The following is a 72,089-nucleotide window of genomic DNA, read 5'->3' on the forward strand; positions in this document are numbered from 1 at the left end:
ATCAACACTTAGCTCAGGATAAAGCACCCACTCCGGTGCCTGCACCACGCACTACTAGAGGTGCCAGAAAGACTCAGCCAAAGCGTGGTGGGCTAAGATCGGGTCGGAAAAAGATTGCATCCCCTCCTAGCAAAACCTTGGTGGAGGAAGATGGATCTTTAGATGACGCTTGTAGGTCTATATCTAGTGGACAATTTATGAACTTGTTGGACATGATAGATATCAAGATACAGGGAATTGTCAAGCCGTTGATAGGCAGAATAGAGAAGCTCACTAAAGAGGTCAATCGATTAGGGGATTTATTGAACCACACCTTAGCTGAAGTAGGTAAATTGCCTGATGCAGTTTCCAGCAGGGTTGAGCAAAATAAGGCCTCCTCTATTCCGGTGGGCGGCGGGGCTCCCCCTCCAACTGATCATTTGGTGGCTCCCCAGGTATCCACATTGGTTGGTGTGCAGGAGAAAGATGTCCCTCCCGTTGTATCCTCTGCTCCAGAACCTGTAAATGGCTCGGTGGAATTGATAGTTGAGGCTTCTCCTTTGGTTTTGGTTTTAGCTAACGTTCCTCTATTGGCGCCTGGGCAGGAAGAATCTACCTCATCCCTGTTGTCTAAAGCCCTATATTGGTTGACAAATAATATGATAATAACTCCCTGGGGTAAGCATCAGTTGGCCGAAGAACTAGTAAAGGCCAGGAGGGTGAAGTGGATAGGAAATAGTGTTAAGAAGTTTTGGGGTGACTGTGTTGTTTTACATTTCTCTGACCCAGAGGTTCTGGCAAACATCTTGTCCAACCTTCTACCCCCACAGCGAAGATCCACTGAAATTATTCCACTTACTTTAGATTTCTTCTATCCTCGTAGTGGGAGGGTTTCTAATAAGACCATGCTAAAGACGAAGTGGAATGTTGTTTCAACGAAAGGGCGGAGGGTAGCGCAGCCGACAGAGTGGCGTCTAAATTTGGAAAATAGGTTTTCAGCCCTTTCCAACCTAAATGACTGTGACTGACTTTCCAAGGGTAAAAGTGTTGTATCCCTAGCTAGTGTGGATCAAATCGTATCTAGCTTGCCTGCCCAGAATGTTATTTGCCTTAATAACGATTCGTTGAATAACTTGGTTGTCTCAGTAGAAGATGAGACCCGTATAAAGAATCCTCCACCTGGTGCATTAGAGGGAGGTGCGCCTGGGGCTGCTAACTTAATCTCCTGGAACTTAGCTGGTTTGACCTCTAAACTAGACTGCAGGACTGGCTTGGTTTTGTCACTCAATTTGATATCTGCATATTCCAGGAGACCTGGGCATGTGAACCTGTCTTTATATTAGGATATTTGAATTTTTCTGTGCCAGCTGTAAAGGGTCCAAAAGGTAGACCTATGGGGGGGCTTACCATCTGGATTCGACAGTCGCTAAACCTCTCAGTTAAAAGCATAGCTACTAGCCACAATGATATACAGTTGATTAGGTTAACTACTGACACTCTTGGGTCACTTGATATCTACAATATATACGTTAGGAGTGCTAAAGGTGGCCGATCCGAAGTACTAACAGCCCTGGATAACTTCCTTGATGATCACTCCCACGAGAACAACATTGTTATAGCAGATGACCTTAACCGGATGTTTGAGCCTTTGGTTGCGGGAGAGGCCTACACTGGAGCTGAAGAGGACTCCCTCTGGGGTATCCCTGAGTTACAACTGAAACCAGTTTCTCGCTGGACTGAGGACATAATAGCCATTAATGCAATGTGTCTTGAAAAAGGCCTGAGAGCCATGAATGGAAGAACAACGAGGGATAAAAATGGCTCTGCAACTTTTGATAATGGGAGGCACATAAGTAGAATTGATTATGTAATCTGTAGTTTACCTTTGTGGCCAACTCTCTGTGACATGGAGGTTACCATGAGACCAGAGAGTGACCAAAATCCCTTATGTGTGACTCATAAATGGTGGTCTGCAGAGACAAATTCTACCTGTATTGATGACCCTGTTCCACCGTTGATCATCCCTGAGAATAATATGCGTAGGTTAAATTGGGAAACGGTAGTTAACAATCAACAGGCTATAGATACTATCAATAAAGAAATTGACCAAGCCATTTTAGCTATGGAATTGATTAGTGCCTCTTCTTCTGGCTTGGGGGACGTGGTCAAAATTCACGATACCTTCTTTGCCAAGATCAAGGTGCACTTTTTAAAACCTGATAAGAGAAAGGGGGCTATGGTCCGTAAAGATGCAAGATGGTATAACACTGATTGTAGGAAGGCAAGACTCGCCCTTGGTCTTGCAATTAAGAGGAGAGACTGCGCATCTATTTGTCTTGCCAGAAAGGAATATAAAGCATGTATAGCTAAAGCCAAGAGGGAGTGGGATGAGCAACACTGGTGTAAACTGAAAAAGGCCAGCGACAGGAAGGATTCCAGAGTATTCTGGAACATTGTAAAATGGGGTTCTGAGAGAGCTGAAGAGTCTCCAAACAACAATGTCTCACAGGAGGCATGGGTAAAATTCTTTAGCTCACAATATACTCTTAATACCTTGGCCGCAGATGATGATAGTTTCACCATGACGTTTTCTGAAGACAGCCTCTTCACTCATAAAGAGATTATGTCTGCTATTTGCGCAGTAAAGCGAGGGCGAGCTCCTGGGTCAGATGGAGTACCCGCTGACATCTTTTTAAATGATAGGGAACGCTGGTGCAAATATATTTATTTGCTTATCAATTCTATTGCTCAGGGAGCCGACGTCCCTGATTCATGGAGAGGTGCAGTGATCATCCCCGTGTACAAAAAGGGGGACCGTGCTCAGCCATGTAACTACAGGCCTATTAGCCTTATTGACACTGTTCAAAAAATTGTCAGTCGTGTGGTGGTTAATAGGCTCCTCGATTGGGCAGAGGATAATAACATCCTATCTCCTTTCCAAGCAGGTTTTAGAAGGGCAACTAGTACGGTTGACCAAGTGTTCCGCTTCCAATTGCTACAGTGGAAGACCGTGGTGCTAGGGGGGGGGCAGCCTGTATGCGGCATTCGTCGATTTGCGGGCTGCCTTCGACCTGGTTCCGCGGGCCAAACTGTGGCAAGTCTTGCACAGTTTGGGGGTCCCGAATGAATTACTAACAATGATATTGCGCCTCCACGAGTCTAACGTTGCTAAAATCCAGTGGTGCGGCCACGGGAAGGTCACAGCTGATTTCCGTGTTGAGCGAGGAGTCAGACAAGGGTGTTCAATGGCTCCTACCTTGTTTACATTGTTCATAAATGGTGTTGTCTCCCGTTTGGTACCCTCAGCAGTTGATGCTCCTTTTCTATCTCAGGCCTAAAAATCCCCATACTAATGTTTGCGGATGACACGCTAATTTTATCAAAAACCCCTAGTGGCCTGCAGCGTGCTCTGTTGATTTTTGAGAATTTTTGTGGGGAACACGGACTCGAGGTGAATACCACCAAAACTAAACTTATGATTTTTAAGCCGCATCGCAGTTTCAAGTCCAAAATTATGATGAGCGGTCGGCCTCTAGAGTTAGTCAACTCATTTACATATTTGGGTATCCAAATTGATGATAACAATAGGTGGAGCCAGCACTTAAATATTGCTACATTGCGGCATAAGCAAATAGCGGGCGCCATCCATTCAGAGCACAGGAAATCCCTAACTAAACCTGTTAAACCAGCCCTATTAGTCTATGAAGCAAAGGCTATTGGGTCTGCACTTTATGGCGCAGAAATGTGGGGCTTTGAAAACCTTAATTCTTTGCAAGCCTCAGAAAACAAATTTTTACGGGCACTGACTGGTACACCTAAAAGCACTCCGCTGTTACTTCTCCGATACGATCTCGGCAGGAAACAAATCAAGGATCTAGCCAGATTACGCCCGATCTTGTACTGGCGTAGACTCTGGACTACTCCCGAGCTCTCACATTATGCCGCGGGTTTTTTGGACGTCATCAAGGCTGACGGCTTCCACAAAATAAGCTGGCTTAATTCATTGAAAGCTATATTATTTGAGCTTGGGTTGAGTTCTTTATGGCTGGACCCTGCTGGCGCATTATTTCCCTCCAAGCTTGTCTTAAAAAATATCTTTTGGGAAATTGCTGCTAATAAAATCTTAAGCACTCATAGCATTGGGTCCATGTCTATGTACTTCCTTGAGGCTAAAATGTATCCAGCCTTGGAATCATATTGGGATATCATCTCAAAACCAGGTGACAGAAAGCTCCTATTTCAACTGAGAGCTGGTGCACTCCCTATAAGAACATTGACTGCTAAATGGGGCTCAGGAGGAAGTAACATCTGCCCAGCTTGTGGGACGGGGAAGGAGTCATTGGGCCACTTTCTGTTTTCTTGTAAGGTTTACACCGTGCCAAGACGTGTCTGGTTAGCACCTATGTGCAGGAACCTCGGGACAACATGTAGTTCAGTAGCTATGCGAATCATATGTACGAGCCCAGTTACCTGGATTATGATAGCTACAGCAAAATATCTCGGTTGGGCGTGGGCCATCAGACAGAGACTGCTAGTTAGTTAAATAACTATTCTCTGTCTGAAACAATGGTCCCCTTGAATTTGATATTACTGCTTTTTATCTATAAATGACTTTGCATTAAGACAGAGACTGCTAGTTAGATAACTATTCTCTGTCTGTAATATTTGCTTTCTGTATTTGTATTACTGTTTCTAGATTACCGGCGTTCCACATCTTGAAAAACTTTTTACTAAATGTATTAATCCTTTTTTAACTATTTATCAATTATTGTAACGGAAAAATATTTTTAATTGAATGTATTTTTATATATATCTAATAGTGCTGTGTCAATGTGTTTGACAGAAAAATGTAATCTACTTTTAAAATTTCTGTGTGTACCATGCTTTTATGAGTAATAACTCGAATAAAGCCCTTTTTGACTTTTTGACTTGGAAGTTTACAGCTACAAAGCTTCAAAGTTAGCTTGTAATACTTCGCAGTCAGCTTGACCCATAGACAGGTGTGGAAATTCACCATTCACTCTCTACCGAAAGCATACCGATACTGTTTCTCATAGAAACCAAAGATATTTGCAACAATTGAATTAGTGTGAATTACTGCAGTTTGGCTGCTGAAACAAGGGAAGGAAAGAGAACACACAGCTTCCAAAAATGTGTTTTTAATGTTAGCATAAGCTAAAACTGAGGTCTATATTAATTATAGCTACTTTAACGTGAAATCACTAGCTATGGTCAACCCTAATGTGGAAATCACAATTTTATATGACTATATGATGTGTAGGTTAATTCATTATAATGCACAACGCAAAATGGTGACAAACCATCACCACTATTCTTAACCCCTTCCATGCGTCAGACAGCCCCCGCCGTCCGACGTCACAGTGGGCGTGTGCGGAAGACTGCCAGGGGCCTTCTGAACCCCGCCCACTCAATAAATCACCAGCACCGCAGCGGAATTCGCGCCGCGTCAATGTGTTAAAGCTCTTGCTGTGCATGAAGTTGTAGACAATTGTCGGAGCAAGGCCCTGGAGATAATTTTGTTTCCAGTTTCATGGATTGTTTCAGAGTACCTAAAAAGTTGATTGATACTCTATGGCAAGGATCCAGTACTGAAGATAACCATACAATACAGAGTAGTACAGTAAGAACTGTGCACAGCAGATGGTAGGAAATTAGGAGAAGGAGTAGGGGCAGGAGTAGCCCTGGTAGTAGAGAAGATGAAGCACAACCGGAAAGTAGAACTATTGTATATGACAGAAGGCGTAGCACAGAAGGATGAGCTCCACACAGGGTAAGGGAGGAAGAGTAGGTTTATGAGTTGCAGTAAGTAAGAGTAATGGGACTAAGAAGAGGAGTAAGAGTAAGTAGTGAGATGTTGGAACAAGAGGACTAGCAGAAGGAATAAGTAGGTGTAGGAGTACATTTGAAGGTAAAAGTAGGAGTAAGAGTATGACTAAGGACAGGAGTAAGTAGAAGTAAGAATAGTAGAAAGAATATGCATAACTAGGAGTAGTAGGAAGGAGTAATAAGAGTAGGAGTAAGTATAGGAGTATAGGAATATGAGTAGGAATAAGAATATGAGTAGAAGTGTCGGTCATGATTCTGGTAGGAGTGAGAGTAGGCACATAAATGGGAGTAGGGGGAGTATGGGTAGGCATAGGGTCGAAGCACAGGTAAGGGGATGTGAGTAGAAAGATACATATTTGTGATAGGGTTTGGAATGAAGGTAGGAATAGTAGGAGGATTAAGCATATGTTTGTTGGAATGACTGGGAATAGGTATAGGTGCAGGGAAGCGAGTTGAAGGGGTGTACTTCCATCACAGTACAAAGTCAAATCTCCTTCCATTCATTAAAACAGAAACACTCTGTCTGTATGTATATTAATACATCTGACCATCAATATCATGACGGTCAAGAGACTATCCCCCAGATGCATCAATAACCCATTTTGCTATTCCTTAATTGCGAAAAATAACGATTCGCTATTGAGGAATAGCAAAATGCAATGCATGAAGAAATCACAAAAAAAATAGTGATTTCTTAAAATTCCTTAATTGTGACTCGCAAATTGCGAGTCGCAATTAAGGAATACCTCCCCATTCATTCCTTTGGGCCTAGAGGCCCATAGGAATGAATGGGAAGACATTCTCAATTTGCGAATCGCAATTAGCGAATCGCAAATTGAGAATGCGATTCCAAGGGTGCAGGGGTGTCCAAAGGACACCCTGTTGCACCCCTGAAATTGATCTGTGCACATATGTTGCACACACATATGCCCTTAGGGCATGTGTGTGCGCAACATGAAACTTTGAAAAATGCACTTTAGTGCATTTTTCAAAGTTTTTGCAAATTACCATGAAGTTCAACTTCATGGTAATTTGCGAGCCCTATTAGTGAAATCGCTATTTTTTTAACTTTAATGCATTGCATTTAAGGAATCTCAATTAGAGATTCCTTAAATGCAAGTAATCGCAATTTCCTAATTTGCGATTTTTGCATTTGGGATGATGCATCCAAAATGCAAAAATACCGGTCGCAAAGGGGCAGATTCTGAGAATCTGCCCCTTTGCGAGCGGATTTTACCTTGATAAATCTATGCCTATATGCGTGTAGGCTGACCCAAAATGTGAATGACACTTTTATCAAGCAATAGTTGAAGGGGGGCTGAGACAAGTCAAGCACCGGCTGAAGGCAGCAGTCTCAAAATCCATCTCTGTGTATTGGTTTCGTTCTTCACTTGACCTCTGAAAGACAGCTTAGGCTGTGTAGGTGAGACCGAAAAAGAAAATCCAATTTTAACTCAGCTCCTAATGAGGGAATGCACTACATTTGATGCTAATACTATTTCAACCATTTAGTACTTTTACACAGGCCTAAATGTCCCATAAGTGTTCAAAGGGGCAGATATACCCTCGGTCTGCAGAGTTGGCCATCCTGCAATACACAACCATTTTCTTCATAGTGACGTCCTCTGCATCTTTTCTTTTAAAGATAACACATTCCCAGGTGAGATTTGAACTTACCGTCTTAAACGATTACCCATTAATGACTACATCACCTACGGGTTGCACAGAGTCTACCACTGCTGTGTTTCGGAGCTATACAGTCTATAGCTAAAGCCATGGCTCCCATATTTTACAGCTGATTGGATGCACTGTAGCACACACAATCTTACCAAAACAAGGACCAGTTCTGCATCTGTTGATGGGTGTTGAAGGCATTCATTATACCGTTTAAGGCTTTTTAATTTGCATTTATATAGTTGCTCTGTGTTTTTTAACCAAGTGCAAGCCATTGCAAATTGCTCTATAAAACGTTAAGAAATAATATTTTACTATCATTTCATATTAAGACCGTAGGCTAGCATTATGCATATATTTTTTATTGCCAGCTCCTTGCAGCACTTTAAACCAAAACATCACCAAACACAACATGCCAGAACTAAGCCTATATAACTTTCAACACCGCGCCCATCTTCCTATTTTATCTGCTGCTCCTTGACAGAAAAGTATTTTGTACATGGAATGCTGGATGTAGGACGCAACCATAGGATAGGATAGGAGGAAGCAGGTCGAGGAGTCTGACTCAGATTGCGGAACAGATTTGGAACTTCTGTCTGGAGTAGTAAATAGGGTTACAGGAGAGTATTTCCCAGGGCAGGACAATACAGTGTTGAACTGGAATTCAAGATATCTCAGATATTACAGTGATTGGAAGCTGGATGTTCATATTTTCCAGAGGATACTTCATGGAATGGGAACTGCTAGATGTAGATCTGTTTGCGTCAAGACTGACTTTCCAGATTTTACTAAGCATAGAGCTAAAGAGATCAGAGGCTAGCGAGAACATTGCAAGGAAAGCTGCAGGTAATTATTTAGCCAAAAGGGAAAAACGCTATGAATTCAACGAGTGAGTAGGCCATCTTCTAGCAGTTCGAACTCGACAAATTATGGCAGCCGGAGAAATAAAAGAAATTAACGATGAAAGGGTAAGGGTCGTAAATAAGGTAGAGGAGGTACGAGAAGTTTTCAGGGAATTCTACGCATTGCTGTATGATTGTGACCTTAGGAATAGAGATGTTGAAATAGAGGAATATTTGTCAGGAATTCCACATGCAAAGCTAAAAGATGAAGGAAAGGAGACATTAGAGAGCCCACTGACAATGCAGGAAGTTCAAAATGCAGTACATCAGCTCCCCTCAGGGAAAGCAACAGGTCCTGACCAAATTCCAGCTGAATTCTATAAAACCTTCTGGGATATCTTGGGGATAGATATGCTGGAGACATTAAGACAAGCGCAGATGGCGGAAACTATCCCGCAGACATGGGCAGGGGCAGATATCATTGTAATTCTTAACAAGCATTTACAATGCAATGGTCTCGGCAATATTATAGGTAGAGCTATTGGAATTGCTCATTTTTTTAATCTTTTTTGTATCCCTAAATAAATCGCCTTGTCATTTGTATTGGCATTAGCTTTGTATTTTGCATATGTGATACCTATTGCATTAGCAGAGAGAGAGTGAGGTAGTGAGATAGAGAGAGCGAGTGAGGTATTGAAATAGAGAGAGTGAGGTAGTGAGAGAGAGTGAGGTAGATAGAGAGTGAGGTAGTAAAGAGTGAGGTAGAGGGATGTTGTGAGGTAGTGAGATAAGCATAGAGTGATGTTGTGATGTAGTGAGATAGAGAAAGAGGTAGTGAAAGAGAGTGAAAGTGAGTTAGTGAGATAGAAAGAGTGAGGTAGTGAGAGAGTGATTGAGGTAGTGAGTTAGAGAAAGAAAGTGAGGTTGTGAGCTAGAGAGTGAGGTAGTGAGAGAGTGAGGTAGTGATGTTTTGAGAGAGAGAAGTTGTGAGATAGTGAGATAGAGTGGAATAGTGAGGTAGAGAGTTATGTAGTGAGAGATGGGTAGATAGAGAGTGAGGTAGTGAGAGACCGAGAAAGTGAGGTAGTGAAAGAGTGAGGTAGAGGGATGTTCTGAGGTAGTGAGATAGAAACAGTGAGTTTGTGAGGTAGTGAGATAGAGTGAGGTAGTGAGAGTGAAAGTGACTTAGTGAGATAGAAAGAGAGAGAGTGAGGTAGTGAGAGAGTGAGGTAGATAGAGTGAGGTAGTGAAAGAGTGAGTTAGTGATGGAGAGTGATTTTTGGTGGTAGGGAGATAGAAACAATGAGTGATGTTGTGACGTAGTGAGATAGAGATGGATTGAGGTAGTGTAAGAGAGTGAAAGTGACTTAGTGAGATAGAAAGAGAGTTAGTGAGATAGAGAGTGACATAGTGAGTTGGAGAGAGAGAGTGAACTTGTGAGCTAGTGAGCTAGAGAGTGAGTCAGCGAGAGTGTTGTAGTTATTTTTTGAGTGAGTGACTTGTGTTATAGTTAGGTAGTGAGAGTGATATCGAAATAGAGCGGGAAACAGACAGGGGGAAGAAGGCACAAACACACACAAACAGCGAAAATACACGGAGAGCGGGAGGGGGGCGGGAAACAGACAGGGGGCGGGAAACAGACAGGGGGAAGAAGGCACAAACACACACAAACAGTGAAAATACACGGAGAGTGGGAGGGGGGCGGGAAACAGACAGGGGGCGGGAAACAGGGGGAAGAAGGCACGGAGGGAAACAAACACGGGCTTACCTTCACTGCGAAGGATAGAAAATGGCGGACACAAGCTTCCGGATTTTGAGGATTTGGGGGCGTGGTTTTGCTGTCCTGAGTGACGGGCAACGTCACAGGGCTAAAGAATGCAAAAAATCACGCCCCCAAATCCGAAAAAGACGGGGCTTGTTTGAAGTGATGCATCTCTCCTCCAATGGCTGGCCTCCGTTTAGGAAGCCAGCCAATGAAGGAGAGAGAGGGCAGGGAGGCAGGGAGGCAGGACCTACAGCGCTCTAAGAGTCATTAAATCTCCAGCCTAAGTCTGCGCAAGCGCAGCCTTTTAGGCCTCCAACATAAAAAGAGAAAAACACCACAAGGAACCACTTTGTTTCTAACTCAGAAGGAGATGCAGGTGTTGCAGATTTTACTAATTAAAGCAAATATCATTTGGAGGCCATTCAGCGAGTACCCGTCTATTGACGTTGTCATGGCAATACAAAAAGGATAATCTATTTACTCTGTTCAGCCACTAAAAGTGCAGAATACCTTGAACAATGGGTACGGATTTAAAGAAGATGTCGCTCGAAGGTGTGCGCGAAATGCAGGATGTCAACGCATCTGAAAAGCACCTGGGCTACTGGAGGTGGAACAGAAAATCAAAACATCCCATCGCCGGGCGCACCAGCAGCACAGTCACCTCCCAGGAATGGATGGGGGGGATCGGATTCTGCAGTAACCACAGGGTAACTGGAAGGCCGCTCTGGGAACAGGCCCAGAGATCGCCTGCACTACATTGAGTGGGCCTGTTCCCTTCAATATACTTTCTGATTCACGCTACCTTATCTGCACTCAACTTCTAAATTCACTTGCACTCACAGAGGAGAGCTCTGTTGGAAGGAGGATGGGACACCTTAGCTCCCATGTCAATCCAAAAGGTATTTCCCATCCCTTATACAGGTGTTAGGCAAGAGTGCAGAGTAAGAGCAAACCCAGTTGGGTAGAACCCATAACTGTGGTGCCCCTCACACACCAAGGCCCCGGAGGAACAGTACCTAGTGTATAAATCATAGCTAATTCCCTGCCACCCTCTCCCTCACAATAATCTCTGTACCACTTTTGGTACATTTATCAGTCTCATGCAGGAAAAGTGGCCTTCTCCCAGATGTGGGGCTGGAGCAGTGGGTCTCTTGAGTCCGTATTGTGGCTAATATACAATTATTGTTGCTTTCTGCTTCCTTGACTAATGTAGGACTCACGTGTTCTGAATAGACAGACAGACATGCTTCTGTTTACAAATAAACAATGGGAATTATGGTGTTTAGCAACTTTTCAATTTGGTTAAAGTTGCATCAAAGCTCCAGCAGCAACATGAATGCGCTGGAGCAAATAGCGCAAGAGGTTGGTTGTGCTGTGTTTGGGCACCTCTTAAAATGGAAACTGACAAGCCAAGGACTAAGGAAAGCTTGAAAGAAATACTACACCAGTGGCTAATAAAACACAAGTTCGGCTCATACAAAAGGCACACAATCCAGAGCTAGAAAAAGCAATGGACATTATTCTTCCAAGAGACACCATTTTTGGATAGTACGCTTACGAAACAGTATCTGAAACATATTTATTGTGAGACTACAAAAGCACAGTACAAAAAGTTATGTTTTTCCAAAGTATTCAAATAACATTTGAGGGAGACGTTGGTATCCTGCAGGCACCCACTTTGGCACAGACTTTCTCTACAAGTATGTCCCTTGGTTTTGTCACGTTTATTTGAAATACAGCAGAGACATTATTTTTCGCGGAGGGATTTGTTTTTTATCATGCTTCCAGCCGACTCCTTTTATAGTGAGGCACACATGCAACAAAATATCATCCTTGCCTGAACTGCCCTCGAGTGAACATCTGTGCAGGTCACAGTCGGCCATCACATACACACGTGTTGCCCTGTACACCGTCACCAAACTGTGGGAATCCAAGAGAAAAAGTCACTAATTAACTTAAATTATGTGGCTAAGAGAACTGCGGCCTTCTCAGGCATTCCTCTGCTTGGCAAACACAAGAGCCGCACCTGGGTGGTCACTCTGCGGCTGCTCTTAAGAGCCATCGGGGCCATTGTGAAGAGTGGTCACCAAGTCAATGCTGCATTGTTTTCTCGGCGGACACGGAGAGAAAGAGCCTGTTTCCGTGCAGAGATGGCAGGGAGGTCTGCACAGGCAGGCACGGGGTCGGCCACCTGTAGATCCCAGCACACTCTCAAATGTCTTCCACAGGATTAGAAACAACGGATGTGAAACGCCGACAATAACAGTGTGACGGGGACGGCAGCGTGGGATCGAATACTGCATTTATTTAACTAAGCAGTCCTCATCAGTGCCGCATTTTTCGATGGGGGGAAGCTCTGCACCATGGCGTATGAAGGCCAAAATAGGTCTATTCCCACCTGCAGGGAGACCAGGGTAGCATTGCATCCATGTGTAGGAAGGTCAGGGCAGCTATGCAGACACGTGTGGAGAGGGTCAGTTCTCACCCGCGGGTAATCTTCGGGCCGCTTCTTCTCTGGGATCAGGGGGCCTCGGGCCCGTTTCGTTCTGGCCATTCTGGAGCAGAGCACCTCCGACCCCCCTGTGAGTGGACAGACTGCAGCACTCACCCTCATCACTGCTCCGCTCAGCCCCCGCTCTCCCGCTCCCTCTGGAGTCTCCTGGTGGCACATATTTACCGTCATTATCCCCGTCTCTCCTGAGAGCTTTATTAATGGGCTGCTTGACAGACAGTAATTGAGTGTTGTAAAATACTTGTTTAAGTGAGTCTGGGAGCGAAAGAGTCTGCGAATTCGGTGGATATGTAATTCTGCTGATTCGGAGGCACAGCTCAAAACGATGCCCCTCCCCAACCCCCCTGCAAATTGTGACGCCCGAGCAGGGTCGGATTGGGATCACAATTTGGCCCGGGCACTGACGAAAAAGTGGCCCACATTAAGGGGCGTGGCCTACATTTAAGGGGCGTGGCCTGCATTTAAGGGGCGTGGCCTACATTTAAGGGGCGTGGCCCTCATTCGAGGGGCATGCCCTTTCATGAAACACCATTTGGTTACTCTTTGAGGTCTAATTTGTAGACAACTATTTAGTAAATTAAGCCTTTTAAAGCGTACAGAGCAAGTAACATTGGTAAAGACTAGGAGCACTGCAGTTCAGATAACTGAATACTTACTTGCAGTCTTAACGCCCTGCACAATGTCGTTGGATACTCTTTCCTAACCAGCTATGTCCTAGACTCTAATCATCACATAAACCAGAAATCTAGTACAAAGTCAAGGAGAAAGGGTAAGACTGGAATCTCTGGTAATAGAACATGTAATAACAAAAGTAAGAATTCACAAACGAGGAAAAGGCAGTCTGGGGTGTAAAGAATGCTGAAAAAATGTATCTGTACAATCTAGTCATACATTTATTTCACAGTCAGCAGGTGATGTCTATATACAAAAAACACAGTTTTATTCATATCTGTTGCTGCCTTAAAGTCTGGGCCATGGGGAGTGAAATAAAACAATTGCCTAGGATCACATGATCTGATTAAGATACGAAACCAGTATTAATGCCAAGTTGTTGGTATCACATTGTGCAATTCAGAAACTAGATGTATATGCCTCACTTCCCTTACACTCACCTTACACCCAACTGCAACTCATCTGGTATCAACATAGCTCTTGGTCATAACTCAGACCAGATGTTGTTGCTCCTGGCAAAATGTTTGTGAGCACCTATGTTCAGGCCTATATCATAATGTAATACAATCTGGAATAATGCTGCAAAATCATTCCTTGGGTAAATTGTGTACATTAAATTGCAACAACATTTGACGTGGAATTCTGTGTGCAACCTGCCTATTTCTCACATTTTTAGTGGTAAGGGTGATTTGGTTGTTGTTTTGTGAGCTAGCACACAATATCACAATAAACCATACGGGCATTGTGTTTGCAATTGTAGCTTTAGTTATGTTTACTTATGCCATTCTTTCAGCAACAATGAAAACCAATGCGATGTTCTGAGGATTTTCACCATTCCATTGGAGGAAATCTAATAATTTCCTCCTTATATAGAAGAAGCAATACACACACTCTGTTCTCTGAATCATGGTACAAGAGACCTGCAAACAACTAGTGCTATTGGTTTTAAATATTCCAACCGTGTAACAATCCCTCACAATTTTTCGCATGTCCTCCATGTGTAAGACACATTATGTAGCACCAACTCTGAAGCACGTTCTGGGGCCCACATGCATGATAACAAAACACAACCAACCAGAAAAAGTTGTGCAATACCCTAAAAACTAATCCCACCATGGTCCCTTTAAATACCCCTGCACCCCATAATCATAACCCATCCTAACCCTAAAAATACACCCTGCACCCTAAAACCCAAGCCTATCCCTGAACCCTAAAAATACCCCTTTACCCCAAACCCCAAACCTATCCCTGAACCCTAAAAATACCCCTGTACCTCAAAACCCAAACCTATCCCTGAATCCCAAAAATACCCCTGTACCTCAAAACCCAAACCTATCCCTGAATCCCAAAAATACCCCTGTACCCCCAAACCTATCCCTGAACCCTACAAATACCCTGTACCCCAAAACCCAAACCTATCCCTGAACCCTAAAAATACCCCTGTACCCCCAAACCCAAACCTATCCCTGAACCCTAAAAATACCCCTGTACCCCAAAACCCAAACCTATCCCTTCACCCTAAAAATACCCCTGTACCCCAAAACCAAAACCTAGTCCTGAAACCTAAAAATACCCCAGTACCCCAAAACTATCCCTGAACCCTTAAAATACCCAATCACCCTAAAACATATACCTCAGAACCCCAAAACATATACCCTATATACCCATACTTACCTTATCCTAACATATACAAAAAAACATGCCATTTGACAGTTTTATGTAGTGTAAATTCAGCCCAAGACAAAGGCTATTTGAGTTCTATTCATGAGTACCAATTACAGTACACATGATCTGATTTTTTATTTAAGGGCCTGGGCGAGGAAGTGATCTGCCCAGAATCACAGGCTGTTGAGCAGACCCTGGGATTCAAACTTGAATCCCCATCTCTGCAAATCTGGCGTTAGGCCACCTATGCCTATGCAAAGATAAGGAATGAAAGTGGGAGGATACTGTTCTTTTGCAGGACACAGGCCCAAGGTGACAATGGCCTACATGCTGAGCAACTAAAAAAACAGCAAGGCCCCTTTCTGTCACAAAATTATTCAGGAACTTCAGTGCAGGAGCACCTGAAAAGAAGGGAAGCCCCTGCTATTACTAACCTACTTAGCTCAAGAGCACATGAACATCAGTATGGCCCCTGCAATTAGTAAATTAATCAGGGGAGCACAATGGTAGACAGGGGAAGGCTGAGGTGAAGATGGTGGGAGTTCAAAACATCACCTAGCCCCCACAGCCAGACCCATTCTTCCTCGCCCACTGTGCCCTGAATCTGAGGGGCTGTGGGCAAGGTGTTAAGATTAACACCGTTTCTCGGCTGCGTGGGCCCCAGGGGGGCCGAGGTGGAAATGGCTCAAGGCCAGAGCAACACCTGGCCCCCAGGGAGGCCGATTTTCGCAGACAATCACCGCTCCCCAGCCCACCCTTGGCGTGATTGCTTTTCAGGGGCAGGGGGTGAAGTGAGGCCACAGCTAATAATCACTGCATGGCACACAGTGAAGCGCTTTCATTTCTGTCTCTGTTTCCGTGCGCTCTGTGGGCCGTTTTTTTTTCTCCCCTTCCCAAGTTCACAGAGAGCAGATAGCAGAGAGCACTCTCTGTGAACTGAAAAAGGGGAGAAAAAAACCGGCCCACAGAGGGCACTGAGACAACGGCCCTACGGCCGTTTCCCGAATGCCCGCCTTGCCAATCCGACCCTGCGCCCGAGTCTCCCATACCTAGGGTGACCAGATATTGAGAAGCAAAAACCGGGACAGGTTAGACATAAAGGTAGGACTAAAGTATTTCATGTTACTTTTATGTCGGGCCTGTCACGGAGTTTGCTCTGCATACCCATGTAAATGTAAATGCGAGCGCGCGTGTGTAAATATTAGAAACTCCAACCTGAGACCCCCACCCTCTCCCCTACTGCGTCAGCAGGCAGATGAGATGACCGCCTCCTGTGTCACCTGAAAGAGGCAGTTAATAGATTAAATATCTTTCGAGGCGTCTTGAAAGGAAAACTTCCATTTCTGCTTTATAGGAAGGCTTTATCTTATTCCTAAAACCCGGGACGTTTCTTGAAAAATTGGAAAAGAGTCTGGACACCGGATCACTCCTCCCAAAACTGGGACTGCCTGCCGATATCCAGGAGGTCTGCGTATTATTAAGATGCAATCTTACAAATAAGGAGGAGCAGCCGAGGCGCTCAAATACACGGAGAGCGGGAAACAGACAGGGGGAAGAAGGCACAAACACACACAAACAGCGAAAATACACGGAGAGCGGGAGGGGGGCGGGAAACGGGAGGGGGGCGGGAAACAGACAGGGGGAAGAAGGCACAAACACACACAAACAGCGAAAATACACGGAGAGCGGGAGGGGGCGGGAAACAGACAGGGGGCGGGAAACAGGGGGAAGAAGGCACGTAGGGAAACAAACACGGGCTTACCTTCACTGCGAAGGATAAAAAATGGCGGACACAAGCTTCCGGATTTTGAGGATTTGGGGGCGTGGTTTTGCTGTCCTGAGTGACGGGCAACGTCACAGGGCTAAAGAATGCAAAAAATCACGCCCCCAAATCCGAAAAAGACGGGGCTTGTTTAAAGTGATGCATCTCTCCTCCAATGGCTGGCCTCCATTTAGGAAGCCAGCCAATGAAGGAGAGAGAGGGCAGGGAGGCGGGACCTACAGCGCTCTAAGAGTCATTAAATCTCCAGCCTAAGTCTGCGCAAGCGCAGCCTTTTAGGCCTCCGACCTAAAAAGAACAAGCCTCCCTTGGAGCCAGGATCTTACAGACCGATAACACTTATGAACGCGGATACAAAAATCTACTCTAAAGCGTTGGCACAGAGGTTAAGTAAGATAATGGAGAGCCTAGTGAATACGGCACAGCACGGATTTATTCCAGGGAAAGGGACCACGCAGCACACAAGACAAATGGTTACCATCTTGGACGCCGCAGGAGCTGCAGGAGACCCTGTTGCTGCTGTATTCTTGGATGCAGAGAAGGCCTTTGACAGGGTCTCCTGGGGCTATTTGTGGAAAGTTTTGGAATGGCTTGGTTTTGGTGCAGGATTTATTTAGGCTATTCAAGATTCAAAAGTACTTTATTCGGTTATAAAAGCAAAATAACCATAAAAGTAGCATGAAAGGTACAATTTACAAGGGGTCAAGTAAACATTTTTAAAAATCACAGAAAAAAGAAAACAACAAAATTAAATTCATGTGTACAATATAGAAAATTAATCCATTTGAATTGATTTACGACACTTAAAAACTGATTTTAAAAATTCAGCAATTGAGGCTACCATAAAAACAGTTTCCATTTTCTGGCACTCTAAAAACGCTAGGCGATATCTATATACATTTAAATCTTTGAGGATAGGGATGATAAGTTTCCTTCGGAAGAAAGTATAACATTTACAGAAAAATAATATGTGTATATCGGATTGTTGGGATACATCATCACATGGACAAAGACATAAATCCTTCGACCAACAGTTCATCACGGGGAACGATAATGTCCTAAAAACAATATTAAATCTAAATCGGGTCAAAAGGAAGCGTTCATGATTGGACATGTACAATGATAAATATGGCTGCAATTTCTCTCCGCATAAAATGTCCTGGTGGGCAGAAACAGTCTTTTTTCTCGCCTCCTCTATATGTCTTTTTTCCCTGAGGTACGCCATACACAGATTTTTCAGATCTCTTCTAGATATGTATTCTATTGATTGTGGGTCCTCAAAGTATTGGGGGCAACTTAATTTTTCAAGAAAGTTTCTGACGTAGCATATCCATTTAAAGTCATTGATATTGTCCAATTCTAAAATATCCTTTAAAATAGCCCGGTTAACAACACATTCATCATTTGTCCAAACCCTATGCCAAAGGAGGATTGGCTGAATTTTAATAGTATCAGTAACGTAAGGTATTCCCAATTCAGCATGGCATATCATCGTTGCAGTACTTTCGGGCACGGACAGAATGTGGCATAAAAACTTATTTTCCATGGTTTGAATTGAGCTAATATTTGAGTAACCCCATAATCCTGCACCGTAGGTGACTACAGATATACAAGTCGCATTATAAATAGTTAAAATCTCCTTTATGGGTTTTTTCCCTAGTTTTTTCATAAAGCATTTTAGGGCCATAATAGTTTTAGAAAATAACAAAGATCTAGCATGGATTGCAGTAGTCCATGAGCCACTTTCATGAAACAATATCCCCAGATATGGGAAGGTGGGGGTCCTTTCTAAGGGATTGGAATTTATAAAAATTGGCTTCAGATGCTTGCTTGTTCTTGACCCACAGTACATGGACAAAGTTTTAGAACAATTGATTTTCAGATCTAAACCAAGCATGAAACTGTTAAAGGATGTGACCAAAGTTTGTAAAGCCATTGGGGTGCGTGCCATCAAAACAGCATCACCAGCGTACATCAGGGCAGGGATAGGCCTACCTCCCACCATAGGCATGTCCCTGCCCTCCTGCACGAGGTGCTTCTCCATTCCATTTATATATAACAAAAATAAAAAGGGGGCTAGAACGCACCCTTGGCGCACACCCCGACCAATCCCGAATTGTCTGCTACATTCACCATTTTTCCCATATCTGACACTTGCGGTGGCCCTGGAATATAGATCTCTCAGAAAGCATATAATGGCATTGTCTACCCCCAATTCGGCCATGATTGACCATAATTTAATGTGTGACACACAGTCAAAAGCTGATGATAAATCAACAAATGTGAGGTATAGACGTTGTTTTTTTACCTTTATATACTTCTGTTGCAAGGTGAAAAGATTCAATCCTTGCTCTATGGTCCCTAGACCCTTTTGGAACCCAAATTGAAAATCGCTTAACACCCCATTATCCTCAGCCCAGCTTTGCAATTTAGCTAAAATCACTCTCCCCAAAATTTTTATGGAAGAGTCCAATAGGGAAATTGGCCTATAGCAAGTACAACTTAGCCTATCCCCTTTCTTAAAAATTGGGACTATTACCGATGTGAACCAAGTAGGAATTGGACTATTTGCCAAGGCGGCATTGAAGAGCTGAACTAGCAGTGGCCCCCATAGTTCGATGTTAGCCTTATAGAGGTCAGCTGGTATGCCGTCTGGTCCAGGCGCCTTACCCCCCTTAGTCGCCTTCAAGCTCGCAATAACTTCAGGAAGGGTTACAACCAGGGTTCTAGATGTATCTAAATTTAGCAACACTGCGTCCTGGCCTGTGTCAGGGGTTAGTTCCACAACCTTATAAAGGGAGGAAAAGTGAGCCACCCACTCATCTTCTGAAATGGCGATTTCCATGCGTGCTTTTTGTTCATGTAGGAGGGGGGTGTTAATGACCCTCCAGAAAGCAGCCGGATCCTTTGATTTTGACGCCGCACATAAGTTGTCCCATGCTTCCCTTTTTATCGAGGCCTTCCTGTCCTTCAATGCTACATTATAATCCCTCCTTGCAATTCTAATTAGGATTACATCCCGTGGTCTTTTATGAATTGCATGTCTAAGCTTTGTTAAGGCTTTAGTGCACTTTTTATCAAACCATTTCCTATTGGACTTTAGGGAATTTTTCCTGGCAACCCACAGTGCTTCCTTAATTGTGCTAGAGATGATATTAAAATGGGTTATTATTTCGCTACTCTCTGCATATTCATCTAAACAGATCGAAAAACTACTCATGCACTTACTCAATATTTTAAGCAGAAAATCATCCGGAACCACTCTACTCCATTTAAGGTTATAACCATTTTGGGTACCCAGCTTCACGTCCTGGACCATTTGGTTGGGACATTCTCTAGTATCGGTTACAACAAATAGGTTCTCCATTTTTAATACCTGTGGCAGGTGGTCACTCAGTGGTAAGTCCATGATGTTCGCGCTAATCAATCTGCTCGCAGAGCTTTGCGTACATAAACTAAAATCAATAATAGATGAGGCACCCCGCCCAACAAAGGTTGGAGCAAATGTCGTTGTGTGATGTGCTAACTCATTTGAAAACCCAAAATTGAAATTAAAAATCATCTCGTTTAATAAGTCACCTAGTAGGGTATGTTCAAAATGCGTCAGGTTGATATCTTGTTCCAGCATTAAACCGCAAATACCCTTCTGGCCCTTTTTACAAAGAGTGCAATTAAAATCACCCCCCCCATAATAACATAACTTTGCCCCTTTTACTCATATCAAGTTCGAATTGCATATCTGAGGTTAGTGTAGCAAGTACATCCTTAATCATGCTACCTGAGCAGTTATTGTAAAAGTTAAAAAGAACCATCTTTGGACCCTTCCTTGTGTCTATCACTATTTTTTGATAGTAACTGGATCCAGGGGAAAAGGAAATTTTATCATAAACTAGGAGATTGGATATATATACAGTCAACCCTCCCTTGGGTCTTCCGTGTACTCCCCCCACCGCGGGGGTAAAGTAAGTTTTGTAGCCATTAAGATGTATCGGCGTGGTGGCCCAAGTTTCTTGAAGGGCTAATATTCCCACGTCAGTAATGGCATCGTCCCAGGTTGGATTGGTAATCTTCTGTTTTAACCCTGCCACGTTCCAAAAGACCACCTCACAATAATCTTTTTCTGCGGGTAAAATGTCTACAGTGTCACCAAGTTGTCTGACCTCGCTCCCTTGTATAATCTCATCCCCCACTTGTGTTTCTGGGGTTTCCTCACACCCCGAACGGCTTGTAAGACCCAAGTCCACAGGTTTATTAGACATCAGGGCATCTTCCTTGATCTTGGGGAGTCAATGCACCGCTTCCAAACAATCAAACCGGTTGTAACACGTAAAAATCGGGGGAAATTGCAGATTGCCTGCCCATCCTGGCTCATAACCTTGTGGGCGAAAGTAAGGAGGCCTCCCTCTGTGTTTCACAATGTTTCAGCCATCATCATACCTCCCATTCCACTGTGTGTTGTGGTAGTTATTATCAAAAGCCTGACCATTATTACCACCTTGGTGTCGATTATCCCTGGTCCAACTCCACCTATTATCCGGGTGTTCACTCTCAGGGTAGAAGTAGGATAATGCCCTAGCCACAATGGACAGACCATAATTTCTTGGGGGCCTCGTTGTGATAAATTCAGCAGTGCGTGGGTTCTCAAATGTTATCACCACGCAGTCACCGTGTGTCCTTTTTTTATTGTACCCCACCCAAGGAGCCCTTTCAACCATCAGGATGTTGCTTTTGAAGGCTGGGGGGAGAGGGTAGTTATCATTCAGCCAATGTATTGTTTTATTTACAAGTCCCCCGTTATTTTCATTTGATTTGGCATCCGGTTGAGTGACTCCGGTAAGAACCACAAGATATGGTGCAGCTTCTGGGGGTAGGTGTATGTTTCTGCGCGACTCCCTCTTTTCTAAGTTATCTTTATCCTGTTGTGATTTGGGAGTTTGTGTGAGTGGCGCTACTTTGTCAGTTGTGGTTGGGTTTTTAGGTGTTGGTATAGGTTTTGGAGGTAGATTAGTGGTGGGTTTTGGAGGTAGATTAGTGGTAGCGACGCTTTTAGCAGCTGTGGGTGGTCTATTTGTAATCCTTTTTTTTTGTGGAACTTTATTGTTCAAATTAAAGCTAGGGGCACTAATATCTTTATGGATATTATTCAGTATTGTTTCCAAACATCGTAGCCTAACCTCAATCGGTTCTAAGAGAATTTTTAGCATTTCAAAGATGTTATTATTAACCATGATTAGGCTACTACTGTCCTCGCTCCCTCTGGCTTGGTTATCAACTTCCCCACTTAGTTCCAAAATCCCCTCCAAGCTACTATCTAAGACAGTTTCGTCTGGCAGACTTAGTGTTATGCCCACACTTGCCTGAGGCCCACCCGTGGTGTCCTTGATATGAGTATGAGCATCTAAGTTGGTGCTCACATTCAAAGAAATCGGGTCCAACTGGATTGGATCATGGTTTTTACCGATCTGGGCTTTTTTCCCTTTTCGAGTGGTAGTTTTAATGGGCTTTTGTTTATTACTCTTTTGTTTAGGGATTGCCCCCTCTTTCCTGCCCCTTTCATTTAAGATACTAGCTGTAGTTTCAGTCTCGTTTACAGCCGGGCCATTTTCCACCAGTAAGGAAAGATTAGGGGTTGCCTCCAGGCCTTCCTGGGAGGCTGGTATGTCACAGCCCCCATCCTTGTGTACCATTACAAGTGTGTTTGGAGCGGATAGACTATTAGGAGTGCAAGCTTGTGCAATATGGCCCAAAGAGGAACGCTTTGCCATGGCTAAATCTTGGGACACCCTTCTGTCCATCAGTATAATCCCTTCATCGATGAGGGCATGAGTGCGCACAATAAACTCATCTAAGGTACTAGTCAGTCTCTTTACTCCAGCAGCTGCCATGCTTCTGGTCTCTGGGCAGTTCATGGCAGGCCCAATAAATATCCAACTGTAAAGCAGGTGGAGGTTGCGGCCAGTTACCGATACCAATCTCAGTGTATCAAGATCTTACGGGCTCACACTGGTGAATTACTGCAATATTTAGCCAACTTACAGTTATGAAGTCTCGGTGTCCTTTGGCTACTCGCAATCGCTCGCGTCCCGCGACGCGGGGGCTCTCCTGCCTTTGTACTCCTCTGGCGCTCTCAGGAGCGCGACCCGCGTCACTGTGTACGCGCCGCTGCGAGGCCTGCCGGGATTTGTGGTCTCCCGGAGCGGCGGCGCGGAGTCCGGTGTCCTTGGACTCTTGGCGGTGGCGTCGGCGTCCCCTGGAGCCTTCTCTGCAGCTGACTGACTCGTGGCGGTGGCTGCAATAAGGTGCGTGATTAGGCTATTCAGGCTTTATATGCGGAACCAACGGCAACAGTAAGGATTAATAAAGGATATACCTCCACAGTGAGGATAAGGCGTGGTACACGGCAGGGCTGTCCAACCTCGCCGCTTCTCTTCGCGCTATACCTGGACCCCTTGTTGCGAAGGCTGCAGGAAAATATCAATATCCTTCCCGTCAAACTTCACGGGCAGGAGCATAAGATATTCGCGTACGCAGACGACGTAGCGATCATTACAACGAACCCAGGAAGAGCAATAATAGAAATAGAGCAGGAAGCAGCAAATTTTGGTAGAGTGTCAGGCTACTCAATAAACAAAGGGAAGACACAGATTGTACAGAACAACTTTGTAACATATCAAGACTCGAGAGTGGCCACTGAAGCTGTATATTTAGGAATAAAAGTCACAGCTGACCTAGACAGATTGGTAGAGTTGAATATGGGTCCACTGCTGGAAAAAGTGAAAGATAACACCGAAAGGATTCATAATTTACATCTAACCCTGATGGGCCGTATCAACGTAATAAAGATGGTAACCTTTCCGAAGTTTCTCTATCTTTTCAGAGCTATCCCATTATATTTTGACCATATATGGTTTAATAAATTAGAAGGGATATTAAATAGACTTATATGGGCACAGGGGAAGACTAGGAGAGCCTATCGGCATCTCACATTATCTAGAGAGAGGGGGCCTGGGGGGCACCAGATTTCAGGCTTTATTATTGGGCAGCTGCCTTGCAGTATTTTCAGGGGATGATAGGGGGTGGTGATCTAGGGCATTCTGAGGGTAGATTGGGATTCACTAATGTATATACTGCACAATTGGGTGAGGGGGCAGAGAAAGGATTCTTAAATACAATTGATTTCAGTTATTTTAAACATACACGCTTTAAGACATTAAGGGAGGCTTATATGATCTGGAAAGCGATCTAAAAAAAACTGGGGCTAGGGAGGTATAATAACTACACACGGCTTTACTCAAATAGCTCATTACCGGAAGACATTTTTAGGGATACAATAATGAGGGACTGGAATAACAAGGGGATTGTTAAGGTTGGTAATCTCCTGGATAATCAGGGGGGTATACTACAGTTTGGGGAGTTGCAAGGTAAATTTAGGCTAGACAGCCGCAGCTTCTTTAAGTATTTACAAATAAGAAGCTTTCTTTTCCAAAAGCAGGGTGGCCTATTAGGTTTTGGTCAGAGTAGAATAATGGAGTATATAGAAAGTTCCACCATTTGCACAATTAGGCAGCTCTATGCAGAACTCACCGCATTTAAATGCTATGACAGGGAGAAATACGCCCTAAAATGGATAGGAAAATTGGGGATCGACTCAGAAGGCTTTCAGGCATCTATTGATATGGGCCGTACTGTGCTCTGTTCAGCTACATTACAATCTCAACACTATAAGACTATATACTCACTATATCATACCCCGGCTAGAATTGCACAATGGTGTGGCACATCTGGAATAATATGTCCTCGCTGCGATTCTAATGATGCAGATATTTTACACATGTTTGCACAATGTCCACAGCTCTACTCTATAAAAAACGCGATTGAGGAATTTTTTGAAATTTCATTAAAGATTAAACAAAGCTTACAGATGAAATAATAATTTTGGGGTGGGGGAAGGTGTAGAGGGATTGCCAGTGGAATTCATGTTTGTCTCTGTGGCAGTTTATTGTATTTGCATAGCAAGGACTGGCTAGATAAGGTTCCCCCTTCGTTCCAAACATGGATTGCAAGCCTTCTTGCTATGTATAACCTTGAAAAAGCAATATATGAAAGGAAGGGGCGAAGAGCTAAGATATTAGGGTGGAAGATATGGCAACCTATAACTAGTTGGAAAAATGGTAGGGTTGGTGAAGGGCAGGTGGAGGCCGCTTTGGAAAGTGTGATATAAGGTATAATAGCTCCTCATATCCCAGCTTGGTTTCTTTTTCTTGGATTATTTGTACTCTTTAGGTCATTTCTTGTTTACTCTTTTAGCCCTATTATAGATATATAATGTAATTTTCTGATTTTGTAGAAATAATGATTTGTGCTGTAACATGATCTGTATTTGTGCAGAAAATGAAAAAATGCTTGATAAAATGTTTTTAAAAAAAAGACTGACTTTCCAGTTAACTTGTTATTACAGCTGGAGGCCAGATCCTCAGGCTGAGGAGGTCCATTCTTTTAAGCAGGATTGGAAGGTAGTGTAGGGGCAATGCATTTCCCCCATTTGTGATAGTTCAGAGGGTGTCCTTGAGGGTCAGGAATCAGAGATGTCAGTTAGTTCTGGTGACTCCTTTCTGGGCAGGTCAACCTTGGTTTACAGGGCTGTTATAGTTAGTGGTGGAGCCCTATTTGATTCCAGAGTCAGAGGTAGTACTGTTAGGGCCAGAAAGGGAATTGCATCCTATGGTCATGGAAGGGGCTTTGAGCCTTCTTGTTTGGAAGATTTCAGGGGAGTAAATCAGTTGGCAGGAATTTCACAACATGCTCAAGATTTACTCAGAGAATCATGGGCACTAGGAAACAATGTTGGTGCATGGAGAGAGGTTTGGATCCTGTGGAAGCATCTGCCATTGAGTTTTCTAATTTTGTATCATTGTTGTTTGAAAGATGTTTGAGTAACTGGACTATAAATTGTTACAGGTCTGCAGTTGCAGCAGGGCATGGTCATGTAAGAGAATGTTCTAAAGGTAAAGCATCTATAGTTTGTAGAGTAATGAAAGGTATTAAGCCAGAGAGGCCTTCTACACCTAGATACAATTGTATGCGGATGTAAATTTGCTTTTGCAATTATTTGAGTGTTGGATGGTGAATAGGTGTTTATCTTTGAAACAGTTGTCGGGGAAGATGGCAACTTTGTTGTGCTTAATCTCATTCAGGAGAGTGTCAGATGTAAGAGCTTTGGAGGTAGCTAATAGAATTTATAATCCAGATGGAGTAATATTTCTGATCACAAAAAGGACAAAGACAAATTATGTGTTGTGAGGTGTTTAAAGGAGTATGAGAGTAGAATGTAAGAGTTCAGAAGAGATGGAGTTAGCCAATTGTTGGTTTTGTATGTCTGGCTTAACAATCCTATAAGTTCAGCAAATTTAGCTCATTGGGTGAGGATCTGTATGCTTGAAGCAGGTGTTGATTTGCTTAAATATGGTGCACATTCAGTGAGGGGAGCAATGGCAAGTACAGTATTCACATCAGGTGGACATTTGGAAGAAATTAAAGGTGGCTAGCTGGTCTAATGCGGATGTGTTTGCAAGGTTTTATTTAAAGCCAATGGAACATGTATTATCACAGCTTTAAACATGCAAATGCTAGCCTCCGGTCTAGACATGAAATGTAGATTCTCTAAGTAAGTGAAGAGAGAATCTGGATTTCATTAAAGAAACAGAGGCTAGCATTATCCCTCCCTCCCAGGTGAGTAAGTATGGAGGAGGGAATAGGTATGCAGTTTAATTTTTTGTCAAAACAATGTGAGCTATGTTGTAGGTAGATTTTGAAGATTAATATATATTGTCATATTTAGTTTTTTTCAGATGCGCATGAAGGGAAAAGATGAGGATAAGGTGACTGTTTTTTCTTTAGTTTGAAAGACGTTTCAAATTATGGAATGAAGAACCTTACAAGAGGAAGATGTCTGCAGTGTTGAGAGTTATGTAGTCTTAAGGGACATCCTAATGATAGAATTTTGTGTTTGATGATGTTTTGCTTTAAAGTGCTGTAAGGAGCTGGCAATAAAAGTTATATTCATAATGCTAGCCTCCCTGTCTTTAGTATTAAATCTTTTTTACTAAGCAACAAAGGAAAACATTTCATCGAGTACAGAAACCGGTGCCTGCAGAGGCACAAGCCGGTCGAGGACAATTCAGTAGCGTAAACAAGGCTAAGAGATGCTCCAACTGTGGGCGTTAACACAGCAAGCCGCCCACAACCCATCCGGGCTGGCCGCGTCTTAAAGGCTAAAAAGCGGTTGCATGCTGTATTGATTATGAAACATGAAGAAAGAAAAAACCCCGCCACCCACCCTCCTCCTGCAACCACCCCCCTCCTTGTCCACAGAGCAAAGAAATAAACTATAAAGCTTCACCTCTCTAGTGAGTTCCATGGGTTGCAGATCCGCCCGGAGTCTTGCGCTTGCGTGACTGCGCTTAAGGTTCCGCAAGCGGGGTGTCTGCGAGGCGTAGCAACCGCAGGTATCGGGGGCAACTCATTTCTCGGAATTCTCCTGTCAGCAGGGTCAAGAACGGCCACCAAAGTGCTGCAAATTCTTCTCCCTTCTTTCACCAGTGATAGTTTCTCCATCCCCAAGATCGCCCATAGCCTATGCAGCCAGCCCATTTGTAAGGGGGGGTTGTACGGCTCTCCAATGAGCTACTATATTTGGCATAGCTGCCCCTAGTGCAATCGCTATAAGCCTCCCTCTCATGGATTTCAAGGGGTACATCAAGACGTTAGGAAGGCCAAGCAGAATATAAGCAGGGAACCTGGGGAGTTGAGTATCATGGTGTGCGTCTATCAAGTCTAGGATTGAGTTCCAATAAGGCTGTAAGCGGTCGCAGCTCCAAAGTAAGTGCTCCAGTGTTCCAAGCTCCCCACACCCCCTCCAACAGCGGTCGCTAACTCGGGGGTCCCAGCGATGCAGGCGTTCAGGTGTGTGGTACCAGTAGGTGACCACTTTGGTCAAAGTTTCGGTAAGTCCCGTGTGGTAAGCAGAATGTCTGGCTCTGTGGTAAACACCCTTCCATTCCTTGCATGTGAGTTGTCTCCCCAAGTCCCTCTCCCACCTGGCCCTCCCTGCGTTGTAAGTGTATATGTTGGTGAGGAGTAGGTGTTGCTACAGTTCAGAGATCAGTTTTTTATCGGAGGTGCGCGTCAATAGCCATTTCTGGTACGGGGTGAGGAAGCGTTGTGCACCGGGTCTAACCGACGGTTGTAAAGCCCAATGGCGAACCTGCAGGTAGGGCAAACAATCCGTTTCTGGTATGCCATAGTCCTCCTTCACCTTCTGAAAGAGAAGAATGCCTTTAAGATCAAACATATGTCCCAAGTCCCTGCAGGGTGTAGTCCTCCACGTCACGAACGCCCGGGGGTCAAGGCCGGGGGAGAAGTCGGGGTTGTCGAAGAGCGGCGTCATCGGGGAGGGGAACGAAGTGAGCTCCCGCTTAACAGCCACTTTGTCCCATACATCCAGGACGGTGCTTGTGATCAGCGATGCGTAAAGGTTGGGAGGTCTATGGCAGCGTGGCAAGAATGGGACACCCTGAAGCGTACGGCCCGCCACCGTCTGATCTTGAAAAAGCCAGTATTTGCCAGATTCCAGTTGGTGCCACTCCACCAGAGTGCAAAGTTGGGTCGCCTGAAAGTATAAAGTGAGGTCGGGCACTCCTACTCCGCCATGCTCGGGAGGGAGTATAGCGATCGTATGTTTAAACCGTGGGCGGCGACCGTTCCAGACAAAGCGTGCCAGGTACGATTGTGTCTTCTGGAGCCATGAAGGCGTATAGGGAGGGTCTGGAACACATAGAGGATCTGCAGCAGCAAAGTCATCTTGGCAGCCGCTATACGACCCAGCCAGGATAGTGTAAGGCGCTTCCATCTCCTGAGGTCATCGCAAAGGCGGAGCGTAGTCTGGCATAGTTGGCATCCGCGGTGGCTCGCACCGTCGGGGCCAGCAAGACCCCCAAGTAAGGAATGGTAGACTCAGACCAATGCAGGTCAAACTCAGCCTTGGCGTTCGCTAGCACTTCCGGCGACAGAGATACGTTCAGCGCCTCCGATTTCTCCACGTTAATCTTAAAGCCTGATGCCAGCGCAAAGGTGTGGAGCTCAATAAAGAGCGCTCAGAGGGATTGCATCGGGTCGGTCAGGGAAAGTAAGATGTCGTCTGCGTATAGACTGATTTTATGCATGAACGGGATGCCTTTGATGAGGTTATGCTGCCTAATACGTTGCGCCAACGGCTCCATATAGAGCGCAAATAGGAGGGGAGAGAGCGGGCATCCCTGCCTGGTCCCCCTGCCGATCGGGAACCGCAGGGAGAGATGTGACCATTAACCCGGACTGCAGCGTTTGGCTGGCGGTAACTGTTAAATATACGATTGCGGAGGGCTTCTCCTACCCCGAACCGCTGTAGCACCAGGTCTAGATAGGGCCAATGCACCCTATCGAATGCCTTCTCCGCATCGATAGTGAGGAGCATGCAGTACGGCCTCGTCCGCGACCCAGCCTCGATGAGGTAGAGGACTCGCCTGGTGTTGTCGCTGGTCTGCCGTTGTGGGATGAAGCCCGCTTGATCGGGCTCCACCAGTTGCTGCATGTATAGTGCCAGTCTACCCGCAATGATGCCCGTGTAAAGCTTCAGGTCGATGTTTAACAGGGATATTGGCCTGTAGGAGCTACACCGGATGGGGTCCCGTCCGGGGTTGGGAATCACCGAGATTGCCGCCTCTAACAGATCCGAGGGGATGGCACCTGGCTGACCGAAGGTGTTAAAAATGTCTTTTAGCAATGGGGCCACTTGTGGGCAGAAGGTTTTATAAAAGGCCGCTGTGTAGCCGTCCGGTCCCGGTGACTTCCCCAACTTGAGGTGGGATATCGCTGAGATTACCTCCTCTAAGTCAATGGGCCGGTCGAGGAACGCCACCTGTGCCTCATTCAGGGATGGGAGGGAGGCCCCCTGCAGGTAATCATGGCCATTCTGCAGGTCGAGGTGGTCCGCCATATATAGTTTAGTGTAGTAGTCTCCAAAGGCCGCAGCGATGGCCGCGTCCTCCGTGATGGGGCACCATGGCTAGGCTGGAGAGTTCGGATAGGTTGTCTCTGACGCTGCTCCCGCGGTTGTATGACGTTACAACGCATGCTTTTACAACGCATGCTGTTACAACGCAGGTTTTACTACGCATACCATTACAACGCATAGCGCTTTGGGGTGCTGGATAGTGAATAGTTTAATTTACTATTCCAACTCCAGTCCCGTGGACACTAGAGAAGGTGTTGAATAGTAAATTAAATCTATTCCCTATCCTAGAGCGCCCCCCAACGCAATGCGTTGTAATGGTGTTCGTTGTAAAACCTGCGTTGTAATAGCACTGCGTGGTAAAAGTTGCGTTGTAAAGGATGTTTCTCTGCTCCCGCAACCTGCTCGCTAATAATTTCCCGCAGCGGTCTCCTCCGGTTTAGTATGCGTGTCTTAGGCGCATGGCGGCGTATTGCGCCACATCCTGGTCTAGAGCCGCTAACATCTTCCGCTCCGTACACAGCTGACGCCATGCCCGAGCCGCCCCTGTGCGTTGATGCATCTGTTCCAGCTCCGCCACCCGTTGGGTGAGTTCAGCTCTCTTTTGTGCGCGCTCTCTATTATAAGCCGTGGCTATAGAGATAAATTCACCGCGGACGACTGCTTTGAGAGCCACCCACTGGGTGGCTTTGGTGGTATCATCGTTAGCGTTGTGGGTGAGAAACCGGGCGAGAGCAGTTTTAATCCGTTCTACCGTGGTTGGGTTCTGCAAGAGGCCGTCCCGTAGTCGCCAGTGCCGCTGTGGGCTGGGCGCGGCAGGGATAAGGAAGGACGCCACCACCGGGGAGTAATCGGACAGAGAGGCCGGGAGGATCTCTACATCTTGTGCCTGAAGCACCAGCTGGGATGAGCACAGGAGGTAATCAAGTCTTGCGTAAGATTTGTGGGCTGCGGAGTAATGAGTGTATGCCGTGGCCCGTGGGTGTGAGTGTCTCCACAGGTCGACTAGATCCAGGTCTGAGAGGTGAGTGTGCCCTGCCGCTGATAGTGCCCCCACCTGTCCAAACCGCTGGCCAGAGCGGTCCGCAGTGTTGTGAAATACTAGGTTATGGTCGCTCCCGAGCAGTAAGTGTGGATGCGTGGTGGCCGTGGCAGCCTCTAGGGCATTATGCAGAAATTTCTCCTGATCTTCGTTGGGTGCATATATGGTACCCACTAACAACGTCTGTCCCGCCACTAGGAAACGGTGGACTAGCAACCTACCCTTGATCTCAGCCCCCCTCTGCAGGACCCGCCCCCTAAAAGATTTGGCCACTAGAATCGCCACCCCGGCTACCTTTTTATTTGCGGACGAGAAAAACTGCCAGGGAAAGGATCGGAACTTGAGTCTGTGTTGATCTTTGGGCAACAAGTGTGTTTCCTGCAGGAGGCAGATATCTGCCTTCGAGTGCTCCAGGAAAGAGAGGACCGCTTTGCGCTTGATAGGGTTATTGAGCCCTCTCACATTGAGTGAGAGAACAGTCAAAGGGCGTGTCATTCTAATCGGTCAGCCGGGCTGGCTGCGCGCCGCGCTTGATATGCAGTAGTGGGGTGTTCAGCTGATTCAGTGTCGCGCTGCGTTCTGTGCGTGTTGGCCAAAGAAACTCAAAATTAAACTCAATATTCCAGTGACAAGGAGAACCCCCCTCCTCCCCCTCCCCCCCCCAACTCCAACGCCCCCCCAACTCCCACCGTTCCCTCCCTTCTCCCCTCCCCCCCCCCACCCCAACTGCGAGCAACCAACTAGTGAACATTGTCCCAGGTCTAGTCATCAGTCCGGCTAGGCCTGTGGTAGAGTGTAAAGTTGAAGGGGAAAAAATGGTGATTGCGGCCCAACTGCCCCCGTCCCAACCCCCCCACACTGTGGCGGCATTGCATGCCTGAAACCTCAGGAACAGTGTCTCATGGTGCGCTAGTCATGTCCTTGGCCACCTCTTGTATTGCTGCCGCGTGTTCTTGCGTCACAGTCTCTGGGTCCGGCTTGCTGACTTTCTTCTTTGGTCGTCTGCGCCTCACCTTCTGCCAGTCGTCTCCGGCGGCTAGGGAGAACGCCGATTGAGAAGGAGGAGCACCAGTCTCGTCCCCAGATCCATCCCCTTCATGGGGGATGCCCAGCAGGTCGCAAGTTTCATGCAGTGGGGCTGTTTTTGCCGAGCCATCTTCAAGATACGCTCCTTGAGAGGAAAATCAGGGAGAAAGGCTAGAATGTCCGGTGGGAGGGCGGGTGTGCGTCATGTTAGACCCACCTTGTGCGCTCTGTCTATTCTGATCTCGAAGTCTTCAGGCTCCCCCAGTATGTCCCGAAACAAACCATGGAGATAAGCCGCAACGTCCCCTCCTTCAGCCTTAGATGGTACATTCCGGACTCAGATGTTGCGTCGTGAGCGGTTCTCCAGGTCTTCTGTGTGTGCCTGCAGATCCATCTGTTGCTCCTGAAGCCTGATTATTTCTTGCTGAAGAGTGTGCACCTCCTCGCTCCTAGCAAGCCCTGCGTTCTCAACCTCTGCCACTCGCTCCCCAATCCCGTCCACATCGCGATGCAGTTCTTTGTACCCCCCAGCCATCTCCTGTTTGAGGGTCTGAATATCCTCCTTGAGGGAGGTGAACAGAGCTTCCATAAAGGACTTTGTGGCCGGCGCTTCCCCTCCGGCCCGATCTCGGTCTTTGGGTTGAGGCGGTGGCGTCTGTTTGTCGGGACTCTTATCCCCTTTGGCAGTTCCCTTTGCGAGCATTTCAGGAATAGTGCGACCACCTCTGCGGTTGGAGGAGGACATGTCTGAGGCACGCCTCCAGCTATTGGCGCCTCAATCCCCTTCAGCACCCTGCACGGAGGCGTTGCCGCCGCTGAGCCGTTGCTGGGGCCCGGTATGTAGGCTTGTGGCCCGCTTTGTGGAGAAGCGTGTCTGCCGTGAGGGTGGAGTGCTTGGGTGTTCTCATAGCGGCCGTTGGCTGCATACGCTAGTCTCTATCTCCGGTGGCCGAGGGCCCGACCCGCGCCCCCCGGTTTTGTGCCACCAGGGTCCGCTCTTTCTGCGGGTGGGCCTGTGTGGATGGCTGCAGGTGCTAGGCCAGGGTTGCGCCTGTACTCCACCCGGCGTTGCGATGTGTCTGACGCACTGGGATATTGCACTCGCTGTCCTCGTGCCTCGCCTTCTAAAGCTGCCTCAGGGACTCAGACCCCATCCCGTGCTGCCACCGTTAAACCGCCAGTGGGAGGGCGCCCAGGTCTGTGTCAGTTGCTGGGCTCACTCGTGCCTTGCGTGTGCTCCGGTCGCTGCTTTCTGCACAGGGCCCAGATTTCACCCCTCGATATGGCGCCTGAGGTGATCCGTCTGCTCGCTCCCAGCCCTGCAATGTAGGCCTCTCCGGGGCTGTCCGCGGCCTCCGGCGTGTCCGGGCCTATCTGATGTGGGAGTGTAGTATCGGGTCTGGCCCGCGCTGCCGCCTGCACCACTCGACAGCGGCAGCCGGGACGCCCGCAATTATCCGGATCGCCGGGGCCGGTATGTGCCCCCTGAGTGCCTCCTAAGCCGCTTGGGCATGCAGCTTATTCTCTGGTGGGCCTTCGGCTCCTGTGGCGCCGCAAGGCCCAATCGCGCCTCTTGACTGCCGCCGCCCCTGGGTCGCTTCAGCCCAGTCTCTGTGCGCTGCTCGCCGGGGGCCCGACACACTGCCCCCCGGGTCTGACGTCTGGGACGCCCCACTGGCCCTCTCCTCACCTCGGCGTCTGCTGCGGCTGTAAGACGCGGGCTCAGGATCTCCCCGTGTAGGCCCAAGCCGGGGTCTCTGGTGCGTCCCTCACTGCCCGTCGCAGCGCCCCGCTCAGAGAGACGTGCCTCCGCTGGGCAGCGGTTGGCCCCCTGCACTGTTCTTCCTGCGGGGGGAGGCCACGGTACTCAGTGCTGCTTAGGTTGTCCCCCGACGCCGAGTTCCGGCTCCGTATCACTTTCGGCGGGGTCGGCCGCCCCATCCGGTATCGCGCGGCAGGCTCCGCGGCCGAGGGTCGCGCTCCGGGCCTCAAGTCTGTTCACCCCCGGGGAGGTTGTGCGTGGTTCCGCAGGGATCGGGCTGGTTTCCCCCACAGAAGCCTTCTGTTAGAGCAGCGCTCAGGGTGCAGAGAAGCCAAAAACAAGATTTGTAGGGAGTCGGGACGAGGAGCCGCCGTGAAGCCCGTCTTGGCCACGCCCCCGCCTCCCTGTCTTTAATGAAATCCAGACTCTCCCTTCCTGTACTTGGAGAATCTACATTCTTGTGCATGTTGACATGATGATGTTTCTTTTATATTTCTAGCTTCTCTTTAAGATTTATTTGTTGCTAAGATGAAGCTGTTTTTGACTGTTTGTATTTTTACATTATTTGCATGATAATGGTAAGTTTCATTATTCCTCTAGGAGCTCAAAGCAAGTTGAAGGACACTTATTCAAAACATACATTTTCCCTTAGGGTTTGGCCTAAGCTGCCCCCTGCACCTTGCTGCCCATCTGTAATTAGGGGTCGATGTTTTCAGAGTAGAGACATATGGGCATGACAATGTTGTGGTGTGTATTTTATAACATCAAAGATGGTTTCTGTTTTCTCAAATTGGTTCTTGCAGATGGCACATCCATAGAGGGAACCCACCAGAGAGTGGAGGTGGTGTCATGGTCATCTGGTTTGACATCGGCAAACAGGAATGCAGTGCACTTGGTGTGCAGGAAGGATTAACTATCTACCACATCCAGGACTGCTGACAGGCATTGGTGTGCTCATGTTTTTCCACTCATTGGTGGGAGGATTCTTTGCACCCAGTCCAAAAAGTTAGGTTGAGAGTTCAGAGATAAGAGAATGGTAGTATGGAGCATATCAGATGCCAGATGGTCCAATAAAAGGATGTCTTGCATCCATTCTTTCTTCTTGTGTCTCCATCCATCACCACCTCCTTTTGTACCGCTTTTGGCCGCCACAAGTGTGGCAGGGAATGCTCAGACTGGAGTCCCTTGCTCACTTTGCCACTGGATTCAAGCAAGCCGGGCTGAAGACGGCTGGAATGCCAGAAACCGGTCCTCGGAAGCTTGTTTCCGGTCCAGGGAAGACATGGCTTGGCAGTTCGGGCTGGACTGTTCCCAAGAGGCACAGGGTCAGACTGATTTGCATATAGCCATGTCTGAACTGGGGTGGCAGAGTGGGCTAAAAAACGGTGATGGATTAAACCCAGATCTTTTGACTGGGTGTGAGTGTTTGATTGATTCAGATGCTCCGTCCATCACCACCCCCTTTTGTACCGCTTTTGGCCGCCATAAGTGTGGCAGGGTATGCTCAGACGTGAGTCCCTTGCTCACTTTGCCACTGGATTCAAGCAAGCTGGGCTGAAGACTGCTGGAATGCCAGAAACCGGTCCTCGGAAGCTTGTTTCCGGTCCAGGGAAGACATGGCTTGGCAGTTCGGGCTGGACTGTTCCCATGAAGCACAGGGTCAGACTGATTTGCATATAGCCATGTCTGAACTGGGGTGGCAGAGTGGGCTAAAGAACGGTGATGGATTAAACCCAGATCTTTTGACTGGGTGTGAGTGTTTGATTGATTCAGATGCTCTGCCCATCACCACCCCCTTTTGTACCGCTTTTGGCCGCCATAAGTGTGGCAGGGTATGCTCAGACGTGAGTCCCTTGCTCACTTTGCCACTGGATTCAAGCAAGCTGGGCTGAAGACGGCTGGAATGCCAGAAACCGGTCCTCGGAAGCTTGTTTCCGGTCCAGGGTAGACATGGCTTGGCAGTTCGGGCTGGACTGTTCCCATGAGACACAGGGTCAGACTTATTTGCATATAGCCATGTCTGAGCTGGGGTGGCAGAGTGGGCTAAAGAACGGTGATTGATTAAACCCAGATCTTTTGACTGGGTGTGAGTGTTTGATTGATTTAGATGCTCCGTCCATCACCACCCCCTTTTGTACCACTTTTGGCCGCCATGAGTGTGGCAGGGTATGCTCAGGCGTGAGTCCCTTGCTCACTTTGCCACTGGATTCAAGCAAGCCGGGCTGAAGACGGCTGAAATGCCAGAAACCGGTCCTCGGAAGCTTGTTTCCGGTCCAGGGAAGACATGGCTTGGCAGTTCGGGCTGGACTGTTCCCATGAGGCACAGGGTCAGACTGATTTTCATATAGCCATCTCTGAACTGGGGTGGCAGAGTGGGCTAAAGAACGGTGATGGATTATACCAAGATCTTTTGACTGGGTGTGAGTGTTTGATTGATTCAGATGCTCCGTCCATCACCACCCCCTTTTGTACCGCTTTTGGCCGCCATAAGTGTGGCAGGGTATGCTCAGACGTGAGTCCCTTGCTCACTTTGCCACTGGATTCAAGCAAGCCGGGCTGAAGACGGCTGGAATGCCAGAAACCGGTCCTCGGAATCTTGTTTCCGGTCCAGGGAAGACATGGCTTGGCAGTTCGGGCTGGACTGTTCCCATGAGGCACAGGGTCAGACTGATTTGCATATAGCCATGTCTGAACTGGGTTGGCAGAGTGGGCTAAAGAACGGTGATGGATTAAACCCAGATCATTTGACTGGGTGTGAGTGTTTGATTGATTCAGATGCTTCGTCCATCACCACCCCCTTTTGTAGCGTTCTTGTGTCTACCATACAAGGACAATGCTTTTTCCCTCTGGCTGCATGTGTGGTTTGGGTTATATTAATTTCTGTTTGAAATGGGGTTTCTGGTTGGCTAGGGTATGCACCCCAGCCAGGCAGAACCCACCACCCTAGTCAGGGCAAGTCACATACCCACCAAGATAACTTGCGCTCACCCTGTGGTAGCTTGGCGCAGAACAGTCAGGCTTATCTACAGAGGCAATGTTTAAAGCATTTGTGCATCATACTCACACAATAGCATAATGAATACACCACAAAAGAGACAGCACACAGGCTTATGTAATAATAGATTGCCATATTATACATCCAACAAGATCAAAATGACATGAATCATAAATAATATGGGGGCCATGTTTTTTCCCCGCACTGAAGATCCGCGTTTCTCGGCAGCCACATTCATGGGCCATTTCGTACTGTCCCGTTTACAGAGCTCACTTGGGGGCTCAATTTTGACCTACCAATAGAGACGGTAGAGTTTGGCCCACTAACATTAGTTATTACAGACACTAGCGAAAATACAGGACTGGACAGACAATGGGGTTGAGGACGTGGGTGAGTTGATTTGCGACAGCACCATGCTAGACCATAACTCCTTTGTACAGGCCACAGGTGCACCACCACGCCTATACTTATTACACGCTACTGTTGCACATTATGTTAGAACCACATGGGCCCCACAGAGAAATGAACCCCCACAACAGTAATACTACATGGCACCTGGGGGGCACTTGGTGCGATGGTTATACACCCAAGTTCGGGCACATGCCGCAATCGCACTTACTTCCCTTAGAGCACACTGGGCCGAGGACTCTAGCATTGAGATTACGGACAAAGCATGGAAATGTATGCTGGAACACCCCAAAAAAGTATTGCGTAATGCGAAATTGAAATTTATCCAGACGATGGTCCTTCATAGGTCATACCTCACCCCTAAAAGGATACCTCACATGTTCCCGGACTCCTCCCATGTTTGCCCCCGTTGTAGAGGAGATGAGGCAGACTTTATCCATATGCTATGGTCTTGCCCTTGCCTGCGGGACTACTGGGGGGGGTCCGCCACTTGCTAAATGTGGTGACACAACTCCCGGTCCAGGATGAAGCCCTGAATTGCCTTGTAGGCCTCCGTAGACGCTCACGGGTAAAAAAGGTACGATTAAAGTTTTTAGATCTGGCACTCATCTTGGCGATGAGAGCTCTCACCATGAGGTGGAAGTCCCCCAGATGTCCGGCGTCCTCCACTTGGCAAGCTGACATGCTATAATGAGGAAGGGCGGAGGGTGCAGCTCTTCGTAGAGAAGAAGAAAGAGGACTGAGGAAGCAGCCCATTTCGATGGACTGGGAGGCTATGATAATTGAGTTGGAAACGCTTGACTTGTCTTCCCCACAGGTTACCCCGACCCCGACCCCATAACATACAAGGTCGCCATGTGTCTCCTAATCTCTAGGCCCTGGGACCCAAACAAATACAGCCGTACCAAAGAAACTGCATTCCCTGGAATGATACATCTATAAGAACTTCTTCGATCAACGTGAAAGCTAATGCGGGACGGACCAGGAGACGCGTTGGTAGGGTTAGGGAGGGAGGGAGAATGTGTTTGCACTAGTTCGTTTTGTTAATTGTAAATATACACAACTTTGTATTGACTCTACTTACATTACATATCTAATGATTTCTTACCAGCAATGCCACTGGAGAAATGAGACCCCTGATTTCTATGTCACAAGGAATAACTGGCACAGAACCTATGTATGACACATGTACTGTATCTATTGTTTAACCTCTTAAGCGCTAGTGACGGCCAACGGTCGTCACGAGCGCTACCTCCCCAGTGCTGCGCACGTCCATTGGACGTCCATTCAGCACTAGTTCCAATGGACAGCGCAGCACTGGGGAGGGATATTTACACGCAGCTAAGGTGATAGGAAACAAACAAAAAAAGACTGTCTCTGTAGAATCCTTTTTACATGATGTGATGTAACACGGTCATCAATAAAGTGTGTTTAAAAAAAAAAATACCGACCCACCGAGAACACTGCAGGGTGAACACACTGGGGCTGGGGCGGATTCCCATGAAGGAAGAAGGGGGCTTGTTGTTAAAGTAGGAACCCACATTTGTTTACATATCATAAGGTGTAAGATGAATTTGGAGAGGATGCTGCAAACAAATGAATCGAGTTTCATGGAACCACAGACATAAATTATTACAATTCAAGGGAGGGCCAATGTCACACCACAACAGATGGTTAGGATAAAGAGTACCACTGTTACGCATTGCCCCAAATCTACAGGCGGCATCATTTATCCACATGACTTGGTCCTGCAGTATAATAAATACTTATTGGCAAGAAATATACAGTTTAGTACAGCAGATGGTGAGAAAGCAATTGATCACATCCCCCCTGATTGCATTGATGGGTTATGTAGATCCGCTCCCTAAAAGTATACGCAGATTCATAGCAATTGCAATGCTACTGGCGAAACAAGACATAATCATCCGATGAGGCACCAGGCAGAAACCCAATATCAAAAGCTGGCTTAAAAGCATGACATATTACAGCCGGCTACATCGCGACCCAAAGATATATGGCAGCCCCTTAGGGAATAACTCCATTTACAAGACATGCGAGACATGCAACCCAATCAAGAGAGGCAGGAAGCAAGTCAGAGTGTATAATCCATGGGGTAGAAATGTGGAGTTTATAGAGGGTAGGGAAGCGCTTACGGAAATTCGCATTCATTAGGCTGGCAAAGGGGACATAGGTGCAGAGGAGTAGGGACCCACGTAGCACACCTACAAAAGGCCATTAGATATTCCGGATGAGGAAATGTATCTGTTTATGTATACTTGTCTTACTATGTTTATTTTGTGAACCTGCGTGCTATGTACCTGCATATCAAAGCATCAAGAATCTTTGTGAATTGTTAATAAAATGACCACTAAAGGTACAAAAAAATCATAAATAATATGCAACTATTCAGATAGCACTCATTATCCTGATCACTACCAGACTAAAATGATATACATTTTAAATACTTTGCCGATAATGCAAACTGTTACAGTAAATCACATACATTGTAGTAAAAACATACGGCACAGTGCACCTGTGCTCCAATTATACCTTATATGGTAAATTCCTGTGAGCCCTGTGGACACAATTGCATTTAGAAAAGAACGTCGGGGTGCAGGAGCACTTGCACGCCTACCACATTTAGGCCCACATCAACAATGCCATTTGCGATTCCTTATTAGCGAAAAATAAGGATTCGCTAATAAGGAATAGCAAAAGGCTATGCATGAAGAACCCGCTAAAATGATAGCGATTTCTTAAAATCTAAGTAATCACAATTTTGCGATTTCTGAAATTGCGGGCAACCTTATGGGACATCAAAAACATCAAAAAGACAGATATGAATGGAATGCTTGAACTAATCTTAGCCAATATCAATCACTCAGGCTGCCTCCCAATCCATCGCTTTTCACCCACTATGCCACCTCAGTTTGGTTCCAGCCATATGCAAGTCAATCCCTGACCGGGAACACAAGCAATCAAAGACTGACTTCACAGCGCAGCGCAGCGCAGTGATGCAGCCAGCAGTTGGTCATGTTTTACTACAGCACGTATTTCAATAAAAGGAGCCTCTTTTGGTTCCTTTTGTTTGCTTTTGTATTTATGCAAATTTTAATGTAGGATATAAGTGTATATATATGTGTGTATACATATATATATATGTATTAAATTGCATATAAATATGTTATTTATATATTTTCTACCCACCATTCGCTATTTGGGCTAATACTATAAGCTATACAAATACAGTAACTGCTTGCTGTTCTGATTCAATGTGAACCTAGAAAGATCAAATACTGGAGAAGAAAATAAGTTACTTACCTGTAACTGTAGTTCTTCAGTATTGGTATCTTTCATAGATTCACATGCTAGCCAATATCCTCCCCGGAGAGGGTCCCCTTATAGCTCAGAATTATTTATTCCCACTTGTGCTTGAAAATCTGAGGGACTCAGCCTCTGTTGGGAGTGTTCTAGAGGGTGCTGTCGTCTGATTGGTTATAGTTCAAGTTTGTTCCTTTTTTAACAAGGAGATAGATAGGGTATTAAACTGACTTTTTTATTGCCATTATATCCTATGATAATGAAACATACTGCTTTATATGGTACAGTGGAACTCCCTATTCGAAGACGGGGAATGATTCAAGCATGTGAATTATGAAAGATACCAATACTGGAGTACTGAAGTTACAGGTAAGTAACTTACTTTCTCATACACTGTAGAACTTGCTGCAGGAATTCTGCTCTGGAACAGAACTCTGCTTGAAACCATAGAACATCAGTATGTATGGACTGAGTCACCATACCACCTCATTGTCTATGAGCCCAAGTCCTACTAGCTATAGTGCCTCACTTTCCCTCCTAACATAACCATAGAAGCAAGTGAATTGGCACTCTAGATCACAACACTCTCAACCCTCTCGGGGATCGCGGTAACAGGATTCATCCTTTTGCTCTCTCTCTCGTCCATAATAAGATAATCAGGAAACCCAAAGGAAGTTTAGAATATTTATTTAAACTATTGTGCTCTGAAGTGCAGTATACATGACACAATTAAATAAACAAATGCATACTAAAAATACTGTTAGCATGGTTAATAATCCATATAGCATGAAATGCCCTGTCATTTTTTAGGACAGCGTAACCTAAACCCCTCTCCCTTGCTACTGAACCTAAATGATTATATATCAAATATCTCTGGGATTACTGGCAGACCCCCACATATGGATTCTCTACATCTCAGCAGACGCATTGCTCTTCCCCAGAGCTCTTGTTCCATGTATCTGTTTTTTGGCTCCTGTGCTCATCTATATGACAAGACATGTGCACATAAACAACAGCTGCATTCTTGTATTATGTCTAGGTGCTAGAGCCTGGCCAGAAAGAATAACAAGGGACATTGTTGTTTGACCTTGTCTTTGGTGTTCAGACCAAATCCCAGGAAAACAACAGAACTCGAAAACATATACAGGTTTCCGTGTGAAAGTACAATGCGTCACAAAAGCAAATATGTTTATAAGGGAATGTGCGCAAAGGAAAATGAAGCTTACAACATGCACAGTTAGGCTAAACGAGGGAAAACTACAATTCGGCCATGTAGGAAATACACGACAAACAGGAAGGGTCAGATCCATGTTGGATATTCAGGAAAGATACAGGCATTGAAATTAGTTTAATTTAAATAGGCTTTTTACACATTTATTTTATGCTGATACTGTGACATGAGATTTAGGGCTCCCGTAGTGAGCCTCCCGGCCACTGCAATACATTGTAACACATTCAACTCCCTGGGCCGGGCGCAGACTGGAGAGTATATAATAAAGGGTGACGTCAGCGCACGTGGCTGACGGCACGAACGGATCACTGGTGTAGATGTCCCTTATTGCTGCTCTGCCCGGAGCCCTCAGAAGTCGGTGGTAGCCCATACCGCATTCCCCAGTGACCTCCTTTTACTCTAGATTACCTGTGCCCTGCCCCACCCGGGGTATCACATTGGCGACGAGGTGAGAGCGGACCCCGCGGGCGGCTGCGTATCTGGCGCGTGGGCTGACTGCTAGGATCCGCTGAAGTGGTGGTGGAAGTCCGGCTGTCGGTGGAGGCATCGGGCCGTGTGGTGCGGTACCGAGGGTGAGACAGCGCCTGTGCAGGCCCGAAAAGGGGAGGCGTGGCCTGGCAAGGCCAGAGTGTCATCAAGTCATCGTCCAGCACCGGAGCCGGTGGTGGAGTGTGTAACACCCGGTGGAAAGGCCTGATTCACCAGGGAAAGCAGCTGCCCTGGGAGCGGAGGCAGCAGGAGGGCGGCCGGGTCGCATGGCCCCGAAGTCCCTCCCAGAGTTCAGTCTGCTGGCGGACTCCACGATGGGGGCTCCGCGCTGGAAGAAGTGGCTGGGACAGTTGGAAAAATACTTTGTTGCCACCCGGGAGACTGACAATGCAGTGAATAGGTCGTTACTGCTGATGATGGGTGGCGATGAACTTAATGATTTATTCCAAGGCTTGCCTGATACTGGTGATAGTGATGACTATGAAAAGGCGGTCCGGGCCCTAAAGTGCCAATTTGATCCGCAGGTTAACCCAGACTTTGAGCATTTCAAGCTGTGGCAGGCAAAGCAACGCAACAAGGAGTTGATTGACATGTTCTATGCGAGACTGCGGAAGTTGGCCAGCACATGCGTGGGGTCGATCAAACGTTTGAGACCAGGGCCCAGCTGATAGCAGGGTGTAAGTCCATAGAGCTGCACAAACTGATCCTACGTCAGCCCGGGATCCCGTTGGACGAGATCCTGGTCTTGGGGAGATCGCATGAGCTGTCGGATGGGCGAGCAGGTGAAATGGAAGTGGGGTTGGCCAAGAAATCTAATGGAGTGCAACCGTTGTTTCCGAAGCCCATCAAGGAAGAGAGGGTCGAGGTGCTCAAAAAAGCATATGGCCGAGGGGCTGGAGCGGGTGCCAAATAGGAAGAGAGTCGCCAAAAGCATGAATGCTGGAACTGCGGCATGAGGGCGAATGCACAAAGAGTGTGCCCTGTACAGGGGAGGTAATGCCTCAAATGCAATAAGTATGGACATTTCGTAAAGGTGTGTCAGAGTGGAACGCAACCGGGCGGAAGTAGACCTCCTGGACAGAGACTTGTGAAGTCGGCTAAGACAGTGCAGGAAGAGGAAAACACAGTGCAGGAAGAGGAAGACTTGGACGGCCGTGGTCAGCAGTCGGCAGTCATGGAGGATGAGGAGAACAATGTGTTTGTCATCTCACACATCCGGGGAGTGAACACCCCCAAGAGGCCACCACCTACCTGCCAAGTGTGGATAGGGGAGTCATGTGTACGGGTCCTAATTGACACGGGGCGTCCATGAACATCCTTGATGCTGATCAATACAGGAGGCTCAGCCTGAGACCACGCCTAATGCCGACTACCGCCAAGATTCTCACGTATGGAGGAAGTATTCCACTGTAGAGGGTTATTAATGCAGAAGTAAAGTACAAGGATCGGGTCACTGCCACAAGGTTCTATATCACCTGTGATCAGGCCGGCTCATTACTAAGCTGCCACACGGCCGAGGATCTTGGGCTGGTGATGTTCGTGAAGCACATACACCAGTCACAGGCGGACTGGGTTCTCGAAGAATTCCCCGAGCTGTTCCGGGGGCTGGGTTGCCTGAAAGGAGTAGAGGTTCAGCTCCACATTGATGAGTCCGTCAAGCCGGTGGCGCTTTGACACCGGAAGGTGCTGTTTCATCCAAGACCCTTGGTTGAAGCAGAGTTGGACCGTCTGGAGCGTGAGGGAGTCATTGAGAAGGTGTCTGGGCCAACGCCGTGGTTGTCGCCCCTGGTCATAGCACCCAAGCCGAAGCAGCCTGGGGCCATCAGGCTGTGAGTGGATATGAGGCTGCCGAACAAGGCTATCCGCCGGGAGAGGCATATTACCCCAACCATTGACGAAATCGTAGCATATTTAAATGGGGCACAGTGGTTTTCATAAGTGGATTTGAACTCTGGCTACCATCAACTGATGCTTGCGGAGGAAATCTGATATATCACAACTTTCTCCACCCATGTGGGGTTTCACCGCTTTGAAAGACTGAGCTTTGGGGTGTCTTCGGCGGTGGAAGTGTTTCAGGAGGCCGTTCGGGAAGTGCTATCTGGCCTGGTTGGAGTCATCAATGTCAGCTATGACATCCTGATATTCTCGAAATCGCTGGAGGAACACCATGTGAGGTTGAGAGCCACTCTTCAGCGACTGGTGGAGCAAGGTCTAACTCTTCAAACAAAGTGTGACTTCTATGCCACGGAGGTCGAATTCTTCGGGTATCTGTTCTCTGTAGATCCGGCTAAGGTGGAGGCCATCAGAACGACAGCGACCCCTCAAACACCATCGGAAGTGCAATGTTTCCTAGGGATGGCTAACTACTTTGGCCAGTTCATTCCTTGGTTGGCCACTATCTCGGAGCCTCTCTGACAACTCACCAAAAAGGATGTAATGTGGCAGTAGTCTGACAAGGAAGCACAAGCATTTGCCGACATAAAGAAGGCTCTGTTGAAGGGTGCAACGGTAGCATACTTTCTCCCAGGAGCGGCTACGGAACTGATTATGAATGCTAGCCCAGTGGGACTTGGAGTCATCCTCCTACAGAGGTTGGACCAGGACGAGTGGGTACCCATTGCATATGCCAGCCGGGCGCTTACAGCGGTGGAAACACAATATGCGCAGATTGAGAGGGAAGCCTTGGTCATCTGGTGGGCGTGTCAACACTTCAACATCTATTTGTGTGGACACACGTTCACCGTAGTGACCGATCACAAACCGTTGGTACCTCTGTTTGCAGGAACGGTGAGAAATGGGCATCCGCGAATTGAAAGATGGGTGGTTCAGATCCAGCACTACGGATTTGAAGTGGTATACCGCCCTGGAGCGAGCAACCCGACAGATTACCTGTCACGACACCCACTGGCTCCAAGTGGAGTTCAGGGGCCGGAGGTGGATGAAGGAGCCGAGATATTTGTGAGACAACTGCTAGAGGAGGCCCGCCCCCAGGCTTTGCTGCTCGAAGACATTAGGAGGGCGTCGCTGCAAGATGAGTGCTTACAAGCTGTTGCCTGCACGCTACGTGATCATCAGTGGAAGTGGTCCCTAAGCGGAAATGACAGAAGATCGACCGACGACAAGGAATACTGGGAGAGCATGTGGAAGTGCCGAGAAGAACTGAGTGCGGTGGGGACGGCATCATCTTGCTGGGCCCACGCATAGTGATACCAGCAGCACTCCAAAATCAGACAGTAGATCTGGCGCACCAGGGTCACCAGGGGATTGAGAATACCAAGGCCTGCCTGCGAACGAAAGTATGGTTTCCTGGTGTGGATCGGCTCGAGGAGGACAAAGTAAGGAGGTGCCATGCATACCTGATAATAACAGAAGGCCCCAGCATGTCACCCTGGACGCGAGTGAGTTTGGACTTTGGGAGTTTTCCAGATGGGAGGCAAATGGCGGTGTTTGTGGACAGTCATTCGAAATTTCCAGATATGGATATAGTCGCTTCAACAGCTTTTGAATGTCTTCAACTGGCCCTGGAGAAGACTTTTGCCCTGCTGGGACTGCAGGAGGAGATCCGAACAGACAATGGGCCCCCGTTCCAAGGACAGGAGTTCCATGATTTCCTCGACCAGCATGGCATACAACATAGGAAAATAACACCTCAATGGCCTCAAGCCAACGGAGATGTAGAGCGATTCATGAGGACAATGAACAAAGCCCTAGGAATCGGAGTGGCTCAAGGTGTCAATCTGGAAACCTGTTTGCACCAGTTCTTGAGGGCCTACCGTCAAACACTGCATTGCACGATTAAATGTGCACCCCATGATCTCCTGTTGAAAAGAGCAGTGCGTGATGACATACCCAGCAGTAGAGCATGGACCCCTACGGTTCTGGATGCGGAGCGGTCACAGCAACAATGACCGGGCCAGTAAGAGAAGAGGGGCCCTGCCGTCCAACATCCAGGTAGGAGACTACGTAGTGGGAAAAGATCGACACCCGGGATCAAAATTTCGCACATCATTTGAGCAGGATCACTGGAAGGTGGTGCAGATCCAAGGTACTCCGATCGTGGCGGAGAAGGGAAATCAGCACATAGCCCGTAACATGTCATGGTTCACAAAGGTTCCTGGTCCCAGGGAGGCGGCTTTGGTGCCCGACATGGAAGTGTGGGAAGAAGCAGAAGAAGTAGAAGTGCCCAGGGAAGAGAACCAGACAGTCGAGGCTACACCGGAAAGACTGAGGGAGGTGGTTGAGCAAAGTGAACTGGCCCACAGTCGCGACAGCAACCACGGAGAAAATCGGAGTAGGCACTCTCACTATGGCTACGTAACAATCAGCCCAGTTGCAAGACTTTTTGTGTTAAGGGCCCCAGGAAGAAGGCGACCAGATTGGGCGCTGGAGGACAGGTATCGGAGGGGGTATCCGAATGGTGCCGCAGTGACATTGTGTTTTGTTGTTATTTCAAGTTTGTGGGTTGGGTGGGTTGTAGTGAGCCACCCGGCCACTGCAATACATTGCAACACATTCAACTCCCTGGGCCGGGCGCGGACTGGGGAGTATATAATAAAGGGTGACGTCAGGGCACGTGGCTGACGGGACGAACGGAGCACTGGTGTAGATGTCCCTTATTGCTGCTCTGCTATTAGGAGATAGGCATACCCTGCCCAGAGCCCTTAGAAGTTAGTGATAGCCCCTACCACAGTCCCCAGGGACCTCCCCCAGCTTCTCTTCCACTCTAGACTACCTGTGCCCTGCCCCACCCGGGGTATCACAGCTCCTAGACACCCTTTGGTCAGGATAATGGCACTTAGAGAGATACTAGATATGATAAATATAATTTGAAAATAAACATGTATAAAGCCTTGTTTCAGAGATGTGAATGACAACAATTTTAAATCGGAATAGAAAGTCAATTTTGAAAAATAATCGAATTAACGTGCTTCGGTGCAGTCCGTAATGTTACTCACCATCTCATAGGCCAAAGACTCCATAAAGGAATCTGATTCTGCACATGAGGATTGGTCAACAGTCCTAGTCACAAGCTCGATAGAAGAAACATGCTCACCGGTCCCAGTCGATGCTAAGACAGTTACCGGGAAACCTGCATCCATGTTACCAGAGCCTGTATAGTGTGATCCATGCGCTGATGCACACGGTTCCTCATAGGCCAAAGGCTCAAATCTCGCATTGTGTAAAAGTCGCAAGCCCAAAGGATAGTTCTGAAAATGGGTTGCTGAGGGACTTATCAACAGTCTAAAGTCCAAGGTAGCTGGAGTCTGCAAAGCCAGGCATATATCCAGTGCTCATTCGGAGGGACACCAGATACAGTGAAATACGGGTCGCATGCCGGTAAACCAGGCAGGCAGGAATGTCAAATACCAATCAAGATCCAGTTCCTGTAGTAGAAGCATTCCAAAGATATGATTCACATGCTCACAATAGTGTTGGGGCGATGCAAGTTCCAGAGCGCCCGCAAAAGGAGCATTTATTGCGGTGAAGCAGGAACAGGATGAGAGTGCCGCAAATGAGGAGTAACAGTAATGGGAATCTTCCGAATATGCTAGAGAAAATGGAATGGATAAAAGCGGGGATTACTCCAAAGATGGTCTGAAAAGAACCAACGAGGCGTGAGCCTACAACTTTAAAAAAGTGTGCAAGGCCAGCCGTATGGGAGGCATTAAAGATTTGATGCACTAATTCTCCGAAATGCAGGGGAAGGTTTGTGTTTAACAATGAATGAATTTCACTAGAAGTTCAAGCCACCTGCAATTCAAAGGTCTTGTGAGCAGATGTAAGAGCTACTTCTTGCTGAAACAATAATAGTTTGAGTCTGCTTAGTTGGTTGAAGTCTGCCTTCAAAGTTGGAACGGAACACGGAAGGCCATAGTGAGCTATCTACAGTCCCATGCAGAGGGGGAAACAAGCCATTGTTGCAACAGGTGACTAACTGGGAAATGGACAAAATATATAGGACTCCAGCCCACATTGTGCAACAGTCTTGATAACTAAGCATGAGATAACTATAGTTATAAAGTACCGTAATGAAACAGAGAATTGCGTGAACCAAGATTCCTTTTGAATAACAAGCCAAATTGGGCGCTGAATTGTTGCATGTTTTGTGAATTGCAACATGCTTTCAAACAAGTGAATGTCTGACAGCAGAATCGCATTCTTCACCATTGATAAAAATGTCCTTGTCGCTACGTTCACAACGATAGGCAAAGGGGAGTGACCATACTTCATGAAGGTAACTGCTACCTAGGGGTTTGTATCTACCTACATGAAAATGTTTCATGCAAGCTGTGAATTCAAATGTCGATATAGGTAGTGAAATAACTCTATGTTTCAACCACACAGCCTAAGGCTTTTCATCTATAGTGAATGGGGGTTGTTCTAATTTTTCTAAATGCAGCATTGTATAGGTTGCATCTTTCATTGTCATCAATTGTTGTTTACCTGTTAAATTAAGAGGTCAGAACAAATCAATAAAATTCAAGTAATGCCATGGAGTGCGCCCATTTTTAAGTGTTTGAAGCATCTGCATCATAGATCTAAGCTGACTTTGCCCATGATACAGTGTTGACATGTCGTTCTGCACAATACCAATAACAGACAGCACATTGTTGTTTAAGTTGTAAATACAAGATGACAGCATAGTAATACTATTATCAGCAATTTGTCCATTTTATCCTTGGTGTATTTGTCTCAAACATGCAACAGCTTCTATTTGGGATAATATCCAAATTTAATAATAAGTAGCATATATAAATCCTTTAGAATGTAGGGATTTTGGATCCAAAAGAAAATCTGATGTTTTCATTCCCAGGAGAGAAAGATGTTGTTTTACTATAGACAGTGTGGAATGTTCCAACCACTGTTGACATAATTTTCTAACCAAATAGGAATTAACAATACCCAAAAGTGTTGAATGAGAGTATCAGGGATCAGGTCTATTTGATTTAAGCCCAGGTGTGGAATTAAGAAAATGGGTCTGTCGTCCATTTATGCCCACTCGCCACAACAACCACCCGCCAGGACTCGAAATCAAAGAATTAAATGTACTGTTTTTCACTAGGATATTTAATTATCATTTTGTGTAATTTGTAAAACTCTGCTAATTATCAAAACGGGCAACAGAGGGAAAGGTCGGGGCATTCATTTCTTTAATTTCCTATACATGTAGTCTGTTGGATTGTTTAATTCTGCGAGAATTAAACAGGCTTGAAACAAGGTTTTGGTGCCTTGAATTGGCCAGGACTTCATACCCCAAATTGATTTCAAATCAGTGGTGTTTTTCCAGTATTGATAACCTTTAAGGACCAACTGATTGACAAACCTAGTAGTATATATAAGCTTAGTTTGAGTAAGCATATATTTCTTTGGTGGTGTTGGAGTTAATTTAAAATATTATGACATGGGGTCTGAAGCATCATATCCCATGAAATAAGTGTATTTATCTTTTTGCTTGTTAGAACTTTCTGAAGGGGGGGTTGGACAATGTTCCCATTGGGTATAGGTAAAATGGGGATGCTGTCTACCTGTTCTATGGAGGAAATGGTGTCCATAGGGATGGTAACAGAACACATCAGCATATTTAGTGGAATTAAAGTATAGGTCTTGTGATTCAAAAACAGTATAATATTCTAATTCTGAAAGCATAGAATTTACAGTGTCAACATCCCAATCATCTGCATGTAACCTATCGAAAGTTTGAACACATATATCTGCAGGCTCTCCATCAAGTCAAATATGTCAAAAGGAACTTTATTACAGACAATTCCATCATTCACTGGAACGCCTGAAATGTTAACAAGGGACAAGTCTCTTTCCATTTTATGTGATGAAGATTGGGGAGCCTACACCCCGCCAACTAATTTTGTAGCAGAACGTTCCAGGAGGTAACGGCCATTGATCAGTAGGAAAAAAACTGTCACAAATCTAATCCACAAGAACAAAAAAAACAAGGAGAGTATGATACAGATATATATCTATGGAGGGACTAGATAAATGTGTTTTAACCATGAAATAAAAGCACAAATTCATGCTGGAGGCGTGTACAGAATGGAAGAACTGTCAGAAGAAGAATTTCCATATTGTACCTGGAGGTACTCAGCTGCAAAACAGGAGGTTGGGACTCAGCAACAGGACTTGGAGATGCCAACTCAGATGAACTTGTCAACGATGGATCATTATAAATGACATCTGTGGCAGAAGACATAATATTAGAAGCAGGTATCAAGTCCAGGAAATTGTCAATGGAGTACTCAGTCTCCCCCTCCATCAGCCGGAGAGCATCAGCATAGGTTGTGCTCACAGGTTGCAAAGAAAAGTCTTGTGGGAAAGAAATGCTATTCTGTGACATACTATGAAGTATTGGCCACATGGTGTAGTTTGACATGTTCAATGGAGACAAAGCGAGTGTATTTACATCCAGGAATTGATGGCAAAATAACAGTGTGTGTACCTTGAAGGCCAAGGACTGGAACAGGAGCACTGTACATCGTACTGAATTATTTTTTGGATAGCCACCTTCTCTCGAACCAGATCTCTGATTTCTGGAAGCCAGTCGGAAACTGGAATTTGATCAGCACTGGAAGAGTGTGACTCAGGCAATTGTTTGCAATATTTATCGTCACAAAACCTTTGTAGGCCCTGCAAGACAGCACAATGGTTATCTACGTCAAAGGTTGCGGCAGTCACCACAACGTCTGGACCATCAAGGTCCGGAACATACATCTTGATGCCAAAAAGTACTTTGTACGTGGTCTGCCCACCCAGAGACCTTTCAAGGAGGTTATTTGATGCCCAGTACATCCCATATAGATGGTTCAACTAACCACACCCTGTACCAAATACTCTAGCTGTTAAGGAATGTTTTAAGTCACAATTCATTCTCTCCACAACTGAATTTCCCTTGGGTCTATACAGAGAAGAAAAATGCACTTCATTGAATCATAGTACGCTTTAGAAGCAAATGCCGGGCCTTGGTCAGAGTTGAATGCACAGCAGGTATATGTCCCGATAAAGACTTGCAAGTCACAGTTCAACTGGCAGCGGAGCACTGTGGTCAAACACACAGGAATCTAGAGCAAGAAACAACTGCAACCAAAATATATTTAAATGCAGCATTTGAAATCAGTGGACCACAATAATCTAAGTAAATGCAGCCAAAAGACTGATTGGAAATAAACAAATGTGTCTGTGGTGCATGAAACACAGTGGAACTTTTGATCTGTTGTAAAATATCACAAGTAAATACATATATTTTGTGTTTTTTTGGTATAAGCCTTGCCACCAATATATTTGTTGTAAGAGAGAAATGGTGGCAACCATACCACCTCCTCCTCCCGTGTGGCCATCTTTGGAGACTTTAACTATTGGTTCCAACATAAGGACGCTGGCCCTCAGGCCATTGAGCTCTTTGAGACCCTATCGTCCCTCAATTTAAAACAACATATAGACGTCCCCACACACACTGGTGGCCACATCCTCGATCACATCTGGACCCATGGGGTCAAGCTCTCTCACCCTGTGGTCACCCCCTGCATCTGGTCCGACCATTTTTTAGTCAAGACCACCCTCACTATTACTGGCCATATCAGGGTCCCCCCTTCAGAGGGCGGCATGGCACGGAAATGGAAGTCTGTAGACACTCAGGACCTCCTTGACCTCCTTTCGAAATCGCGCCCTTCCCTCACGCCTGACCTTAGCACTGGCGAGCTAGCCAATGACACCCTCCACTGGCTTGTCTCGGCCAGTGACACTCTGGCCCCCCTCACTAAATTTCCCCGGTCCCGGCATAGTCACTCCCACATGTGGTACAACTCTAACTTAAAACAGCAACACCTTGAACTTCGCCAACTGGAGCGCAGGTGGAGAAGAGACTATTGCACCGCGAGCAGCGAGATCTATCTGGCCGCGCGTAAAAAATATAAAAAAGCTATTATCGCGGCCAAATCCGCACACATTAATGAAAGAATCCTCTCCGCTCCCATTAAATCTAAGGAAATTTTTAAAGTCATTGGGGAACTTACCACTGACACTAGGACTCTTCCTACCCAGGCCCCCACCCAGGAAGCTTGCAATGCCCTCAGTTCCTTCTTTGTAGATAAAATTGTTATGATTAAGGATTCCATCATCGCCCCCCTTCCTGGCGCTGATACCACTCCGGTTCCTCACAATCCTCTCTCACTTTCACACTTTCCTACTCTTGACTCAGCCACCCTAGCGAAACTAGTCACCCGGGTCAAGTCTGGTTCCCCGGATGATTGTTGCCCCCCTTCTATACTACGAGACATCTGCCTCACCCTTCCCGAATGCATTCTCCCTCGGTTGAACTCTTCTCTTTCCTCGGGCACGGTGCCTGGCTCTTTCAAGGAGGCCGTTCTAGTGCCTCTTTTGAAGAAGCCTCGGGCTGATCCTTCGGTCCCAGCTAATTACCGTCCCATTTCTCTCCTCCCCTACCTTTCCAAAATTCTGGAAGCCCATGTCACCGCTAGCCTCTCACAGTTCGTCGAAAGCTCGAACTTCCTGGAGGCCAATCAGGCCGGATTCAGACCCGGCCACTCCACGGAGGCAGTCATCTTGGCCGTGCTTGACACTCTGAGAGGCAATGCCAACAAGGGCATCCCCCAGGCCCTGGTATTGTTAGATCTGTCGGCCGCGTTCGACACGGTGGACCATGACATCCTTATCCGCCGTGTCGAACAAGCCGGCCTCCAGGGCCCGGCGCTGGCTTGGGTCCACTCTTTTCTGTCCGGCAGGTCTCAGTCGGTCAGTTTGGGTACCTTCCGTGGACCCAAAGTACCCTCCTCCTGCGGTGTCCCCCAGGGTTCCTCTCTGTCCCCCTTCTTTTCAATCTTTATCTTCGCCCCCTTCTCCTTTCTCTGAGGCAGTGGGACGTCACCGTCTTTAATTACGCTGACGACCTACAACTCATCTTTCCTCTCTCCACCCCCTCTGCTGTCTCCAATTTTCACTCTGTTATGTCCCACATTCTCCTCTGGATGAGCCAAAATCAGCTTAAGCTGAACCCTGGAAAGACAGAGCTCCTTCTTCCTGGCAGGAGCTCTACCCACTGGGGTCCACACTTTTGGCCCACTGAGCTAGGCCCTCCCCCCGCCCCTGTGGCTTCCGTAAAGAGTTTGGGAGTCATTATTGACTCCGAACTCTCTCTCAAGGCCCAGGTGGGGGCAGTGGTCTCCTCCTGTATGCACCAGCTCCGCAGGATTAGGAAGGTCGCTTATCTTCTGTCCCCTGAAGTCTTGCTCCAAGTCACCCTGGCCTTGGTCCTTTCCCGCTTGGACTTCTCGAACTCCCTATACTATGGTCTGCCAAAAACCTTGCTTTATAGGCTGCAGACCGCCCAGAACCAAGCGGCGCGTCTGGTTTTCAGGATCCCCAAATGGCAGTCGGCCAAGCCTCTCCTTGCCAAATTGCATTGGCTCCAAATCAATCTTAGGGCAGCCTTTAAGATCGGCTGCCTAGTATTCAAGTCTCTCACTGGTCCTTCCCCAAGGTTTCTGAAATCCCTCATCACTTCATACTGCCCCCCACGCTATCTCAGATCCTCCCATCTTCACCTCCTGGTCACCCCCTCCTTTAAATTGGCTAGGGTTGGAGGTCGTAGTTTCTCACATCTTGCCCCCAGACTCTGGAACTCTCTCCCTCTTTCTCTCAAATCCGTCAACTCACTCATTCTCTTCCGCAAGTCTCTCAAAACCTGGCTCTTCCCCCAATCTGGTTAATTTCCTCTGCCATCTCACAGCACCCCAATCAGCGCCAGGAAACTCACGGTGACAGTGCGCTCTAAAAGAACCTCCTAACATACCGGCATGCAAGTTATACCTTGAATTGTGGCTACAATTAAATCATGTAGGCCGTCTTTGTTGGAAATCACTGATCACCAACATTAGGAATAGTTACAAAAGGAACATTGTGGTCAATTAAACAATCGGAATATTTAGTAGGAAATCTCTTCGGTAAAGGGGTGCCATTTTGAAAAGCACTCACGACAGCCAGGATATCATTGTCAATACGAGTTTTAGAGCGGGTTACCGCTGTGATTTTAGCTGCAGCTACTACAAATTTGTCTGCTTCAACAGCCAGAGAATTCCCTACTGCGTGTGTTCCCACATTTTGATGACTCAATGTATGTATAACATGAGTTTGTGGCAACTTATCCTTGAAATTCGTCACTTTGCCCAAAGTAGTTTGTCCTTGATTGTGCTACCTTTAGCACCTCTGAAGTCATCTGTTTCCAAAAATGTGAATTATCATTAAAATATTGTAAATAGTAATACGAATCACACACCATAAGTGTGGGAAATCTAGGATCTGTATTTTCAAGGGCCAGAAGTAAAGCCTTCAATTCAGCCAACTGCGCAAACAGTTTCCAAGAAACTGCATGCAAGTAGTCTGAGGATGAAAGACGCCATCGGCAATAGTGCCTATGACGATGGCACATCCAGCAGAATATTGCTTCTCAGAACCTATAGCTGGTTGTGCAGATCCATCGGTATAAATGATTGACTGTTGCTGTGCCACTGCACCTCCCTTGATTTAACCATAAGAAGCATTTTGGAATAAAGCACTATACCTCAATCAAGGCACTAAAGTAGGTGAAAAAGACAATGAGGGGCCCTATCGAGACAGCTCTCAACTGAATCAAGCCATGAAGTTCACTTTCTGGTACTATGGTATTTTAAACTGTAATTTTTGTGGAAGAACACAATCACGTGTGTAAGATTTGTTTGATGCCAAAGTTGCTTTGCTGTAATACTCCCTGGAATCTGCTTGTGTTTTTGACATAATTACATATTGGTTAATCCTTTTTATTGAGTTTATAAAACCTGTTCCACATACACATATGTACAGCCACTGGCCGGCAATGGATTAAGGCCTATATTTATCATTTTTCCACGCAGCACAACAGAGCAAGCCACCTTGCTGTGCTGCAGCAAGTGAAAGGGAAAGGACAGGAATGTACAGTATTTAACATTATATGGCTCATTCCTGTTCTTTCCTAGCGCTAACACACTTTTGGCTGCCTAGCGCCAACGCAGTCACCCTTGTGTCATGGTGCAAGGGTGCCTAACTTACAGGCAGGATTGTGTTTGTGCGGAAAGGGACACCTACCTGCATAAAAACAATCCTTAGAGGCATGTTCCTCCTTCTATATGTGAATACAGCACACGAAGAATGAAGAAAGAACGAGGAGAAATAAAGATATTTCTCCTCGTTACACCGCACCTGGGAGGAGTAGCATTTTGACGCATTTCAAGGTCTACCACCAATGGTAAATCTGGGAATGCCCCAAATCCATGGCGGATGCACAGGAACACCCACACTCCACCCATGGAACGCCTCCCTGGGGCAGAGTAATGCAACGCAGCGATTAGCGCTGCCTTGCGTTACTCCAGATTTATCAAGCCATGCAGGGCCACAAATGTCTTGATAAATCTGCCATTAAGTATCAGCACCAAATCGAAAACTTTGCCCATACGCCCCTCTGCACTGAGTTTCTAAAGGATTTTAGTGGCCAGTGTCCAGGTAATTCAAGAACAGCTTGGAGTACTCGCTTTTTTATCTCATCTGAGTTAGTTTTAGGATGAGATTTAGGATAAGGGGCCAGATGTAGGAGCCCAAATACCTGTCGGTAATGGCCGATTTCGGCCGTTACCGACCGGTATTTGGGTATTGCAATGTAGGGGGCTAGAAAATTACAGAATCAGTATATTTACCGATTTGGTAAAATACCAAATTGGTAAATATACCAATTCTGTAATTCAATATACTATTGGGTGGTAAATTACGAATTTCTATGTACATGCACATCTGTGCATGGACACCTGTGCCATGTGGCAAACATACATGCCTTAAGGGCATGTATGTGTGTCACATGGCACCAGTGGCGGTGCGTCCATTGGGGGCGTTGGGGCGTTGCCCCACTAGCCATGGACGACTGCACTGCCAATGAATAGTTACTTTTAAAAAAGAAATCATACTTTTTAAAATGAAATTTGAGCCGAGCGCACGGGGCGCTACCTGTTCCGGGAAAAGCCCGACCGAATCGGGCATCCAGAAGGAAGTGGGCCTTGGGGGGCGGGGCTGCAGCAGAGTGACAGGCAGGCAGGTCACACAGACAGACAGCGAGGTGCTGCCTGCGCATGTTAAATCCCGGAGTAGTCAATTTTTTGACTTACCCGCGCATGCGTACAGTAGACCTTCCTTCCCCCCACCCTCCCTCCTTAGCACTCAGATACATAGGGGGACCCGGGGCCCAGGTCTCATGTAGGGCAGATAGTGTCCTGCTCGTAGTCCAATCCTGGCGCAGTGGCGCAGTTCACGCGGCGCCAGGATTGGCTGCTGCAGCAGGATGGTGCAGCGCGTGTGGCAGTTGGCTGCTCGGAAGAGACTAGAGAGTAAGTCAAGTGTAAAACTGAAAGTCATATAGCTGAGAGCCGAGGGTCTGTAGTGGCGCCAACGGACCCGGGGCCTGCTCAGGAGTCGGACCTCAGGTAGGATTGTTTAAATATATATTTTATGTGGCGGGGTCTGGCCCAGTAGTAAGCCATGTGGCTATTGTTGTGCAATTGTGAATGCAATGCTCGTCTTGTCTGTGCGTAGGCGAGACTCGCCGATCTGTGGAATGAACTGTCCGTGATGCACGCTTTCCTGACTTTGATATATGGTGCACACTTTCCTGAAAACTGCTTTTAATATTTGATGCACGCTTTCCTGACTTTGATATTTGGTGCACACTTTCCTGAAAACTGCTTTTAATATTTGATGCACGCTTTCCTGACTTTGATATATGGTGCACACTTTCCGGAAAACTGCTTTTAATATTTGATGCACGCTTTTCTGCCTTTGATATTTGGTGCACACTTTCCTGAAAACTGCTTTTAATATTTGATGCACGCTTTCCTGACTTTGATATATGGTGCACACTTTCCTGAAAACTGCTTTTAATATTTGATGCACGCTTTCCTGACTTTGATATATGGTGCACACTTTCCTGAAAACTGCTTTTAATATTTGATGCACGCTTTCCTGACTTTGATATATGGTGCACGCTTGATTGAAAACTGACATTTATATTTGGTACATGTGTTCTGGTCGCACTGAGAGCGCAATAGGTGTTTAGTTGAAGCGCAACACCCTATTAGTCAAAGTGCAATGGTCTTTATGTAAAGTGCGCTTGTTTTTAGTTATTTCCTGGAGAACTTTGGTGACGTTTTAAAAAGCACAAGTAATCCGGGTTCTGAGAACGGAATGCAGACTTTTGCTTGAACAGTGGAAACACTTTCAGATGCGCGCTCTGGAAATACTTTCTGATGCATGGATGCATATATGACTGCTTATGTTTCACAAAGAATCTGTATATACATATCATAACGTGCATAGCTTTGGTATTCGGCACACGCACATTTATAGCGCCTGCCACAGGATTCTGACCAGAGCTTTGGGTACTAGCACTCATTAGTTAAAAAAATTGATCACAGCACTCGAGGGGAAATCAGATATAGTAATGGGCTTCCTAAGAACTGATGCAATGGAAGACTTTGGACACAAATGGTGTCCCGTAAAGAGCAGTCTTCTTGCCCCAAACTAGAACACCAGCGTCCTACCCAAAAGTAAAAGAAGATGTCTGCCAGTGATGGAGCTGGGAAACAGGCGTCAGGTCAGCATCCTGCTATTCTGGCCAACTCACTTTATCTAATTTCTGGTTGCTTGCTGTGTATGTAGTGGGAGAATGAGATTGTGGTAGCACTGCTATCTTCAAGTATGCGGTAGGGACCAAAACGTTTGTGAGAGCTTGCTGTGGGAAAATTGAGCGGACAATAGTGACAACCGTGAGGTGGGTTTCCTTTATTGTCTTCATTATGAACGATTTTTAGGCGGGATATTAGGGGAAAGGAGCGAAAGCCACAGGCAGCTTGTGTCTGTGGGACTGGTGTTCTCTAAATAGTGCTAATAATGTTCAATCTATCCCCCCGTTGACATACGTTCGCTGAGCCTATCAGAACCCCAGCAATAGGTTTAGGCCCACCACTTTTTTTGTTTACAATCTAAGCATTGATTAGTTAAAAAAAAAAGTGTGGGGTAGATGATATGTGCCAGATGTGCTGTACAAGGGAAGGAAATGAATTGCGCTCTATCTGCCATTCATTGTTGGGTCAATGCAACACGTGGTCTCAGTCCTTTGCTCTTCATAATTTTCAAATGTAAATGAGACTAGTACGGTACTAGTCTCATTTACATTTGAAAATTATGCTAGTAGTACGGGGCCATACTGTAGTATCCGAGCAATTACTTTAAACCAGTTCGTATATAACGCACAGTATTCAGACGTCTTATTTTACAATAGATTCAGCTGAATAGAATACAATGCTTATTTATAGGTCAGGCTTGTTCGTGTCCGCCGTATGATGACTTGACAATGTTTCTGGAACATTTGATCATTCTCTAGACCAAGCGAGGATTGTTACAGTCGCTGCAAAATGCTTAGGTTGAATTTTCCCAGTTGTTGAACATTATACATTTGACTTTGACTCGCAAGGAATTTGTGAAAGCTGCAGCGTTGGGCAAAGTGGCAGCTGTGAGCATCGCCTGTCTTGTGTACTGCTGCCGAGCACTGCTATTCATTAGAATAACCTTCAATGTAAGTGAAGGTTATTCTAATGAATATCACTTTGTAGTAATGCCCAAGCCATAAACAGTCACCTCGCATTCCGGAGAACACGCAGACCCAAAAAGTAAAGAAACACCTGTCTTTGCAAAGTAATTTGTCGAGCTGCAATGCAGATTATTGGTTTTTTTTTATCATGGTGACTCTGCCGTGGCTGGCTGGGTGCATATACAGATTAGATGAATGCAGTTATTGCTTTGTGGAGGCCTGCCTCTTCCAGGGCACAGGCTCCCTAATGACATGATTGACTGGCTGTCCCAAAACCGAAGAGGAACTCATCAGATATTAGGTGACTAGATGTGCTTGGTTTGATGAACTGTAGTCATTGAGATAGATGTTTAAGTGTGGTGTATCCTTCGTGGTGGGCTTTGTTTTTAGTGCGAGCTGTTCTGGGCGGGAGCTAAGTGTGTGAGAGTTACTTTCTGGTGGGGCCGTTGTGTTTTGTGCACTAATTGACGGACGGTGCTGGTGACAATGGCGGGTTCAAGCTGCAGTGGCCTAGTCACGAAGTCCTTAGCCTTGTTTCGATAAATCTATACAGATTGAGCTATGAAGCGCAAGCGCTAACAACATTCATACATTACACATGCAGCTTTTCAGAGGTTATAATAATTGAGATGAATAGTATGCAAGAGGTCAGATAGCATATCCATTTGTAGAACCACCACTGAGTAGCTGCTAATACTTTCTGTGTTTTTGAGCAGTAAGTACATATTGTCTACCACCCCACCGGCTCCTTTCCAACCTTATGCACACTCCACAACCAACTCGCTGCAGTAATGACAAAGCCCGAGTCACTTGTCAACCATAAACAAACCGTGACAAGCAAGCTCCCAGTGGCATCTTTTCATGTCTTGTAGTGTGTTTTTGATTAATAAAGAAATTGTACATATTAATCTGGTTTTAATATGTTTTGAGTATGTTCATGCTCAAAACTCTGCTGACCTTTTATCATCTTTGAAAATGCTATGTGGGGATCCTGTGTTTGTCCAAATAAATAAACTGCTTTCAATTTACCGGGCCATTCCAAGTGTTCCAAGAATCTCACCCCAGCTAAGCACAGATGTAAAGTGAGAGAGGTAAATCAAACTACATCAGTGAAATCATTACTCATGTCCCGTGCAAACGGCCTTACATTGCACCTCGAAGCACCCGTCGAAATTTGGCATCGCCATCTTGTTGCGTCGTAATTAGGAGTGTGCTCCATGAATTAACTTACTTATGTCCACACAAATAGTGCACGATCATGTACGTTTGCTGCAATTATAAAACAGCATCTCAGGGTTTCTGGCCAGCAGTTTGTTGCTTTATAGTGAGGTGTGCGCTCTTCGAGCACCCTTGTGAGTATGCACACACACTCGTTCATGAGCATGCATTTCTTGAAACGTTACCCACACCCATTTCGCTAACATTAATAAATTGCAATTCACGTACTTTGCCTAAAATCCTTGCTGACTCCCTCTTCGCTAACAACCATAAACTGCTTCTCTGGCCACAGGCCCATGGTAAACACCCCTTTGCTCTCCAGCTAGGTGTGTGCGCTAAAATACCCCTACTAGTATACAATTAATGTTATTTTCTGAGTAGTGCCCGAGTAAAAGGATTTTCTAAAACTGGCACAACCTTTCATCTGTAACTGCCTCACGCTACGCAGCATAAGCCTAATGAAAGATTGATTGCATCTGTCAATGGGAAGAATGCAGGAACATATCCAATATTTACATAATGTGTTGTGTTTACACCACTTCCTTCATATTTTACAGCTTTCCGTGTAAGTCTCCCCATTGTCTATGTGAGGGACGTAGAAAACAGCCAGTCTTTTAAAACCGATGATGCACGGAAATCACATAACAAAGATGAACTACCATGTCTTCTGGCAGAAAATTCAACCTTAATTATCTTGTTAAGTCAAAATGCTGGTTTTTATTATAGATTCGTATCTGTTTAGAAATGACAAGTGCATATGGGCATCATTTAGGTGGTTGTGTCTGTGATTTGGATCTGATTGAAATCAGGATTTGTGCAAACTGGGTTACTCGAGTTGATTGAATCGTTATCTAAAGTGAAAGTAAATATATTTTCCGTTTTGAAAATGTGTTGCCAAATTACAAATACATATATTTTTAAGCTGAATTTCATTTTTTTTTTTTGCAAAGGTATGCAATGAATAATTGGTTCTAAGATGCTATCGTAAAATATGTTTTTGAAAAGATGCTATCACATGCTGCACGGGTGGGCATCTCTGACCGCAGCGCTAGGGTGCTCTTGGAGAGGAAGGGCACACGCAGGGACGGGGGCGGAGCACTCAAGTACAGCTTCCGTCATGTGTGAAGGAGAAACTTCACATCCCCTTGTGGAGCTTCACCGCAGGGCTGGGGGGTCTGCGGTCTGCTGAGAGCAGGAAGTCATCGTCCGAAAGAGAGAAGTGGAGGCCAGACAGTACGTCTTTGAAGGATGTGTGCCAAGGAGGGTTTGATTCCAGGGCTCTTTCCATTCTAGTTCCCTCCCACTTTCATGGCACAGGGCCCCCTTCATGGAAATCACACCTGGTGCAGTAAGGGCACACACAGGCCTATCTATAGTTCCAGCACCACCCTGAAGCGGTTCCACCATTGGTATAGCCTCTGGGGAGGGGTGTTGTTGTGTGTTACACTCCCTGGGACATACACCCTACCAGAGGAGGAAGAGGCCCCCATAGCTATCATGCAGGGAGAGGGGCTGAGGCCAAACAGGGCAGCTGGGAGCTCTCTGACCTGTGCTCACCCTCCCCGTGTTCTGCATGAGTGAGAGAGCGAGAGAGAGGAACAGAGAGAGAGAAACAGAGAAAAAGAGGGAGAGATAGGAAGAGAGAGAAAGAGAGGGAAAAGGTAGAAAGACAGCAGTTGAAGAGAGAGATAGGAAAGGGAGGGAGATACAGAGAAAGAAAGAGATGCCAGCCGGGCTCCCAGCCTGGAAGGTTTTAGAATTCTCTGTTTGAATGCTGCTAGTTTGCATCCTGTTTATTTGTTTGTTATTAACCCCTTCCATGCTGCTGACGGAACGGTTCCGTCATGCACTACGGGTGAGCTGTGCGGATGACGGAACCGTTCCGTCATGACTCCGCCCGCGCAAGGCGGAGTCAGCATGGGCGGGGAAAACCGCCCGCACGGAAGGGGTTAAAATACATATGTGAGGTACTCGGCAATACATTGTGTTTTGTGTTTCAAAGTCTATTATGAAGCTCTGTGGTTATGCTGAATAAGCAGCTACCTATGTTATATGACACCTCTTTATTAATGTAATAACTGCACTTTCACAATTGCTTTATTAACCTTCCTGCTTTCTCAGATTTGCTTGGAAATGCACCATTTTTCCACTATTTTTTCAAAATGTTCTCGGGGGGCATTCCCCCCGAACCCTCCTTAGGGGGACCGGGCTCGCTCGCGACGCTCGCTCACTACGGTGCAGTATGAATATCAATTTACGCCTCACCACTTTCAAATGTCACCAGCCGCCACTGGTCAAACAGTTAAAAGTTACTCGGTGGTCGGCGGCATAGGGGGGAAGCAGGCTTTTGGAGAATACAACTTCAGAAGAGGTGGGCCATGGAACATCTCAGATTTGGCAGCACTAAGCAGTGGCGGTGCGTCCATTGGGGGCGTTGGGGCGTTGCCCCACTAGCCATGGACGACTGCACTGCCAATGAATAGTTACTTTAAAATAATAAATCATACTTTTTAAAATGAAATTTGAGCCGAGCGCACGGCACGCTACCTGTTCCGGGAAAAGCCCGACCGAATCGGGCATCCAGAAGGAAGTGGGCCGTGGGGGGCGGGGCTGCAGCAGAGTGACAGGCAGGCAGGTCACACAGACAGGCAGCGAGGTGCTGCCTGCGCATGTTAAATCCCGGAGTAGTCAATTTTTTGACTTACCCGCGCATGCGTACAGTAGACCTTCCTTCCCCCCACCCTCCCTCCTTAGCACTCAGATACATAGGGGGACCCGGGGCCCAGGTCTCATGTAGGGCAGATAGTGTCCTGCTCGTAGTCCAATCCTGGCGCAGTGGCGCTGTTCACGCGGCGCCAGGATTGGCTGCTGCAGCAGGATGGTGCAGCGCGTGTGGCAGTTGGCTGCTCGGAAGAGACTAGAGAGTAAGTCAAGTGTAAAACTGAAAGTCATATAGCTGAGAGCCGAGGGTCTGTAGTGGCGCCAACGGACCCGGGGCCTGCTCAGGAGTCGGACCTCAGGTAGGATTGTTTAAATATATATTTTATGTGGAGGGGTCTGGCCCAGTAGTAAGCCATGTGGCTATTGTTGTGCAATTGTGAATGCAATGCTCGTCTTGTCTGTGCGTAGGCGAGACTCGCCGATCTGTGGAATGAACTGTCCGTGATGCACGCTTTCCTGACTTTGATATATGGTGCACACTTTCCTGAAAACTGCTTTTAATATTTGATGCACGCTTTCCTGACTTTGATATTTGGTGCACACTTTCCTGAAAACTGCTTTTAATATTTGATGCACGCTTTCCTGACTTTGATATATGGTGCCGCTTTCCTGAAAACTGCTTTTAATATTTGATGCACGCTTTTCTGCCTTTGATATTTGGTGCACACTTTCCTGAAAACTGCTTTTAATATTTGATGCACGCTTTCCTGACTTTGATATATGGTGCACACTTTCCTGAAAACTGCTTTTAATATTTGATGCACGCTTTCCTGACTTTGATATATGGTGCACACTTTCCTGAAAACTGCTTTTAATATTTGATGCACGCTTTCCTGACTTTGATATATGGTGCACGCTTGATTGAAAACTGACATTTATATTTGGTACATGTGTTCTGGTCGCACTGAGAGCGCAATAGGTGTTTAGTTGAAGCGCAACACCCTATTAGTCAAAGTGCAATGGTCTTTATGTAAAGTGCGCTTGTTTTTAGTTATTTCCTGGAGAACTTTGGTGACGTTTTAAAAAGCACAAGTAATCCGGGTTCTGAGAACGGAATGCAGACTTTTGCTTGAACAGTGGAAACACTTTCGGATGCGCGCTCTGGAAATACTTTCTGATGCATGGATGCATATATGACTGCTTATGTTTCACAAAGAATCTGTATATACATATCATAACGTGCATAGCTTTGGTATTCGGCACACGCACATTTATAGCGCCTGCCACAGGATTCTGACCAGAGCTTTGGGTACTAGCACTCATTAGTTTAAAAAATTGATCACAGCACTCGAGGGGAAATCAGATATAGTAATGGGCTTCCTAAGAACTGATGCAATGGAACACTTTGGACACAAATGGTGTCCCGTAAAGAGCAGTCTTCTTGCCCCAAACTAGAACACCAGCGTCCTACCCAAAAGTAAAAGAAGATGTCTGCCAGTGATGGAGCTGGGAAACAGGCGTCAGGTCAGCATCCTGCTATTCTGGCCAACTCACTTTATCTAATTTCTGGTTGCTTGCTGTGTATGTAGTGGGAGAATGGGATTGTGGTAGCACTGCTATCTTCAAGTATGCGGTAGGGACCAAAACGTTTGTGAGAGCTTGCTGTGGGAAAATTGAGCGGACAATAGTGACAACCGTGAGGTGGGTTTCCTTTATTGTCTTCATTATGAACGATTTTTAGGCGGGATATTAGGGGAAAGGAGCGAAAGCCACAGGCAGCTAGTGTCTGTGGGACTGGTGTTCTCTAAATAGTGCTAATAATGTTCAATCTATCCCCCCGTTGACATACGTTCGCTGAGCCTATCAGAACCCCAGCAATAGGTTTAGGCCCACCACTTTTTTTGGTTACAATCTAAGCATTGATTAGTTAAAAAAAAGTGTGGGGTAGATGATATGTGCCAGTTGTGCTGTACAAGGGAAGGAAATGAATTGCGCTCTATCTGCCATTCATTGTTGGGTCAATGCAACACGTGGTCTCAGTCCTTTGCTCTTCATAATTTTCAAATGTAAATGAGACTAGTACGGTACTAGTCTCATTTACATTTGAAAATTATGCTAGTAGTACGGGGCCATACTGTAGTATCCGAGCAATTACTTTAAACCAGTTCGTATATAACGCACAGTATTCAGACGTCTTATTTTACAATAAATTCAGCTGAATAGAATACAATGCTTATTTATAGGTCAGGCTTGTTCGTGCCCGCCGTATGATGGGTTGACAATATTTCTGGAACATTTGATCATTCTCTAGACCAAGCGAGGATTGTTACAGTCGCTGCAAAATGCTTAGGTTGAATTTTCCCAGTTGTTGAACATTATACATTTGACTTTGACTCGCAAGGAATTTGTGAAAGCTGCAGCGTTGGGCAAAGTGGCAGCTGTGAGCATCGCCTGTCTTGTGTACTGCTGCCGAGCACTGCTATTCATTAGAATAACCTTCAATGTAAGTGAAGGTTATTCTAATGAATATCACTTTGTAGTAATGCCCAAGCCATAAACAGTCACCTCGCATTCCGGAGAACACGCAGACCCAAAAAGTAAAGAAACACCTGTCTTTGCAAAGTAATTTGTCGAGCTGCAATGCAGATTATTGGTTTTTTTTATCATGGTGACTCTGCCGTGGCTGGCTGGGTGCATATACAGATTAGATGAATGCAGTTATTGCTTTGTGGAGGCCTGCCTCTTCCAGGGCACAGGCTCCCTAATGACATGATTGACAGGCTGTCCCAAAACCGAAGAGGAACTCATCAGATATTAGATGACTAGATGTGCTTGGTTTGATGAACTGTAGTCATTGAGATAGATGTTTAAGTGTGGTGTATCCTTCGTGGTGGGCTTTGTTTTCAGTGCGAGCTGTTCTGGGCGGGAGCTAAGTGTGTGAGAGTTACTTTCTGGTGGGGCCGTTGTGTTTTGTGCACTAATTGACGGACGGTGCTGGTGACAATGGCGGGTTCAAGCTGCAGTGGCCTAGTCACGAAGTCCTTAGCCTTGTTTCTATAAATCTATACAGATTGAGCTATGAAGCGCAAGCGCTAACAACATTCATACATTACACATGCAGCTTTTCAGAGGTTATAATAATTGAGATGAATAGTGTGCAAGAGGTCAGATAGCATATCCATTTGTAGAACCACCACTGAGTAGCTGCTAATACTTTCTGTGTTTTTGAGCAGTAAGTACACATTGTCTACCACCCCACCGGCTCCTTTCCAACCTTATGCACACTCCACAACCAACTCGCTGCAGTAATGACAAAGCCCGAGTCACTTGTCAGCCATAAACAAACCGTGACAAGCAAGCTCCCAGTGGCATCTTTTCATGTCTTGTAGTGTGTTTTTGATTAATAAAGAAATTGTACATATTAATCTGGTTTTAATATGTTTTGAGTATGTTCATGCTCAAAACTCTGCTGACCTTTTATCATCTTTGAAAATGCTATGTGGGGATCCTGTGTTTGTCCAAATAAATAAACTGCTTTCAATTTACCGGGCCATTCCAAGTGTTCCAAGAATCTCACCCCAGCTAAGCACAGATGTAAAGTGAGAGAGGTAAATCAAACTACATGAGTGAAATCATTACTCATGCCCCGTGCAAACGGCCTTAAATTGCACCTCGAAGCACCCGTCGAAATTTGGCATCGCCATCTTGTTGCGTCGTAATTAGGAGTGTGCTCCATGAATTAACTTACTTATGTCCACACAAATAGTGCACGATCATGTACGTTTGCTGCAATTATAAAACAGCATCTCAGGGTTTCTGGCCAGCAGTTTGTTGCTTTATAGTGAGGTGTGCGCTCTTCGAGCACCCTTGTGAGTATGCACACACACTCGTTCATGAGCATGCATTTCTTGAAACGTTACCCACACCCATTTCGCTAACATTAATAAATTGCATTTCACGTACTTTGCCTAAAATCCTTGCTGACTCCCTCTTCGCTAACAACCATAAACTGCTTCTCTGGCCACAGGCCCATGGTAAACACCTCTTTAGTCTCCAGCTAGGTGTGTGCACTAAAATACCCCTAGTAGTATACAATTAATGTTATTTTCTGAGTAGTGCCCGAGTAAAAGGATTTTCTAAAACTGGCACAACCTTTCATCTGTAACTGCCTCACGCTACGCAGCATAAGCCTAATGAAAGATTGATTGCATCTGTCAATGGGAAGAATGCAGGAACATATCCAATATTTACATAATGTGTTGTGTTTACACCTCTTCCTTCATATTTTACAGCTTTCCGTGTAAGTCTCCCCATTGTCTATGTGAGGGACGTAGAAAACAGCCAGTCTTTTAAAACCGATGATGCACGGAAATCACATAACAAAGATGAACTACCATGTCTTCTGGCAGAAAATTCAACCTTAATTACCTTGTTAAGTCAAAATGCTGGTTTTTATTATAGATTCGTATCTGTTTAGAAATGACAAGTGCATATGGGCATCATTTAGGTGGTTGTGTCTGTGATTTGGATCTGATTGAAATCAGGATTTGTGCAAACTGGGTTACTCGAGTTGATTGAATCGTTATCTAAAGTGAAAGTAAATATATTTTCCGTTTTGAAAATGTGTTGCCAAATTACAAATACATATATTTTTAAGCTGAATTTCATTTTTTTTTTTTGCAAAGGTATGCAATGAATAATTGGTTCTAAGATGCTATCGTAAAATATGTTTTTGAAAAGATGCTATCACATGCTGCACAGGTGGGCATCTCTGACCGCAGCGCTAGGGTGCTCTTGGAGAGGAAGGGCACACGCAGGGACGGGGGCGGAGCACTCAAGTACAGCTTCCGTCATGTGTGAAGGAGAAACTTCACATCCCCTTGTGGAGCTTCACCGCAGGGCTGGGAGGTCTGCGGTCTGCTGAGAGCAGGAAGTCATCGTCCGAAAGAGAGAAGTGGAGGCCAGACAGTACGTCTTTGAAGGATGTGTGCCAAGGAGGGTTTGATTCCAGGGCTCTTTCCATTCTAGTTCCCTCCCACTTTCATGGCACAGGGCCCCCTTCATGGAAATCACACCTGGTGCAGTAAGGGCACACACAGGCCTATCTATAGTTCCAGCACCACCCTGAAGCGGTTCCACCATTGGTATAGCCTCTGGGGAGGGGTGTTGTTGTGTGTTACACTCCCTGGGACATACACCCTACCGGAGGAGGAAGAGGCCCCCATAGCTATCATGCAGGGAGAGGGGCTGAGGCCAAACAGGGCAGCTGGGAGCTCTCTGACCTGTGCTCACCCTCCCCGTGTTCTGCATGAGTGAGAGAGCGAGAGAGAGGAACAGAGAGAGAGAAACAGAGAAAAAGAGGGAGAGATAGGAAGAGAGAGAAAGAGAGGGAAAAGGTAGAAAGACAGCAGTTGAAGAGAGAGATAGGAAAGGGAGGGAGATACAGAGAAAGAAAGAGATGCCAGCCGGGCTCCCAGCCTGGAAGGTTTTAGAATTCTCTGTTTGAATGCTGCTAGTTTGCGTCCTGTTTATTTGTTTGTTATTAAAATACATATGTGAGGTACTCGGCAATACATTGTGTTTTGTGTTTCAAAGTCTATTATGAAGCTCTGTGGTTATGCTGAATAAGCAGCTACCTATGTTATATGACACCTCTTTATTAATGTAATGACTGCACTTTCACAATTGCTTTATTAACCTTCCTGCTTTCTCAGATTTGCTTGGAAATGCACCATTTTTCCACTATTTTTTCAAAATTTTCTCGGGGGGAATTCCCCCCGAACCCTCCTTAGGGGGTCCGGGCTCGCTCTCGACGCTCGCTCGCTACGGTGCAGTATGAATATCAATTTGCGCCCCACCACTTTCAAATGTCACCAGCCGCCACTGCATGGCACACAAGCCAGAAACAGGGGTGCAACAGGGTGTCAAAGTGACACCCTGTTCCCCTTGGAAATTTAGTATTTTTACCGATTCTGTAAGTACCGATTCGGTATTTGCTATTGAATCCTATGGGCTTCAAGGCCCATAGGAATCAATGGCAAATACTGATTTGGTAATTACCGAATCTTACTGATTCAGTATTTTAACCGAATTTTTTTCCTACCTAGCAATTACCGATTAGTAAATACCGAATCGGTAAAATTCGGTATTTACCATTCGGTATTTTGCTATTACCTACATCTAGCCCAAGATTCTCTGAAATGTGTTTTTACAGGAGATATCTGTAGCATTTGAGCTTTCAAAATTCACCTGAAAGGAAGTTGATAAATGGCACCCAGACGTCCTAGAACTTTTCAGCCCTATACTCCATTACCATGGTCAGTTTTTCCATCCCCAATAACGCCCAGATCCGATGCACCCAAGCCCTGTGATCTGATGATGTATCTGTGCCCCACTATGGGGTCATAACTTGCTTGACTGCGCACTGAGAAGAGCCAATCGGGTTGCCTTTCAGTGACTGAAGGAGAAAAGACTGCCTGTTGGACAGGCCGAGAATGATGTGCGCTTGGAATCTGGAGCTCTGGGTGTTGAATAGCATGTCTGTATCACCTAGGAGTGGTCCAAGTATCTTTGTCCAATGTCAAAGCAGGTGAAATAAAGTGCGTGGGTTTCCCCAGTCTTTAAATGTCCCAGGGTCCACCTGTGCATTCTTGAGAGGAGCAAGTTCTCTTCAGAGCCGTTATTCAGGGCCGGTTCTACAAGCACCAATGGTGGCTCCTCTGCAGGACAGGAGGCGGTCAGAGTTCTTGCACCAGCACGGCTAGCCTTGTTTATACCTTTAATGATCACATGTTCTTACACTTTATGAATCTCCCTGCTAGATTCGCAACACGTTGAGGCCTTCTGGCAACTCGTCACACTTTACAAATACTAGAAAAAAGAAACAACAGAGTTTTCAGGATAGTAAGCCCCTTGATCAGAAAATAGTGTGATCCCAATTTCTGAACTGAAATTCCCAATGCCCTTTTACTACATACACAGGCATGGATGGAATGCATGGTATATTCCCTTTGAGAAAGGCAGCGGAAGCCAGAAACGCATAAAGCTGCCCATTTTGCACTACTTCTGCAATTGCACAATGCATTTTACTCACCAATAAATGGGCTAAGTTGTGTTTTTCCATTGATTGTGTGCCATTTTACAAGTTTTCACCCTTGCAATGGTGAAGTGGCTCAGGGGGTTGACTCGTATCATCAGGAGGAGCCCCCTGTCTGTGGGGCACGTGAGTTGCACGCAATGCTTATTAAATGGCTGACAATGTGTGAGTCTCTCCACCTTCGTTCCCTGGATGCCTCCCTGCCTGAGGATATCCTGTTTTTAAATGGCTGCTGTTCAAGAATACTGCGATAAACATCCTTCAGCCGCTTGCAGTTGAATGTATTAATAGATGTATTCCTGGCTCTTAAACACGCATTGGATTCCCAAGAGCGGATGAACAAAAGTGCTCTGCCCACAAAAGGAAACGTTTTGTTTATGTTGTTGATTTATTCTTGCTCTTGGATGGCTCTGCTCCCCTACTGTCATGTGTGAGATAAGGAGTTCCACGAGGAGGGAAGAGCTACAGTGCGAGCGAGGTCACACACTTGCTTCATTTCATGTGTAATGTGACCGAAAAAGGGATTCGGTGTTATAAATGAGTTTCAGATTGTCTGACAATCTCGCTGGGATATCATCTTAATTTTTATAGGAGAAGCAGAGCATGAGGGGGACTTAAGGGCCAATGGAAAGGGAAAGGAGTGCGACTGTGAGGGGTACTTAATACACAGTATTTTGTAAAATACACATTTTAAAACCTTCAAAACAAGCTTGTATGTGTGTCTTTGTCTGAGTGAGTTTTCAAAAATCCCATCCAACAGACACCTACCCATGTCCGACTGAAGGATGCATGACATCACAACGCATGCTTTTACATCGCATGCTTTTACATCACAGGGAAGGTGTTGGATAGTAAATTAAATCTATTTCCTATCCTAGAGCGCCCCCCAGCACAATGCGTTGTAATGGCTTGCGTTGTAAAAGTTGCGATGTAAAAGCAGTGCGTGGTAAAATTTGCGTTGTAAAGGATGTTTCCCCCGACTGAAAGCTCCTGTACCCAACTATTTACTAAATAATACATTTATTAGGGGGGTGTAACACCCCAAACACACCCCCTGAAGCTCTGTCCCTGGTGGACAGGCTTCTTCTTGTGCATGTTGCACCTGCCTGCAGTAAGCCACACTTTGCTGCTCCCCTGCAGACCTGAATGCAGAATGAGTGATAGCCTTATGCACTGGTCAGTCACGATGTCAAGGGTCTGCTGCACAAACACGGCTGGGGGCGTGGTCCCTCTGGTGATGGCTCGATCAAGAGTATCTGCATCAATTGAAGTATGTGATAGGCTGTCCGGGAATCCCATGATACATACATGGGGCAAGCTCACATGCAATTCAGTTAATGCTCAGGGATTGCGGAATTAGGCAAAAGGGGAGGACCAAATTGTGCGGCAAGGTTGACTAAATTATGTGGCAAGACAAGGCAAATTATGTGGCGTAATGCAGCACATTTGTTAATAGTATTGCTTCATTATTTTGCCATTCTTACCCATGATAACGCTCTCTAGGCAAAGGTTTAAGTTGATTGGTACCGGTTTAAGACACAAATACGGTGATAAGCAACTGAAAGGTGACAAGTCAACTTCTGTGAATGTCCTTCCCATGCGTGGCAACATGTGCAGCTGCATTGTTTTTAGTAACTTGTGATCTCTTTGACCTCGAAACTATTCTTTTTTTAAAACATATTTTTATTAAGAACATGATCGGACAAACAAAAACAGCGTACATTTCTTTTTTAACCCTTCCCATGCTCATGACGGAGCCGCTCCGTCATGAGCATCGGCTGAGCTGTGCTCATGACGGAGTGGTTCCGTCTTGGCTCTGCCGCCGTGCCTGCGCGGCGCTGATTTCGCGCCTGCGCGGCGGGTTCTATTGAGCGGGCGGGGCCATGACGGTACCGCTCCGTCACAAGCACAGCTCAACCGCGGCTCGTGACGGAGCTGCTCCGTCACGAGCATGCGGCCGCCGCTCGCCCCCCCACCCCCAAGCGCTGCGGCGGAATTGCCGCCGCAGCGAAGGGGTTAAAAAAAAAACTCTTTTTATTACCAGTGCTCATTTCATTTGACATGTCAATCCATTGGTCACATTGCATCAGACAAATAGGGAGTGTACAGTGCACAGAATAGTCACTATTATTCATTAACTGAACGTTCAAAGTAAAAACCAAAATCCCAGACCACCCCCCATTCCCCTGTATCATCTCCAGGGCCCCCAAATCTTCTTCCACTTTTTTGGGCACCCCCTGCTTCTGAAAATGGTTTCCTCCACCCTCTGACACCAATCCAGGTCCCGCTCCCACTGGTCCCACTGTGAAGGGGCCGACGCTCCCCAGGCCCTGGCAATGTTCCGTTTTGCTAATCCCGCCGCCATTGCCAGCCAGTTCTCCATACCT

This window comes from Lissotriton vulgaris, chromosome 3_1 (genome assembly GCF_964263255.1).
Source record: "Lissotriton vulgaris chromosome 3_1, aLisVul1.2, whole genome shotgun sequence".
NCBI lineage: Eukaryota > Metazoa > Chordata > Amphibia > Caudata > Salamandridae > Lissotriton > Lissotriton vulgaris.